General features: G+C 27.7%; 2 protein-coding genes across 3 annotated transcripts; both read left to right on the top strand.

The window, feature by feature from the left end:
- Positions 1-376: 376 nt before the first annotated feature.
- On the top strand, positions 377-38160 carry LOC119670180 (scoloptoxin SSD14). Of its 2 annotated transcripts, none has more exons than XM_038080344.1 (9): positions 377-952; positions 32384-32533; positions 32652-32755; positions 32909-33389; positions 36170-36583; positions 36649-37099; positions 37177-37367; positions 37459-37816; positions 37887-38160. In XM_038080344.1, exons 1-9 carry the CDS (start codon positions 888-890, stop codon positions 38031-38033), a joined length of 2361 nt encoding a protein of 786 aa, XP_037936272.1. In that variant the 5' UTR covers positions 377-887; the 3' UTR covers positions 38034-38160. The 2 variants fall into 2 exon arrangements, with proteins under 2 accessions (XP_037936272.1, XP_037936273.1); XM_038080345.1 differs by lacking the exon at positions 377-952 and adding an exon at positions 17707-17870.
- Positions 38161-42866: 4706 nt separating this feature from the next.
- LOC119670179 (scoloptoxin SSD14) lies at positions 42867-45408 on the top strand. The gene is made up of 5 exons (XM_038080343.1): positions 42867-43208; positions 43262-43421; positions 43485-44331; positions 44389-44585; positions 44655-45408. Exons 1-5 carry the CDS (start codon positions 43124-43126, stop codon positions 45157-45159), a joined length of 1794 nt encoding a protein of 597 aa, XP_037936271.1. The 5' UTR covers positions 42867-43123; the 3' UTR covers positions 45160-45408.
- Positions 45409-60948: the final 15540 nt, after the last annotated feature.

Here is a 60948-nt window from a genome sequence, read left to right as displayed (position 1 = left end):
ACAACGAACTATTCACAACTCCCAGAAACAATGCGTTCATTCTTCGAAAGTATTGAGAACTATCATCTAAGCAACAGCAACAGCATTAGTATCACCACCAGCAGCAGCAGCAGCAGCTGTAGCAACAGCATGAATCTCAATCTAGTAAAGTACTTAATCTTAAAATCTTACCCAATTGTTGCCTACGTACAAGCGCTCACTATTTAACACCCCACGTAATCACCTCCGTAGCGCAAGTGTTATAATTCTAATTTGGAGATACAAGTGCAAAGATCTCAATTGTGGGAGAGTACAGATAATCCATCCTCTGGAAATTTGTACATCACAAAAATTCCAATACGGAACAAATAACACTTTTAGTTTTAGTCGAGACGTGCTGTCGAGTGCTGGGCAATCCGAGATTCATACAAATCATAGAGGTGGCAAATGTACTCGCAGGGCCTTCTAATGTTTATATTAGGCAGTAATTAAATTGGTATAGATCAACAAAAACAAAAAAAAAACAAAAATTGAATTAAAAAATAAACACAAATAAACATATCATAAAGTATTAACATATCGAAGGCAACACGCGAAAAATTTTGCAGTTTAATTGAGGAATAAAAATTTAATGGATTTCATTGCGTTCAGTTCGGTTCCAGAGTTAATTTGCATATCGTAACAATTGTTAATGAGCTGCGTGCGTGTGAACGGAACATTTGTATTAACTTGAGAATAATTAGTGAAATTGAATTTGAAATTGAAATTGAAATATTAGTTCAACGTGCATTACTGCAACAACAAAACTGCACTTCCTTGCCATTGCATTGTGTTTTAAATGCGAAAATTTCTTAATATTGCAACATTCTGTGCAAGTCAAGCGAAGGAAAAAATACTAAAAACTGCAAATGCATTCCACGACATGCGGCATAGGTGCATCCGCAGCTAATTCAACTACTGCGTCTTTGCAATCGTAAGTGCTTATTATTATTATGTTAATATGAAATTGTTTATTTTAAAGCAAATGCATAAAATGCATAAGTGCAAATCATCATAGTAATATTAAATAGTCACCTACACAGTAAAAGTTGCAATCAAGTATCTGCTTTTGAGTCAAAGAATACAGATACTTTCATTGAATCTTAGGATTTTTGATAGAATAACAATAAATATTTATAAATTATATATAATAATTTATCATTTTGATAATAAATAAAAAAATAATATTATTTTGTGATGAAAAACATAAAAATTATGCAATATTAACTCAATACAGTTGGGATACAATGGATATTCCCAGATCAGATTGTATTTTTCATTACCACATAAAACGCAATAAATAAAGAGTAACCAAAATAGAGATCACAATTTGGGATAAATATCAAACGGACATGTCATCCAAAACATAATACGTTTTGTATAGTGTTTACCATTTTACAATTTAGATCGTTTAACAACCTCTGAACATGATACAATTGCGAAAACTTACTACAAATATTACAATTTTGCAGTAAGCACAGTTTTTATTGAATTTTCTTTATTTAGCATAAATATGTCATATGCTTGATAAATATCTCAACAAATAAAATTGTGACAAGTGATAGTGATTATTGCCTTGAATAAAACATCCATAAAAAATCATTATACCTATTATTACCCAATTACTCAATAATTGTGACAGACCCATATTTTTTTAAAAATGTCGAAGATATGACACAAACAGTCAATTCTGATCACTAAAATTATGAATTTTTTGGCATGTAATTATAGATATGAGTCTATTGAATATAGATATGGAGCATATATAATTTCAACAGAACTGTGCTACCTGCTCGAAAAATTTTCCCAACGTGTAATTTCATACTTTGGTGTTGTAAATTGCCTATAAAGTTTATATGGTACGACACCATTGGAGAGGTGCTCAACTCATACTATGAGATTTCAGTCCCAATAGTTTGAAAACTTTAAAACAGCTTAACGAACATCTGTCAACTTATGGTCAAACTATTTCCAGCTTTATCTCAACAATTCATTGAAAAGTATCTTAAGTAGATTTAATATTATAAAAAGTAATGTTATACATCACACCTATTAAAAAACTCAGACAATATACTAAAATAAAAACATGATAGAAGTTCTTATCAGAAGTGCATTTTATTAACGTTTACTTTTAGAATCACAGAATGGATGATCCTGAACAGAGTATATTGAAAACAAACTATATTGTCTGCAAACTTATTAACAAATTAATTTACAAGTTCTTGAAGGTTTTTTACTTGAAATCATCTAATATATATTTTTTTTAATATTTTTATTATTTTGGATTTATTAAGCATATTAATTGATAACCTGTACCTGATAACCTGATGATAACCTGTAAGAATGCCTTTTTGATAAGTATAACTTTTTATATATTGTTTCTGAGATATAGTAATTATAAAGTATATAAAGATGATGATTTTATGATTACGCCTATAGGTTAAAGGGAATTCAAATATTTTATTAAATATATTGTAACATATATTGGAAATTGTATATCGGAATGTATATTGTATGTTTTCAATCATTCAATATGCAATGAATTTATGGCCTTGTTAAAAGCAAGCTATTTTAGAAGAAATGGGGACTAACCTTGATTTCCCGCTTTTACTACTGTTCTTTTTCAGTGAAACAAAAACCCTGCACGTAGATCATATATGAAATACTGTTTCAAGGTTCTTTACTGATACTATTCTGGAGTATATAAGTATCATTCAAATCCTCAAAAAAGTGATTTAAAAATTTTAAAAGATAACATTGATATTTTCTTTCTTCTGTGTTTTTAGAATTTAAGCTGGGAAATATAGAAATTATATATTTATATCAATTATATATTCAAAAGTACTTCTAAAAATGCTGTAGCATAATTTAAATGTCTCATTTATACTTTCTATAATAGCAAAGATCTAGGTTTTGAAAACTTTTTAAAATAGTTTTTGTTAATATTGTTATTAAAATAAAAGAAATAAAACAAAATAAAAATATATTAATAAAAAATTTAGTTAAATAATATATTATTACAACTTTTTCATATATCTGCTTAAAATGAAAGAATTTCTTTTTTTTATGAGCAATTAATTTTTTATATTCAAACAATTTTGGTTATCTTTCACATTTAACTGTAGTGCAAATTTGAAGCTATAGTAAAACCACATAAAATTATTTTTAGTACCAAAAATTCTAGATTAAAATTTTTTCACTATTCTTTTATTACACTGAAGATTTATATATACTTCGTTGTAAATGAAAAAATAATTTTTAATGACCACAGAAATGCGAAAATATTATTAAAACTGTTTTTCTACCAGATTTACAATTTATGAAAATTAGTATCAAATGTAGTCTTAAAATATTATGGAACCATTAAAAGATTTGAATTGAAAATTATTTAAATTCTTCACTGTTTAAATAAATGTTTGTTTCATAAATTGTACAAATCATTTTTACCAGAAAAAAAATTTCTTATAAATAAAACATTTATTTAAAGAGTAATGAGCTAATAAAAATATTAGGTGATTACTCTGCCATAACTTATAAAATTTTTTTTTAATAATTACTAAAAACATTTTTTTTTTCACGAATATTATATTACACTTTAACATAAATATACTGCAAAGCCGATTTACAACGTAAATTTGGGAATAATCCTCAGTCTTCGATATTGGACATTTTAGATACCTAATAGTGCAGTCTAAAACTGACCCTTAATGTATATAATAATAGGAATCAAACAGCTGAATCAGGTCTTAACTTCTTCTAGCTCCTAAATTGAACTCAGCATTATAGTGAGTAATTGGGAAACCATGAATAAAATTCTCAAATCTCGTTAGCGAAAAGAGGTTGTACACATATCTTCCTCAATGCATTTTATTATGTTGAGGCTAGTTGAGTCAGTGCATCTGAGCACTTTTACTCTCTATTAACTGCGAGGTTTCTTCAAAACCCCTCTTTGCACCATGACGGGATTATTGTTTATCATTTCATCAGACTAAGCAATAATTGACCTCAGATCTGCAATCTCAGAGCCTGTAACCATTCTGAGATTTGATAACGCGGTGTTAGTTAGTCTGTCAGATTTCGCAAATAATTTCAGGGCTCTATCCTTTATGTATTTTTTGATGGGATCAATCTTGAGGTCCCTGAGGATGTCATTCGTCCTAATGTAATGTTTTGCTTGAATTTTGACTTAAAATTTTGCCAGCTGTGTTGTGTTTACAAAATAGACAAACATAAAAAAGTAAAGATATAATCCAAACAACCACTAGAATAGAAAATGGAAAATTAATTGAATTCTGTGGAGCGGATCAGAGCGACTATATCAGATCTCTTGCAGCAGCAAACAGATATAATATATGTATGTGCAATAGCAACAAGATATAAAAGGTATTTAGACTAAATATAGAAAAAAATAATGTAACTGAAGTATACATATTTTGTGTCCCAGTTACCGACTCTAACCGCTATCCTAACATTTTGGATGATGTTCAGAATTTTATTTATTCAAGGATTCTGCAAATCAAGTGTTGATATTATTCTCAGTAGCAGTAATTTTTTCCTATCCCGGATCAAAGCTGGATTGTGTCAAATAATCTGAATAAATATCTCATCGTGTTTTAAGGGAAGACGATATTTTGTCACCACAGACCAACCTAAATACGTTTTGCAATCTTAGCTGTATCGTACTGAGAAAAGATATCGTGATGATGCTATTCCTTTGCAATTATTTAGCATAAACTTAGTCGTGAACTAAGTTCGGTAGTTTTTTTTTATTGGAAACATAACATATACATAAATCTATTAGTGTTAATATATTGAATTTTTGGTGGAACGTATGCAAACTGTATTTAAATGCATGGCACTAAAATGTTTACAGACTATTATAAATTATATAAAAATCTTTATTATTAACTTATAACTAATTTGAAGAATATTTAAAAAATATATATTCTATCTTCTAAGTGCTATAAAATAGCTATACTATCACAGAAGTACAAACAAGTAAGAATGCACTTAGAATGAATTAATTTAGTTGTTCTCTCTTCACTGCCTGATTAAATGTTGGCGATATGAAACTAAGCAACCGAATAGTTACAAAGATCTAAATACAATATATAGAACTTATATGTATATGTGAAAATAAATATCTAAGCGAAAACTTTTACATTTGTGTTTCTTATGTGTTGAACATTATAATAAATTTTCCTAATAAGCATACAAAGTAACAAAACCAATTTCAGATGTGAATTTTAAATTTTCTAAATTTATGGAAATAAATAAATGTCTAATAAATAAACTTGAAATATAGTGAATAACTTCTACATACACATAAATATGTATATATGTATAAATTAAAACAAATTCAATTTGCAACAGCTGTTGATTGACTTGACTACTTATCCTTCAATTTACGAGTACTCAAGAATGTACCAGACGATATGCCATTGAAAACACTTTCAGTTAATACAGAATAGAACTTACATTGGAAAATATTTTACAAACTTAATTTTATTTTATTTAATTTTATAATTCGAAATGCGTATAATGATTTTTAATAAAAACTTTTTTTTTTTAGAAAATCAATAAATTACTACTACTCGTACTTGATTTATATTAAAGTTAATTTTTCAGTTCATTATATGATCATAATGTTGTTTCTTTTTTGGATTATTTTTGCAATAAATTAATTTAGTGACAGCTTAAATTGTGCTTAAGACATTTGTTGAAAAGTATCTTCAACAACTTCATTCATATGTGTTGGAAATTTTTCAAATTTTCAAGTGAAACCAAAGAAATATAATATATATTTTTTTTAATAGGCATACGTATTAAAAATCTATAAGAATCAATTGTTGTCGACCTTGAGAAGTAATTAATGTATTTATTGCCTCAACTTTATGTCTGACACAAATTCAATTTACACCCACGCCCTTCTTTGGGTTTATGGAAACGGCTTCAATAAATCAGTAGTGGAGTTTGAATAATTTAAGCTCATTTAATAAATTAATTTCTCAACGCGCTACTTAATAGAATGACAAAAATAAATTTAAAAAGTATTCGTTCATATATGTTTGTAAATTGTTAACGCATAGTACATATAAACTGGATGCCAGTAGCTTAAGAGCAAAACAAAAACTAAAAAAATAGATTTCCAATAAGAGATATCTTAAATTTTGGAAATAAAATTGTATCAAATGAGATTGTTTGGGATCGCTGCTAAGGTAAATAATTGGAGCACTCATCGGCTCAACTTTTATTTTAATTAAAAGTTATTGAAATTTGTAGACTTTTTAATGCTTACGCAAAAAGGATGACTATAGATATTCCAGGAAAGTCAAAAAAAATTTTCGAAGAGGGGACCGAAGGTGCAGTACTTCAAATTTGACCAAAGATTTGGACAAACGGATAGTGTGAACACGTTTTTTGTGACACACACTTTAATGGAGAACCAAAAAAAAAACTGTTTTTCTTCAATGATTGTGTGTCAGAGCTCGATCAAAGTATCGAGAACCAGGCACTTGTTTATTATTACACTATAAGGCACCCACGTAAAAGCTTATAGTACGTAATTTTCTACTTAATAAGGTATCATCCTTACCGATCATATACCGTGTTCACCTAATTTGAATCCATGATAGTTTTGGTTTATTCTAAAATTGAAATTGACGATGAAAGAAATTAGTTTCAATACCATAAATGCTTTAACCGGCTTTAATGGTTGCTAAAGATAATTCTAGTCGATAAATGTTAAATATGTTGACTTGGAAGTAGCTTATTTTGAAGAAATTTATTAGACTTTATTAGAACCAAATTAGATTTGACTTATAATATTTATAATAGCAATGGAAGTAGTATATACTCTTAGGTTAGATTAGGTATCAGGGTGATTCTTCCATAGACTTCATGTAGACCTTTTATAATCCTGTTGACTATCCCTAACAGAATTGTTATAAAATATAAATTTTCTTATGTATCTCTTACATAGTCTGAATTGCTTTAATGCATCAGTAGAAAATTACATCATTTTAAGCCCATCACTAAATTTTAATGAGAATTTTGTGGTATTAGTTTCTAAACATTTTTGGAGGCCTAGTACCGCAAATGTAGAACGGCAATCGACAAACTAAACCGGTTGGCTGACATCACCCTTATCTGGGTTCTTGGATATAGGAACATTGAACGAAAGAGAACGAGAAAGCTGGCATTTCAGTCCGAACGAGTGCTTCCCTGGATGCTTTCCTCCCGGTACTAGTTTATATTGCTCTAGAGACTATTAAGAGAAGTTCTTACTTCCAGTTTCTTAACTTGCCAATAACATATGGAATGCACTTAAATCGTGCAACTTCCAGGTTAATATGACCGACCTATAATAAAACTAGTTCCTGGGAACTCATCAAAAGAGACCGCATGAACACTGCAAGGCTTACTGCAGTTCTTTCTGAACATTGATGTATAAGAACCCATGCAAAGAAACTACACATTCATTATATTCCACACTGGGAATGTCCGGCTTTGTTGTCCAGAAGAAATAATTTTTTAGGAAGATACTTCTTTGACAGTTTATCAGCTTGTTCATCGATAAAGACGAAATGCATATTAAATTCGATAAATTCGATGGGATGGAATTTATACCTGCCACTACAACTAAGCATCCGCAAATATAATCTGTTGAACACCTCTACACTTGGATACCTACAAGGCAATGCTCAGTGTCAAGAAATATTATACCTATAATCATTTTCGGCTCTACCAAATTTAACTGTTTATTGGTTTAATAAAGGTAATTATATGGTCATATTGGTTTAATCCAAGTGCAAGTAAGATCAATTTCAACATAATTTATAAATTCTGTTTTTTTCTTAATTAAAATTTAAAAAATCTTTTTTTTCACAAACAATATATATATTTATGAACAAACAAACATTTTGAATAATATTTTTTACTGATTCCTACTATTTATTAAATTGATTTATCAATTTTAAATTTATAGCTGTACATATTAATACATGTAATATTAATACATATTATTACATATTAATATATATTATATTTTTTTTTATTAAATTAATTATATAAATTGAATTCTGTGCCGCCTTCTACGAAATCGCTTCAGCCACTCGAGCAACCATTGTTTGTAACAAAAAGTCTTTAATACTACAAGCCGTGGGCGTTAACATTACTAATCGGTAGCCGTTGATGATGTAAGTAAGCTTAAGCGATTAGCTCACTTGCTTATCAATTAATTTATTGAGTGGTATTACTTATACAATTATTACGATTGTTTTATTTGTACCCATTTATTTCGTTCATTTAATCTTATGTAAAATTGAGATTAAAATATTAAAATTTTAAATCTAATGCGGTTATACGCAATACTTAACTTATTATTCAACATATGTAAAGATTGAAATATGAAGCATTCAGAATTATTTAGAATATATTTTATTATTTTATTATTTCACAAAAAAAATTTAATTAAATTTTGTACAAAAAAACAATTAAAAAAATAATTAATACGGCTTTATAATGAAATAACGCATTTCACTGTATATTATATATTTACACAATAAACAAATTAAAAAGACTTTTTACATATGTGGCACACTACACTTATATCGTTCACCTACATTTAGAAAAGTAACTGATACTTGTAAAAAACACACGATTAGTCATCGCTTCTAAGCCTAGCACTTGGAATTCAAACAAATTATATACGGACTATAAACTAATTTTAAAATAAAATTCGAATATTTCGTAAGATTACTGAAGTTGAGTACTTAGGAATATTCCACACAGCGTTGTATGGTCAACCAAATTTCAATAAATTAACTAAAATTTTTGTTGTTGTCTCTTCATTTCTATTCGAACCCTTGTAGTCTTTGTATTTATTTTATTAATTTATTAATTTATCATTTACGGACATTTCGAAGGTTAAACCTTGAGATGGTAAGGACCTTTCTAATATACAAAATCTCAGAACATCTCTTTTATATATTTTCATTCACATTGTCATTGAACAATACAGTTCAAATCTGAAAAATCATTGTGGAAGTAATCTTCTTTCATCATATCTTCTTTCAAAACAAGTATATTATTTTATGTCAAGTTTTTCGTATATTATTTTGATTAAAATCGTCAATCAATTAAAATCAATTAATAGAGCTATGAAAATTTACAGTTTTCGAATCTGTGGGAAATATCCATAAATAAACATATCCATAAATCGAAAACAACACTCCGTAAGACAATTCTACATTTTAAAAGCAAATAAATTGTATCTACATTTTATACTTAATCATCTAATTAACCCCATAGTTTAATATTTATAAAATTTCTTCCAAAACTGAATGATTTGGTCTTGATTTAGTCATTCTATTTATCAAAGTTTAGTGAATAAACAAATTTGTAATTTTTTTATTTTCCTGAAATCAGTGTAAAAGTGTATTTGTATTTTAACAAATGTTTATAAAATAAATGTAAACAAATCTAAAATAAATACATCAAACAGAAATGCTGACGTCACACTTTTAATATATTGAGAAGCGAGCAACTGGGCAAAATTTTTAAATTGGCTTACTTATTAATTAGCAGATGGACACCAACGCATATATTCCACACTGTGTAACTCAAAACCTAAATCACACCTTGATTTTTAAATAAAAGTAAAACTATTAAATTACTTAAGCAAAAAACAGGTACTGACAGTGATTAATGAAAAAAATAAAAAAATTATTATTAAAAAATAAAAGTAAATAAAAATATTTTTATCAATGAAAACTGACAACAAGTAACACCCACGGAACTGCAACATGTGCCCGGCAAAATTTCAAGTTGAGCGCCGAAGCGCAATCAATTAAGAGGTTAATGGCCAATTTTGTTAACATAAATACGCGTATTAAAATATTCAAAACAAGATTATACAGCTTACTTATGTTCTTATTAAATTGTATAACATATTTCATCTTATGAGAGATACATGTACGTATCTATAACTACTTGACTTATATAAAGATATTTGGCGCAAGCCATTCGTAACCCCACCACCCACTTGTCATTCAACATAAACTTTTTCTTTTCGAAATAATGAGTCTTAAGTGCTTGAATAAACGCAGGCATAAATGTTCTTCATAGTATATATATCTACAGATATAATACGCCTATGTGTCTCCGGATGTTGTGTGATCAACATAATGTATGAACGCAAATAGCGGTGATGTATTATAATATGAATTTTAATGCTTTCCACATTAAAGTTTTAGTCTGCAAATAAAAGATACAAACCTCATTTATTCCAACAACAGACTTTGTAATTTTGTAATGCAAACGATGACTACGACAGCCCAAAAATGGTGACAAAATCATTAAAATAATAAACGAGTGAATATTTTCTATTTAAAAAATTAAAATAAGAAAAATTAAACAGAAAAAATTAATAAATCCATAAAAATTAAATTTTACAAGCCCATATTAATTAAAATAAGTACTTGAATTCAAATTAATGTAAATAAGAAATTATTTTTTTTTATTTACATTTTTACAGAATATTTTGTGTAAATGACGAGGTTGTTTCATTTTCTTGGAAACTCCAAGGTCTTATTATTACATATTAAATATTTGGTAATATATACTAACATAAATACTAAAACCTTATGCACAAGTTCTTTATAAAACCATTTAAGAAAAGTTGTTCTTACGCTTTTATAATGCTGTTACGTAGCACTTTTTTATATACAATATTTTTTTCTGATTTTCTCGTTTTTTAAGTGACAAGTTAACTCTTGTTTTTTTTCTTTTACATTTTTAATGCCAATAGTTGGCACTTTGGCTGTTTTATATTTTATTTATTTAAGCTTATTTAAGCACTAATATATGCACAAGTGATGTGAAAAGTTTTATTTTGTAATTAATTAGAGTTAAATTAAAATTAATTTAATTTGCGTAGTTTTTTATCTTCATTTAAAGAAATACATTACAATTAATATAATGACAATATTTTAAAGTTAATTATTTTTACCAAAAGCTACATTTTTTATGACTACAAATAAGGTTTTTTTTAAGTTAGATGGGGGCGAATAGAAAAGAAAAGACAACAACAAAAATTTAGTTATTTATTTAGCTAATCATACAACACTGTTTCGAGTATTGGCAAGTATTCATCATCAGTGATCTTAGGAAATATTCAAATTATTTTTTAATTAGTTCATAGTCCGTATATAATTTGTTTAGATTGCAAGAATCAGGCTTAGAACTCGTGCCTATCAAATTAAAAGCGATGTATAATCGTGTTTTTTCAGAGGTAGCCAGGGAACCATGGTTCATATATAGAATTCACGTACTAAAGTCCCAACATCCTTTACTAAAGCAGTTAAGTGATATAGTGAATAGAGCTTCAAGTTCAAATAAAGTGGTCAAATTTAATTTGTCTGAACTGAAATTAAAATAGTTAATTTAAGATCAAATATGACTCCGTAAGGGTAATTCCTAGGTGCTTTTGTTTAAATTCTTAATAAATTAAATTAAAAACAATAACTTTTCTTCTTTATACAATTAATATCTACTTATATTCATACTTTTCAATACATGAACACTTAAAAATAATATACACAGCAGTAAAGGACCTCTAATATATCATGGTCAAGCTCGATCACATACATGGTAGTGCTTGCTTTATATGCAGAAAATGCTGTATAATGAAACATTATCTTATCAGTAGCTATTTAATATAAACAAAATAAAGTGATTTTTTTTAAAGATTTAATTTTCTTGGCCATAATGCTCTTAATCGTAAGCATTTCGACCATTTATAGCTGACTTATATTCAGGACATGTTACCATTTCAATATAAAAAGAAATGGTAACATGAAATGGTGCATGTCATGTACTTGTCAATAGCCGATATTATTGCAATGATAGTGCGGATCAAAACTCACTGGCAAGGAAAATGTTTTAATTCTAATTTAATTAAATGGTATTAATGTACAATAAGTCCGATTCAAATAACGCGACAAAAAATGTCACACAACTCGAGATATAATCAAATTATTGCAGACTATATTAAGTGAGGGCATCAGGCCAACATACACATTGTTATTGTCGAAATATATGTACATGACCTCAACTGTTCGATAATTGAATTTCATGATTGTGTTTCATTCGAGTAAGATGTTATGCATATATGGTAGGAATCGTAAGGAATGTTTTTTAATATTTCTATTGTTTGAGAAAAATATCTTAAAAAATAATATATAACTAATGGAAGAAAAGGTGTTTATTTCAATATTATAAAATCTGCAAATGTTTCTAATAAGTAAAGAAGTTTATAATTAACGCCGTTTTATACCACACTAATATAGCACTAAAATATCCTCAATATACATCAATATATACATATAACATACTACACTAATTTATCACTAATATATTAATAATATTACTGATTAATTGCAAACAATTTCAATCTAACACATTAAATAGATATTGTTCATATATTTATATATATATTATCTAAAAAGTGAATTTATATATCACATCACTAATAAAAAAAAAGGAACATTTGTAACATAAGTGTTTAGAAAAATTATTAATATATGGTAAATTTGACAAATTTAATATATTGTGTGGTACATTAGGTCACATTTTTAGCTATACAACTATCTCTACAATGTTATAGAATAAATTAATAATTTAATTAATTTATATGTAAATAGCGTCGTATATCGGAAAAACAACAAATATTTACTAAAGTGGATTTAATATTAAAATTACTTGAAAAAATTGGACTTAGAGAAATACCCTAAAAATATGAAGGAGTATCATATATTTTTCGTTTTCTTTAAGTCCTTTTAAATTTTTTTTTAAAAAAAAAAATAAATTAAATTTTAAGAATAGAAAAGTAAGTAAATTTATGTTAATATTTTGTTTTTATAAAAATAAAAGTTATATAGCAACAGAATTTTCAGCCTTAAATTGTAATTGATAATATAAGAATAATACTAAGTGGGTATCGATATAAATATATTGGTTTTTATAACCTCCATTTTGTATATATTAAATGTATGAATATATTATATTTATATATAAAAGTATATATTAGTATATATTAATATATAAAAAATATTGTTGTCTCTAAATTTGTTTCTGTATTTTAAGTTCTTATATGCTATAGTTTGAATATTGAATAATATGCCCGATTTGTAAAAATATGAATTTAATTAACAATTTTTTTTAATTAATTATCAATGGAACAAATTAATTAATTACTTTAATTAAAAAAATTGTCTATGTATGTAGATGTCTGTATTTGTTAAAATTCATTAACAAGTGAAATATTGCAAAATTTTGAACCAAACTCAGCTTCTTCTTTCATAAACTTGTTTAAATATAATTATATAATTTTAAATATATTTATTATAATTATTATATATACATTATAATTATTAAAATAAAATAAAAAAATATACAGTAATAAATATAAGGGTTCGGATTTAGTGTTCAGAAATTAACTCATCAACTATGTTAGTGTACAGTATAATGTGATAACTACTATACTAAATAAATAGATTTATAGTACATATAATAGTATTCAACATTTTTCTGTATATAAAGTTACATTATCTTCAATAACTTATTTTTGAAACATTTTGTTGTGTGATGAGTTATAATATGACATAGGAAGTAAACTTTTTAATAAACTTTCACAGCAAATTAATAAAAATCCAAGTTTGAAGTCAAGTACGGCTTTCGGTCAATTGGCTAATGAACACCGACTCTAAGCTTTAAATTTGACAGGGTACGAGTTAAAGCTTTGGTATTAGTAGTCTCAAAAAAATTATTTACGCATAATAAAATATAAGAAATAATTCAAAGACCACTGATGATATATATTTGGGAATATTCGCAAAAATTCAAATGATTAAAAATTAATACAATTTTTGTTGTTACAATTCACTACTGACCGAAAACTCTCTCTTTTAACTCTCTATTAATTAAAATAGTCACTACCGTCATAAATGACGTTAAAATCAAATTTATTATAATTTACACATTTTAAGTATAAATTCAATAAATTCAATACATTTTATAATTGTATTTAATAATAATTTATAGGCTTCATATGCATCAGCTTAAATTTTCGAAATAATTTTCTTATTTCTGCCGAAATAAATGAAAAATAAATAAAAATAAATGACTAAATAAATGTACTCAATCATTTTATCATGAATCTGAATAAAATTGAAAAATTAATTAAATTGAAATATTTAAATATTGACTAAATAATACCTCAAGAACTACAAAATCGTTTACATTTTCATAACCGAAAAGTTTTTCACGCCAGAATAAATTTCAATTAACCACTTCCATGGCGGCCTTGAAACATATTTACACATGTTAATTTTATGGTATATTTTCGTACTACAGTTTTCCGAACTCAAGTTGTGACTTCTCGATGTCTACTCCAGTCTTGAGATTACAGCATAACAAGTTTGTCCATACTCAGTTATTGTTTATTTTTTCGAATTATTTTTGTGTCCACAAAGATCGCAGAAAATGATGCGCGGAGGCTGTAGACTGGTTGGCAGCGTGTGCCGCAATGGCCAGAGATATTTATGGACATGTCACAGCCATTTTTTTCTGCCTTAATGCGTTTTGCAAATATTTATTTTTGTTTCCGAGACTTTACTGTATATATGTAATACAAATACGTATAGCGTATAAATTATACTTTTTCATAATTTTTCACATTTTTTTTAATATTTTTTTGATGAGGTAATGAACTATAAAATTTTATCTTTACTGCCAACAAATTGATCATTTGCATAATTTATTATATGTGAAATTAGTTTATTGTAGAAAAATTCTAATATGATCTGTAATATTTTCAAATTTGTTAATGAATATAGCAAATTTTGCAAAAAAAATAAATAATTTTATGAAATAAATTCTTTTAAATAATTTGAGATATTTTTGGATAATTCTAGTAATACAGAAATGCTTTTGGTTTGTTTGGTTAAGTTCAATAAATAAATAATTCAATCTGAAACCATTAATTCAGATAAATGAATAAAAGTATCATAACCAAATACAATTAATCAAAATTTCAATTCAAAAATTAATGTCTTATTACAAAACACAAAAATAAAAAATTTAATCTTAATCTTATTGAAAAAATATGTATAAAAAACATTAAATATTGCATTTTCATACACTTAATTATTTTATTAATTTATACATATTTTTGCACTAATAAATTTATTTTCATATCAATAGGCACTTGTGACAGATCCCCCTTAGGTCAATTAATTTTAACAAAAACTCAATAATGTTAAAATGTTTATATTTTTAAATTTCATGTTAAAAACAATTATGACGCTTTTCTTATTAATTATTTTCTTAATAGAAACTATTATTTATATGATTATTATTAAATTTGAGGATTGTACTAGAGATTGTCATAGATTAAAAATAATTTTTTAAGTTCGATTTCCTCGATAAATTGTAATATTGAACCTATTTTAACTTTAACTTATTTTTTACCCATTATAAGAAGCCAGCTTAAATATTCCTGTCAATTAAATATCAGTGCTAGATAAATTCCTAGCGTCTTGAGTCCTAATTCTCTTTACTACAAAAATTGCAATTTCCGGTAGAGTAAGTTCTCTACTCTATTAGGTAGTAAGTTAACCTACAATACGCTGTCAGAACTCCTCTAATGATTTTCAAATTACTTTTACAATATTTACTTGCATATAGTATTTAAATTCTTATAAGGTTTAAAATGCCAAAAAAAATATTTAATTGTGATAGCCCTGTTAGCTTATCCCAGTAGAACTAATATTTACTATTTCTTAGTAATTTAATTAATAATTTTTAAATAAAATTACAATAAAATTGGTATATTTACTTAGTTAATATTTATTATGATTTTAGTTTTTTTTAAATAAAAATTTACTAATATTTTTTATTTACATATATACCAATTTTTACTTTTATAAGACTTTTGGTCGTTTATTTAACATATTACAAATGAAAGTAACTTATCTTTATGTTATACATACATATGTAGTTAAATTTCTTCTTATTTTATTTTAAAAATTTTTTTTACATTTATTTCAATTTATCTCTTGGATCGAAATAGTTTAATACTTAGTTTGCTTATATCAAACTATATATTATATATTATTTGAACAGTACATTAATTTATCATTTTGCCCATAAACGGAATATATTCTTAGTAGAATAGAACTCTTATAGTCTACTAAGCGTTACCGTCTTTACAAAGTGAGATCATTATTTACTAAGGGGATACTAAGGCAATAGCTCTCGATAATTAGAAATTCCTTGACAAAAGATACATATTACCTTTCTTAATAAACAGGTACAATGCTATATATTTTATTTACTTAGGTATTAGCTTATATTACAAAAACTCAAATGAGGTCTGTGCGCCTCTATTACTCTATTACCAAGTTAAAAATTTCGCAAACATTTTTCTGGACCCTGTTAATAGTGATATATTAAAAGTACTATTACTATATTTAAAGGCTCTGTCATTTAAGTAGTTAAGAACAATTAAGGAATTTTAAGAATTTACATGCTGCATATGTGTGAATTTATATTAACTATGTTTTTGAATAGATCATTTTCTTCAACTGATACTCAATAATGTTACAAATGTCCTAATTATTATTAATTGAATAATTAATAATTAATTTTTCTTCTTATTAATTAATAATTAATAATAATTTCTCAATGAAGAAAAATGTTTAAAATCAAATAACGCAAAAGTAGTCTGCTTATCTATAAGACTCAGTTTGCATTTTGTATTGTATTCTACAAATCCAAGTTATGAACTCCACAAGCTTTCTTTTAAACCCTGTAAATAGTCATAGTGAGGTTCTAAAGTAACTAACCATTGATATATTCAAGTCAGTATTACTGTATTCAAAGGTTATTTAATTTAAGTAGTAAGTGAGACTTAAGCACTTCTAGAATGTAGCTTGTACATCTATGGATTGATATTTATTATGATATTCCATAGTTTATTTTTGTGAACTGTTGTTTTTAATTATTAATAAAACATATTACAAATGTCTTAGTTATTACTAATGTCTGCGTTAAACAGAAACGTTTCATCAGATAAGTCTGATCAAAACATAATAAGTATAGATAATCCTATTCTATTTATACTAAGTCATAGATATACATATGTAGTAACAACCTCTAAGAAAATTACTGAAATTACAACGCAAAAATTGACTTAAATTTTCCATAATATCATTTTTTTCTTTTAAGCACTTAAACTAAAGCTATTTATACTTCATAAATAGTTTTGTATCTTCATATGTGCACGTATGTAGATATTCACAGATATTCACAGATACTATATTCTGTACGCACTTCCATTGAAGTAATCCTACGACGACGTTTGAATCATGTCTCCTCCACTTCAGCAGCGTAACACTTCTGCAACCCCAAGCGTCTGTTGGTGCTGCTGTTACGTTTGTCGATTTTGATTATTGTGTCACTGTCATCAAATTGGGGTTACTTACACACTCGTGCCCCAAGCTGGCGCTCCGCTCGACTCTGGCGTGTAGATACAGAAAATGATGGAAGTGCCGCTTATTTTGCGATTTCCGCACAAATTTAATTTTGCCGTTGCACTGCGCAGGCACATTGGCCGACACAATCTTAATTCAGTTGACCATCAACCAGCGCCGGCGACAGTCAAACGCGAGATTCGCCTCATACGAATTATTCTGGCTGTCGATTTCACGGTTTACAAACGGCTTTTTCGGTTTTCAATTTGTACGCAACTTTGGATGCAAAACTTAGTTTACATTTTCAATCTTTTAAATGTGAGTTTGTTTTTTTTTTGAGTTTTTGATTTTTTGTGATTTTGTTATTTCTTATCTGTGGGTTGCAATTTAAATTTACATAAATTTTTATTTGATTTTTTTTGTTTTTTTTTTGCCAAGTGTTAAACTAGCGAATTTACCGAAAGACGCGTTCGCCCACATTATTAATTCCTCTTCGTCGTTGTTGCTTGTTTCATTGTTCAGTTTGTTTGATTGTTTGATTGTTTGTTCGCTTGTATGTTTGGCGACAACAATCAAAATGCGACGTCTTGTCGCTTAGTAGCTCTATCTGGTGTGTGCTTAACATTGATTTCTTCGACTTATCTGTATCTCAGATAGCATAGATTTTATCAAGTATCCGTGGCGCGTTTGAAAATGATACGCTACACTTTGCAATTATCTTGTTAATATTATAATTCGAACCGGATTCTTGCACTTAAAGTATTAACTTTTCAACGGTGCAAAAATGTGATTATAAATACAATAAATACATTTTTAATAAGTCATACGTATTAAAAATAAACTCTAAAGGATAAAATAAATGGACTTACTGTTTAGATTTTATTATTTTAATAAAATTTGAAAAGATAAAACATAAAAAGTAATAATGTTGTGAAATAAGATCCATTGATTCATAAAATAAACCCAAAATAAATAATTAAGACATCAAATTTGATGTAGTTTGAACAATAATATAAACAAGAATTTTAAAATAACTTAATCAATCCATAAAGAAAGAAACATTTTAATAAAAAATATTATTATGTGGAAAAGACAGTTCAAAATTTTAACATTTTTAATACAAGTTGTAATTTAACGTCAGTTATGACGGAAGTGACTATTATATTTAATAGAAACTAGCATATTTGGCAGAAAGTTTAGGAAAAGTAGTGGAGGTTTCAAAACGTCTCTATCATAATTATAAAAAATTAATATTAATTATTAAAATTAATTATGAATACTATTAAAATAGAATTCATATTTTCTCCTGAACGAATTAAAAATAATCATTTAAGATAGTCGAAATACTGAATTTGTTAATAAATTAAAAAAAAAATTATAATTAAATAAAACTAATATGCTTTGTATGAAATAAAAATAAAATAACTAATTAAACGCAAAAAAAAAATTAATATAAAAAAGAAAATAAAAATTTTCGTCATTAAAAAAATTTTTAAAATAATTCTCTTAAAGCATTCATTATTATAAATATTATTTTGATTATTATTTTATTATTTTAATTGAAATTGCAAATATCTGTCATCAGCATAATGAATCAGTGAAGTGATTTATTTCAATCTGTAATACACCTTGAATCGAATAATGGTATATAATCACTCTTCACTACTACCATTAGATAAAAAACTTTGTAATTTGTTTATACATCAAATTAATAAGATGGGTTAATCAAGCATTACTAAATTAATGAAACCATTCTTGTATAATACAAGAATCACTACTTATTAATGAAATCTGTCAAAATATTAATAGCAAGGCCAGTGCAACTAAGTTTACTCGTGCCAGAAAATATGTTGAACCTTAAAATCTATTGCATTTGTATATTCACCAATGAAATATGGATAATGAAAGAAGATTTTGAAAATATAAAAATATGAAGACTACTTCTTACTTAGTCACTTCATACAATATATTTGAAAGTGCATAAGATGGCATGGACATCCATTGACCCATATTTATTTCATCAATTCAAGAATAAAAATTTTTACAGATGTTTTTGAAACAGATGTATATATCGTTATAATCAAACTTAAAGACCATCTTAGAATCTGACTATAGCTATAAGCTAAAAATGATCTTGGATAACCGAATTCAAATTGTTCTGTAAAAATCTCATTCCTGATTTGGAAAGTATGAACAAATGAACATTTTTTTGAATATCTTAGGAATAAGGATTTGATATCAGCTTCATCTGAAAAGCTTCCAAAGAAATATAATTTAATTTTCTTCATATAATCTGAGTCTTTTAGCGGGATATTCTCTTGGAGATTGCGTCAATATTTAAAAACATTGGGTATCAATTATGCATTGAAGTTAATATTCTAAAATAGTTCGAATTCAAAACTCAAAAGCACTTTATGTAATTTAGGGATTTTTGTAATTGACATGTAACATGAAGCATTGTTTCAGTATAAAATCACTATTTTCCTCCAGATTTGGAAGCATTGATATGTAATTTTATTTCTTCTATCGCAGCAATAACGCCTTATAGTATTGGTTATTGTTAATTTTTTTTTTCTGCAGCTAATTGAAAAAATACCATGAGTATCGCAAAATATAGACGCCAAGGCTTCACCAGCTGGCATTACAATTAATGTAGTTTTTAGCGGCTTTTGTCGATTACTATCCATTTCGCTATTTTTTTGATTCTAGAATATATTAAACAAGGCATATTTCGTTATTGTAACAAATTTTTAAAAAAGTTATGGTAATTGCGCTTCTCAACTCAACTTATTGTTTTTAGTTTCGCCTATTGTGAGTACCAACGTTCATTTAAACTATAATTTATACCGCACTCTGATATCTTTAACGTATCACCTATCATTGTGAACTTCACTTTGAGGTCATTTCTTATTTGTAATAGAGTTTTATAGATTTTGTTGATAACCAATGGACTCGGACTAGCTAAAACCCAAATTTACGCGGATAGAATAACTGTATTCAGTTACTTTAATTCGATGTGGAATTGCATATTTCAACCGGGTGCTGAGACTCAAAGTCTAGCTACATAAAGGAGTATATAGTTTACTCATAAAGGAGTAAACTATATCCAAGCATTTAGTTTCAATTGGTACCTTGAAAATTCCAATGGGGCAGTTATCGGCGCAATATACCGATACGTGATGTTGAGTATTCACAGCAGGTAATAACTCTGGACTCGAGCATCCAGAGCATTTGACATTGTCGGTGTTTGCACGGCCATATATTAACTTTGAGAATCTCTGATTAATCATAAACACTGAGATAATATACAATATAACTCATAGTAAAAACTTTTTATATCATATTTATTAAAGAATTGAATAAAAGTACGTTATCACAATCCAATAAATACCTTAAACCTCAACCCTATAGAAATATATTTTTTTTAAATATAGAACTGATTATAGCTAAATGATTTCAATATAGGTATTAATTATAATAAAAACATTGTAATATCACTGACCGTAAAAACATTGGTAAACAGAAGTCGAGCGATGTATTAATAAAGTACATGTGTGCTTATTATTTTTAATATACAAAATAACTCTATAGATAATTCTGTCCAAAAAATAAATGACATTGTTGACAGTATTGAGGGAAATACGATATAAAACAAATAATTTAGCAAATAATATCTTTGATATTAAAAAATGTAAACCTATAAAGTTTGGTGAAAAGCAAACAAATAGACTTATTGGTATCGCAAATATACATATGTTAGTGCAAAAATAATGTCTACTTTGAAAGCCTTGAAAACTTATCACACTTTACGATCCTGTGCCAATTGTATGTAAATATTTACTACATTGTGACCGAAAGGTTTTCGGAAGTTCTCATTTAAAATTCGCGCGCTGTATATTTTTCGATATTTTAAGTTTATGTAGTTTGGCAGCACTTTCCTTAATTACTATGCCAAAAATGAGCGCGATCTGTCAGACAGTTCGTTTACGGCAGCTGTTGAAACCAGTTCACCTCAGTAGTGCGTTGCGAAAAAAACAATGGAAAAAAATATTGAACAAAGAGTTTGCATCCAATTTTGTGTTTCGAACGAAATTTCGTGTGCAGAATCGTTGCGAATGCTACAAAAGGCTTATGGGGAATCAGTTTTATCGAAAACTCAAGTTTATGAGTTGTACAAAGCCTTTCAGGACGGTCGTACGACCGTCGAAGACATGCCGCGTTCTGGACGACCTTCGACCTCTACCACCGACGAAAACATTGAAAAGGCAAAGGAAATCGTGTTCCAAAATCCTCATGTGAGTGTTAGAGAGATAGCACGAGAGCTAGGCATCGGTCGTGAGACCACGGCCTCAATTGTGGAAGGATAATTCATGGATTTTTCATGACGATAATGCTCCCTCGCACCGAGCCAACATTATCAACGATTTTAAGGCCAAACATTCAATAAATACCATCAAACAGCCACCGTATTCACCTGATCTTGCACCGTGTGACTTTTTCCTGTTTCCCAAACTCAAATTACCACTCAGAGGAACGCGTTTTGAATCCATAGAAGACGAAAAACAGAATTCGCAGAGGGAACTCAAAGCCATACCGGAAAGCGCCTATAAAAAATGTTTTGATGATTGGAAGAAACGTTGGCATTTGTGTATCGCGTCTAATGGAGCATATTTTGAAGGAGATAAAATAAATATTGATGAAGATTAAGAATTTTGCGTTTGTACATTGTGACCGGAAACTTTTCGGTCACAATGTAAATACTTCATAGTAACTAACTTAACTCTAGTAGGTTTTCTTTGTTTTGAAAATACTACATAAATAATATACGAGTAGAATTTTTGATATTTACGCTCTTATTACTCAAAAATATACAAGCATTTTAATCCAACACATTATTATTATATACTATTATAAATATAAATAGTATATACTGCATATAAATATGCATACTAAATATAAATATGTATACATTTATATACTTTAATAATATAAATATGTGTATACTTGTACATGTATCTATTGCATTTCAGGCGAGATACCAGTATCAAGCTAAACCGACTATTAAATGGAACGACCTGTAGTTAGGTATGGGTAGATGATGATTTTTGTTAAACCTTAAAATTTGCTGAGTTCAAATTAGAAAACTAAGAATTAAAAATTATGATTTATTATTATTGTTAGGGGATGTGACACTGCGATCGTCGTGTCTATTGTGCCCCCTTCTGGGCTTAGAATAGATCTTTAAGCCCTGTTGCGTCAATAAAAAGTAGTATAGAACCTACTTTACAGAGTTTTGTTGCCTCTTTCGTAAGAATACACATTCCAAGAAGCGTTTTTCGTATGTGCATTAGCACAGGGCATTCTAACAGCACATGTATGGCCGACTCCTCATTCTCTTCACAGAATCCACAGCTTGCGTCCATAAGTATACCCAGTTTTGTGAGGTGGTGTTTTAGTCTACAGTGCCCTGTTAGGATTCTTGTGATGATTCTAAGTTTTTCTTTTGATAGGTTCATACAATCCTGGTATCTCTTGTTGTTATAGGTACCAATAAGTGATTTGGATTGTTTTAATCCTGATATATTATCCCAGTAATCCTTTTTATTCTGGTTCTCCTTTATTTTTATGAGAGAAAGGAGCGTACAATTTCCTAGTCGACAAAAAGGTTCCGGTCACATCATCGGTGTGGCTGCTCCTTTTCTGGCTCGCTTGTCCGCGTATTACTTTCCGCGTACGCCAGTTATGTCCCGGTAGCCAAAGAAATTATGATATATATATATTTTATTTTTAATTTTACTTAATTTTGCTTAATAGAAGAAAATTTTTAAAGCATATTACATAAATGTACGTAACATAAATGTAAACATTTTTTATGGCTTTATTTTTTTCGTAATTAATTATACATACTAACGACATATGTTACGAAGGTTCTTTTTAAATGTTTTATTTATTTAAATGAATAAAATCGCTAATACGCCAGGGGTTTATTCGTGACACTAAGTGTCATTTAATTAAAGCTATTAAACCTATGAAATAAGGAAAACTTTATTTATTTTATCTTTATCTATTTATTATATTTCATGCTGTCCTAATTGTAGGTAAGAATTCGAAATTTAGTACTTTAAGATAATTACAAATTTAAGTATTAACTTTAATTTGTATCTATTCAACATATGCAGACTACTATATATTGTAAAGAAGGACTACTGGAAAGTAAATGTATTCTCTTGATCTACCTTCTACCTCTGTATAAGTATGTTATTAAATTTATATATATATACGGACCTATTCTGTGCACTTTATAAACTTGTCAAACATTGACAATTGTTTGTGCTCTTTTCCTTGTTAGTTGTCAATACTACAAATGCTATTGACAACTATAAAAATATGCTCTTTTTAAGCATTTTTTATTTTTTGAATGCATGAAAAATGCTTTTGGCAACTTAAAATATGTGCTCTTTACAAGCATTTTTTACGAACAGTTACGAACGATTACGAACAGTTTTCTATACAAAACACTTTATACCATAGTGTGGTGAGAAGCACTAGGTACTTGAGCTTTGAAATTTGTCAAGATGTGTCCAAAATACCAAAAAGCTTTTTGCTTTATAAAAATCAAAAATTTTATTAAAGAATTTGACAATTCTGTCAAGTGCACAGAATAGATCCGATATATTGTCAAGTATGAGTGCTGGGAAATAAGTAACCTCTGTATGGGTATGCCACTAGATTTTATATATAGATATAGAATTTAAAGATTTATATATCATATATCTATAATAGATCTAGATATATTATATATCTAATATATAGATTTAATATATATATATATATATTATATTATATTGTCGAGGAGGACTCTGCTGAGAAGTAAGTGTATCCTCTTGATCTTCTACCTCTGTATATGTATGCCAGTAGATGTTTTAGATGGAGATTTTTTTAAATATAATAATATGTAAGGCCATTATTCTTCTTAATGTTTAAATAACATACTTGTATATAAAACAAATTTTGCTGGCTAATAATTATAATAAATCATTTGAAGTAAAATTAAATAAATATTATTTTGTGGAGAATATAATTTGTGTTAACTTCTAATTTCAAACTTAAAGAAAATATATAATTAAAGAAGTTAAATTGCTACAAAAATTTCAATTTAAACATTTTTGTTAATGAGAACACATAAGTAAAATTTCATTTTGTATAAATTGTGATTTTTTGTGCATTTGAATGAACCGCAAAGATTTTCTGACCCAAATTGAAATGTGCACACTTGTTTTAAAATTTCAAAGAACATTTGAAATACATTTGGAATTCCAAAACTAAACAGATTTTTCCCATTTTTTTTTTTAGTATTTACTTTCTCGTAAACGGCAATAAAATTCATTTACTAGTGCCAGTACTGCGAATTGAGTTTTATTAGGTGACACAATTTCTATTCATCAAAATTTTATGCCGCAAAATTTGCATGCAACTCAATTAATGAGACCTTCACTGTTTGTTGTGAATGCATTTGTGTTTATTCTTCAACAAATTATATAAACAAAATATAATATACACAACTTAAAAATAAAGACAAAAAAAAGTAAACTTAAGAATTAGTGAAGCTAAATGTTTTCTTACAACAAAAAATGTATCTGTATCTGTATCTATATCTATATCAATGTATCTTCTATTATACGCAGCGATCCATTGAAATTCATATATCCACAAATTTGACCTCATTGCACTGAGATGCATGTGCGAAAATATTCTAAGTTTGTCATTAATTAAGATTGATTAAGTATGCGTACTTTATTTAATATAAAGACTAAAAGTCCGCAAAAATTACTAACAAAAAATTGCAACTTTTTTTGACTATAAAATTTTGCAACAATTAAAAAAATTGTTCTTGTCTAATTGTTGCACTGTAGGAAAAATATTATAAACATGAAAGATGGCATGTTCATTTCGAATAAATGGATGTTCTCATTATTTAATAATTTTTCTTAAGTTTTTCTTAATAGTTTCATATAAATACTATGAATTAGTGGATTAAATACAAAATATCTTGTTACTTTTTTTCCTAAGAAATTGCTCGTAAATAATTCCTTAGAAATTAATTCATATATAGAACACATATATAAAAACACATATCATATAACAACACTTTAAAAAATGTAAGTATTATTGATATGAATGAATGAGTAATCGTAAGGAAAAAACCCTTCTATATTTTATATTTGTTTATATAAAATATTGTAATAAAAAGAAACAAAGGGTAAAGTACAAAAAAAAAAAAAATTTATTTTTTTATTTAAAAAGGCAATAAAATGAAATTCCAGACAACAGACATTTTAATTTTGAGATAAGTAAGACGATAAACTTTATCACAGTCTATTCTTTCATAGGAAATAACAATCACATTTTTATCACCAAATAAAAATAGGAAAGTTATATATTGAAGAATAGTCGGTGAGTTTATCACATTATATGTATAAATATGTTGACACCCGAGCTTCATCTAACCAAAATAAAACCAAAAAAGTTCCAGACACTTCTTTCAATATGAAACAATAAAATCTCAAACCTTATGCTTCTAGAACATGTAAATTGACTCAGTGCCGCATTAGGGATCTCAGTTGGTTCCTAGTGTAAGATTTTTATATGAGCTTAATATTACTAAAATTAATAATTAATAAAAATAATAACAATTAAAAAATTACAAAATATTATTAATTTAAAACAATCTTTTCTTTTTAAACATATTTGTTTATTGATCAAACAAATTCGTGTACTTTGATTATTCTTGACAATTCATAGATAAACTCATACCACTCAAATATCCGAGCCCCACTGTAATAGTACCAAAATATATTAGATAATCGATTAATATTATATTTAGTGACCACTGCGAAAACTATAGTGACAAAGCAAAAAACAAAAAACCTTAACAAATAAAAAATGACAAAGTTAATGTAAGTAGTACAATATCTGATATATTACCAGCGTATCTCAAACAAAAGTACTCAAATTTAAAGAATACCTGATACGATTCAACTGATAATATTGAATATGGATCCCATACATGTTAATGTGGTATCACTACGAACTCATTTAACTTGTGTCAGTTTTCAAAGAAAATAAGCTAATGATCACATTAACATCTTTGAATTGAGTTTTCATCAAGCCGTACAAACGTCGTAATTCTGAAATAATTTTTAAAAACTAATAAGTTTTGATTTGATTAGGGATCCAAATAAAATTAATTAATAATTTAATGTAAATGTGACGGTTTCTAAACAATACAAGCCAACGACAACATCTTTAGACGGAATCATAATCTATCTCTTCAAACATCGTGATCCTCAAACAACTTAAAGAGCTAGTAAGGAGCAAATTCACCGAATCCACCGGGCAAAATTCGTACTACTGTAGAGCGCAAACCTTTTTATTGGCATTATGCATTTTAAATATAAATTTATGAGAGTAAAAATATGTCATTTAAACTGTACAATATGTTTTTTCCCAATTCGGGCTTAGGTTAATAAGCTATGTCCGAAAGACACCGAATATCTTAGGATAGCACTGTTTACCAAATATTGAAACAATGTTTACTTTAAACTATATAGAAGTATTTTCATGTTTATAGTAAATAACAATTGTACTGTTATCCTGACATATGTATTTTTTTATTTTGCTTAGGTTAGATTATGTCAAGTTGCTATGGCAGTCAGTCTAATTAACCAACTTGACCATATAACCTTTTATAATACAACTACTTTAGAAAACTAGACACCTTTACTGTTACCAAAATTTAGTAGACAGTGATCGTATAGACAGGCCATAAACTCAGATATGTCCTCTTTTGATAGGTTAAGTGAGTTCGAATTTTTTCCATCGAGTTTTGACAATATTAATCTAAACATCAAGCAAATGTTTTCATTTGAACAGGAAGGTACAATAACTTAACAATAATTTAAAACTTACAATAGATACACCGATATCATGCCCAGTATCTATCAACGCCCAAAGGGACCTCGTCTGATATTTTGACAATATCTGACCCCTCTTCGGATATTTTTCTTCATTATCATTATGACCCGAGTTATTGAAGAGATTTACACAATATTAAGCATACTCTAATGCACCAAATTGGGGTACATTATTCATACCTTAATGGTGCTGATTTTGTTTAGACTTAACAGGCAATCCTGATCAATGTTTAAGTTTAACTTCACCGTGCCCATTGATTTAGTGGCTACCTGGTTATCCGCGTATATATTTATTGTTATGTTAGTAACCGTGGCTTAAATAAATGTTATCCCATCTGGAGTCATGAATCAGTTAAAATCCATAAGTAACTATAGAAAGACCATTACATGCATACTAAATGGTGTAAAAATTGATCTACAGGTGTGATATTACTACTCTTTTTAAAAATGATATAAATGTGAAACAATGGATTCAATATATTTTGTGAACGTTTTCACTTTGAAAGTGAAACTTTACATTTAAATGATATAAATTAACTACCAAGATTATACTCGTACTATTTGTAATCACAAGATTTTTTTTTGTGGGTTCACATAAAGTGTCTGTGTCTTTCTTTGTAATACTTTGAATGCTTAGCACTTCTGTAAAAGCGTTTTTGATTGATAAATCTGGATTCAAACTATATTTACTATCGATCTTTCAAATTTTGTAACCCAACAGAACATTCTTAGAGTAATGTAACGTTTTGTTGGTATGGTTAGTAGACAGATATATTTTTCATAAATACATATATCGGCAGAAGTCACACTTCATTTGTTAAGTCATAAAAAACAGCAGTTAATTTCAGGGTAACCTTAATACTCTGTCAAAATATCTAGAGCGTTATAAATTAATATCGAGTGTTTTACATTTCGCTCGAGATTTAACAATCGAGAATGAAGATTGCACTAAAAGTGAATCGCTTTTAAAAAAATTGTTCCAGAATTATCAATAGAAAATGACGTAAGAGAGTTAAAGACTTAATAGCCTAAGAGTGCTCATTCATCAAGTTATATCCGAGCTATTGTTCGAAATTCAGTATTGTAAGTAGAATATAAGTTAATGATGTTCAAATTTATACCTAATGGTAAGGTTTACACAATTTCTTAAAGTAAATTTATGACAAATATCTTGATGACAATTGTATTTTGCTTACATTTACTTTCATAACCCCAAAATGATAATCCTGTTGTATAATTATAAATTTCAACAAATATTCTTATTTAAAATCATACCTTTCACTATTATTCATACTAATATCTTTTGTTTAGTGTATTTCTCTAATCATGATACTTATATGTACTACGAGTATATAACAGTAATTGCATATTCGCAATTTAAGTGACTGAAGTGCAATAATATTTTGTTGTCTAAAGCGAAATGAGGTTGTCAAAAGTGATGGGCATGTCACGTTCACAGAACTTGAATTATTCGCTTACACAGTAGCTTTACGTATAAGTCAAACTTTGTTTCTGATACTAAGTTTAGACATTCAAGAATCGAACTTGTGGAATTGTCAATTTCATGGCTAATGTGCACCATAACGGGCAACATACAGTGGCACGTCTCACATTCGATTTACGTACAGCACCCATTTTTAGAAAGTTTGTAGGCTTATCTATAGGGCCTGGTACCAATCGATATTTGTATGCAAAGTATCATTAAATTGAACATAAATTTACTAATTATATTTTCAAACCATAATTGTCAAATCGATGTAAAAATAGTGTCAATAAATCAAAAATTTTTGCTTATTGCTTAACAATTGTGTAATTGTGAAATTTTAATATGAAGTGAAGTTATTAACTTCTTTTTTAATGGTATATAAAGTTTTGAACTGAAATTAATTTCACTTTGCTTAAATTGCATTGTCGCATGAATTAAGTTGAGCTATTGCAATTTTTTACTTAAAGATACATTTTGCATTTATTTGGGTTCTGCTTTGCTTTCACATCCATTGCACTGCACACACAATAACCGACCTCTACTTTGTTAATTCAACTTAAAGGTTAATTACTTTCGAGAAATATTTCCTCCGATAAAAATCGCGCATAAAAATTCTAAACAAAAGAGGTTGACTCTCGTTCTGGCGTATTCATTTCTGAAGCGCTTGCATATGTGGCCCACATTTAAGTGGCGTCGTCGAAATCAACCGGCAGGCATGATTAAATGTGAGAAAATTGACGTGTTTATGGTCTCCGGAGTGGTTCGGTAATTTTAATTTTAGTGCTGCTCTGATGATATTGTGTTGCATACTCGCGCTAACTAATAATAAACTTAATGACGTACTTATTTTGGTCATTGGATTTATGAGTCAGTCAACAGTCTGTTGAAATGAAAGTAAAGTTCCAAAGTATTTTTTTGAGCACCTAAAAAAATTCTTTCATATAATTTTATTATGACTGTTGAAGCTGTTCTATGAATTATAAAATTACTCAAATACTTTGGTTTCTGCATTATTATCACAAGTTTTTCTGTTTCTGTTAATTTACTAAGTAACAGCAGCTTCGTTTAATGTACCAGAACTTATCAAGTAAAATGTTAGGGATTTAAATTTAGTCACAAATTTTTAAAGTTTTTTTTTATTTTTAATACCAAAAAACTTTAAAAAAAGCATAGAGTAATTTGAGTTTTCGGTCGAATAGCGGAAAATTCAAAAAAAAAAAAAAAATATAATCTGAATCTTTTTAAATATAAAAACACATTAAAATAAATTTTGAATGCATAATTTTTGTGATAATTAAGATTTTCTGATGAAAAGTGTTTTTTGAATAGTCTTTTCTTTGACAACCTATACTTCAGTAAATATTAGAAACGCCCAATTCTTCTACCACTGCCATTAAGCATATACTACAATTATTTCAAATAAGTCTATAGAAAAAAAAAATTCTGATGTTTATTCCTCTTAAATTTTAAGAGAAAAAGATTTTATATTTTGTCATAAATATACACAGATTATAGAAAACCATGATACATAATTCCTACACTTCCACTTACTATACACTTGTATAGTAGTAGACGTTGAATTAATATATGTTCTAATTTTTTTATTTTATATTAGTTAAAATAGAAAGTATCAGCTGGTTTTTGTCACTAGATGGTTTTGGTATATGGATACCACTAACCGATTATATGACATCACCAACACGACTATCTCTAATGAGCACTTGTATTAAAGGTCACATTTCCGACTCCATTTTTTTGTGAAGCACTGAAATATCCAAAAAATGCTTGAATACTATAAATACTGGATACTGTTACAAAAGTGAGGAAGCACTAAAGTATCTCAAAAATCCTTCATTACTAAAAATATTGGATACTGCTACAAACTTATAACGAAAAATTTCTGCGTTTTACAGTAAGGTTGCTTCGAGTGAACGTTGGATCTAGTGGTGGTTCCCTCGATTCCATTTCTGAAATTTCGATATCAAAGATGCACCTCACTCTGGTGACTAGTCACTAAAAGAGTCAACGAAACTTTTCAACTGATGATACACACAAGCTGCCAGAAAATAGAAGATAGTTTATATGGCCCACCACTATTTTTTATAATTATTTAAAAACTATTCTTTAAAAAGTATCTCTCTAATATACAAGTCCTATATAATCCATTTTAGTAAAAGAAAGACTAAAAAGACACTTGAATAAAACGGACACTTGAATAAATAAACTTCGTAATACTATTTAATCATATGTATGTATGTTTGTAACAGTTAAAGTATTTTACACTTCGTGCTCATTGAAAAGTCACACCTGCTACAACTTTATTAGAATACCCAATAAAATTCAACTCCAACAATAAATTTTGAAGTTCTAATTTATGTTTTCTAGTTTAAGTTAAATCGCGTTTCCTTAATACTTCGGTTAACAAAACTATTAAGGATACTTAAAATGAAAGTGTTTAAAAGAGTTTACATTTTAACCTATTTGCCTATATTTTGTTATTTCAGTGTAATTCGCGGCTATAATTATTGTCCTACAAAGTCTTAATTAACGTATTTTTCCCCTTTTTTATTTTAATTTTGTTACCAATTCGTGTGAATACCTGCACGATTTAAATGCAGTTCTGTGGAATTAAATAATGTGCATATATGCAAGTATGCATTTACACCTATTAAGACTTGGGTATGGCCCATATTCACAACTCCACATACTCAAATAATTGCATTTTTCATACATAACCTAATGCATTTGCGTGCAAAACACTGTTGCCATTTGCATTACACACGCTCAATTGGTGTGCGAGTGTGTATGTTCACGACACTCAATTGTGGTAAGAAGAAAAACAGAGCAAAACACCACAGCCGTGTGACCCAGTTTTCAAACAAACATTCGTGTTCCCATTCAAAAGCATTCCTATCCCGTTTTGCTCCTGCCGTAAATGCAGACTTGCATGCCTGTTTCGTGTTTATGTTTTGCTCAAGTAATTGCAAGTAATTACATGTATTTAAACAGGCAAGCAAGTATTTGCGGTGTTATTCGCACGTTTGCTGTGTGTGAGAGAGTATACTCTGGTAAGTTCGGCTGTGTGTGTGTGTGTGTGAATAGTCCACTCGACGCCGAATGACTTTGAAGTTTGTTCGTTCGCATTGTTTATGCTTTCAATGCTGCAGGATTATGTTCAGTTGAAATCTAGCGGTTGCCGTGTGCACAAACACTGCTGTAGATTTGTTTTGTGTACGCGATTTTGTTGGAAGGTGTATGTGTGTGCGTTTCTCTTGCTAAACGTTTTTAATTTGTAGCATATTTTTAGGTGTTGTTAAATTAAATTTAAAAATATTAATGATTTTTATTTTTTTGATTTTTATTGAATATAGAGCTGATGGCTTAAAAATGGTGCACAGCAATGATGATGCCATGAATAAAATTCCACTTAAATCCTCATCCGGTTTGGATGATGAGGAAAAAAATGGCGGTGAATTTGTGCACGATACAACAGCTGCTGAGGAAGCCAGACGTGAACAAATGTGTGTAAAAAATTCATTTAAATTTATTTATTGCACAAACTAATTTAATAAAACTATAAAATTTAATTTTAAAATATTTAAAAAATAATTAAATTTAAATTCTTTTTATGTTTTGAAGGCGTGCAAATATCTTAAAATGGGTTAAAAAATTAACAATTGTGCTCATCTGCTTCATTGGTATTGCACTTATTAGCTACGTTATAATTAGTTTATGTTTTAGTGGTAAGTTTTTTAATTAAATTTAAACCACTTTAATTAGTTTTGCTCAAACATATTATTTTATATTTTAAATATATTACCAAAACTCAATTGCACTGTACAAACCTACACAACTTACACCTTTTGCATACCGTGATTGTCTCTCTCATTCCGTAGACTGGTCAAAGTCAACAAACTCAGCTTCCCCAACAACTTCCACTAACACTTCTCTTTTACCAGATGATACCAACAACATTGTTAGCAGTAAGAGCAGCGGTAGTAGTCAAAAAAATGACAGCACAATTACAGATGAAGATTCAACAAGTCGAGAGGTTGATGCAAATAACAACAATGTTACATATGTAGCTTCGTTTGATTCGAGTGGAAAACACGTGATGGAGACGACAACAAAGACCACGACAACAGTAACTCAAACCACCTCAGCAACAGTCAAAGACTCTAGCACAAAAGCTGCTTCGTTGGCCCCAACTACCGTCGAAACAATAGAAGAACCCAAAACTGGCAAGAGCACATCCAAAGTGAAAGCCGATTTACTCCACGATACACCAATCACAGATACAAAATTCGAATCCAAATTGGGTGTGTTTGAGCAGGCGGCTGTATGCTCAGATAAGGAGGTTTGCAGTCAAGTTGGCAGGTAAGGTTGCAATTGCCTATTGTGAATAAATTTTGCTCGTTTTATTGTAAACTTTAACAATAGATTTGAATTCTATTAATGTTTAACATAGCAACAAGTTTTCATTGCATTGTTATTATTTGAAACAGCATTTTTGTATTGCTTTCTTTATAATAAACTTTTCCGTTACATAAACATAAAATGTTCAGTTAATAATGCCAATATTTTACCAATGGCAAAATCATTAGAATTGTTATAAGTTTGTTTTTATTTAAGTTATTGAGGTATGAGAAATCAAATCAATAAGTTTATATATATTATAATTTGATTCTATAGTAAAAATTCTATTATATAGTAAATATTAATATTATTTGTAATTAGAGTTTATAATACTCTCATATGGTTATTTACTTCTGCATTAAAGCTCCCATAGATTGGCACAAAGTATTTGTTGAAAACAAATTTTGATATTATGACATTGTGATATTCACATTAATATATTTTTTTTACTGTTTGGTGATATTAAAGAGATTGTTTAAAGTCATTTATTTATTTTAATTTATTTAAACATTTAACATCATAAAATGTGAGTAGTAAGTAATATCAAGGATCTACTTTGACGTCATTTATAGGACATTTAAATTTAAATACTGGATTCTATATAGGAATACAAAAATTAACATTGTAAACAAAAAAAACATAAGTCACTAGAAGCTTAAAGAATTCACTAAAATTTTTGTCATATGCCTCTATCTTCAAAGGTATCTCCATAAGAAGCTATATATATATATATATCTAAAAAAAGCAACTCACTGATCCAGTAAATATTTCATTTCAGTCTTTGAAAAACTTTATGTATGTAGTTATAAATTCAATATAAAAATCTTAAATACAAATATCTTTGATTTTGTGGTTCCTTCCTTCTTTATGCGATAGATAGGTGTGATAGATAGGTGTGGAAGAAATAATTATTACTCATTCATTTAGAAAAAATATGAAATAATATATAAAAAGAGTTAAACTGAAATTATCTAAAGGACCTATCAAAATCGTTTGTAGGAATTTTTAAGTTATAATGATTCAAAAATCAAATGATACTTATTTAGAAAGGATAAAAGTTTCAGAAGGGGCTACTATCGAAAAATCTAACAGGGCTATTATAACCATTATCGCTTAGAGTCACTTTCAAGCGAAATTAATTTGGGTATTGTATATAATAAACGTTAAGAATCATTACAGAAATTTTGAATTGGATTATGTTATTTGAATAATAAATAACTTATAAAACTAAATACTTATTCTTATATGTTTTAGTCTTAGTTAGAAAATTGTACAAGTATCTGGTGAATAGGAATATAAAAAATTTGAAATGAACCTGTTATATTATATTATATAAACCCATTACAAAATAACATATGTAAGAAGATTCAAGTTGAATGATGTAACAAGTCAATATAATCAATTCTCGTAGGCTAACCTTGCAGAGGTCCAATTAAGACATATTCGTTTGGCCGAAAAAGAAAGGACAGGTGGTATAGCTTCAATACCTGTAAAGCTTCAATACCATGTTCAAGCACATACCAATGAAAAATGCATCAAATCTGTGCTGTTGTATGATCGAAAGAATTGTTTGTGCAAGTTGATATTTTAGCAAGACACTGTGAGTTGCAACACATACGCGTAACTTATAATAAATATTACCAGCTGTCACGATTGTAGGAAATTTAAGAAACCAGGTATTAATGAAACTCTGAAATAGCTCCATAGTTTCTTTTTGGCTTTGTCAAAAACTAGAAGAAAATTTTTTGAAGCTATCCATTTTCAAGGACTAAACTTCTCCAATGATGTTGGAATGAACTGCCTTGTAATGACATACACATTTTAAACAATTTATACTGACACTAATTGTTTTTAAAATCAACAATTTAGTATCGCTACGAACCCATCAGATCTATACGTGAACTCGTCCAGTTAGCACTTCCTACCTACCTACAGCCATTAGTTATAATTAATGACTATAACATCACAAATTAAGCTAGTTTAATAGATCTCTCTCTAATTCTTTGTATAAACTACTTATACATAGTTTTATCCTTTATTGACAAATTTTGACAGAAAATTTCTTTATGAAAGCTATAAAGTTACCTCGGATTGTTAAAATGAAATAATTTAAAAAAAATATTTTAAATTGGATTTTAACGTCAGTTATGATGGCAGTGATTATTTTACCCAAAAAAAAATTATTTACAAATAATTAAATATAAAAAACAATTGGTCAGCCATAAATGCAGTTAATTAAAACAAAATAAAAATTGTTGTTTTTGCAATTCACTACTATTCAAAACCTCTCCAAACATATATTTAAAAATATAAAAAAAAAAATGTAGGGATAATTACAATATATTTCAGAAGTTAATATAAGATTCATATATTATCAGCACAAGTATACAATTCATTAAATTTTTTGCTCGGATTTAAAAATTTCATTACTATTACCCACTTTCTTATTGGAACTGGATTTCTCATTATAGGGAATAAAATTAAATTAAATTAATTAAAAATTAATTACTTTATTTTATATAATAATAAATATTAAATAAAATCTAAATTAATACTTATGATTGCAAGAAGTGCTAATATAAGATTAGGACATATAACTATTTATAAATATATATAAATATGTTACATTAATTAACCTAAATCCTAAAATTCTTAATAAAAGTACCGATAACATGCTCTCAATAAAAAATACTTCCGCATATATGAACTCAATTTATGAATCAATTTCAATTCACTTACAGCCATATATTGGAAGAAGGAGGCAGCGCTGTGGATGCGGCCATCGCTACAATGTTGTGCAATGGTGTGGTAACCATGCATAGCATGGGCATTGGTGGTGGCATGTTGATGAACATTTACATTAAGGAGCAAAAGCATGCATTCTCGATTGATGCACGCGAAGTTGCGCCTTTTTCAGCCGTTCAGGATATGTTCGACAATAACTCTAATTTATCTTTGCATGGTGGACTAGCAATAGCTGTGCCCGGTGAATTAATGGGTTATCATCGAGCACATGAACGTTTTGGTAAATTAACATGGAAGCAATTAATTGAACCATCAATTAAGATATGCAATGAAGGCTTCTATTTAAGTAAACATCAATGGAATGCATTCCAGTACAAACGAAAGCATTTACTAAATAATACCGTCATCACGTAAGGAAAAGAAAATCTTAATAAATTCTTGATAATTATACAATAAAAAATTTATTCTTTTAAAGAAATGTATTCCTTAATGAAACTACTGGGGAACTACATCCAATTGGTACAAAACTGAAACCACCGAAAGAGCTTTGCAGTACCTATGAATTATTAGCAGAAAATGGACCACTCGATTTTTATAATGGTACACTTGCTAAGCTCGTAGCAGAGGACTTAAAGGACTTAGGTAGTCCCATAACATTATATGATTTAGAAACATATGTTGCTGACTTAGTTAGCTCCATAACCATGCAATTGGGTAATGATACGCTATACTCCGTACCACCTATTAGTAGTGGCAGTGTGGTGGCGAATGTGCTCAGCATTTTGGAGAACTTCAATTTTACCAAAGCTGATTTAGCAGATGTCAAAGACGAAGCACTAACAATACATCGCATCGTGGAAGCTTTGAAGTTTGGCTTTGCTAAGCGTTGGGAACTTGGTGACTTAAGATTCAACGATGTGCGGGAGGTATAAAATTATTATATTAATATTTTTGTTTTTAATTGTTAATTAATATATCATTTTTAATATATATCATATATTAGCTTGTTAGTAAATTAACTACACCTGAGTATAATACTGCATTAAGCGCACAAATCAATGACTCCAGTGTACTCAACAGTATATATGAGTATGGTGCACAATATTTAGGTGTTGATGATGTCGGCACCTCACAAGCTGTAATTTTGGCACCTAATGGAGATGCAGTCTCGATAACAAGTTCTGTAAATGACTAGTGAGTGTCTATCATTTTTACTAATTTTATAAAAAATGGAATAATTTTATTAAATTTATTTTTTATTTATTTCAATACTATTTTCAAACAGCTTTGGTGCTGGTCAGGCCGGAAAACGTACTGGTATTATATTTAATAGCTGTATGAATGACTTTTCCATACCAAATACATCAAACTACTTTGGACTACCAGCGGCACCCAGCAATTACATTGACGCACGTAAACGTCCAATGTCATCAATGTCTCCAATGATTCTCACGGATCCGGCTGGTGATATACGCATGGTATTTGGTGCTGCTGGCGGTTCTAAAATTATATCTGCTGTTGTTGAGGTAGCGGCACGTGTTTTATGGTTCGATCAGAATATTAAAGAAGCTATTGATGCGCCGCGTTTCCATCATCAATTGATGCCAAATATATTGGAATATGAAAACGAAGGTTTTAGTGAGGTAAAAGTGGATTATAGTTTTATTTTATTTGTAATTAATATAAATATTATAACAATATAATTATATACAGGAAACACTCAAACTATTGCGTGACAAAGGACATCAAGTAAAGCCATATAAATATATTGGTTCGGTTGTTTGTGGCATAGTGAGGAACAGCACAGCAGTATACGCAAATGCAGATTATCGCAAACAAGGAGGTGTTGCGGGCTATTAAAATCTCATTTATAGATCTTAAGATATTTATACACGGTAATTTATATATGTCATTTCTAGATCTATAGTCATTTGTATTATTACTAATTGCTAATCGTACGCAAATATAAGATTAATTATAATTATAATTTTACTGTTCTTAATTTTTATTTTTAATTTTTTTTAAATTTATATTTTTTATACTTTTGTATATTTTATTGTAATTAATTTATGCTGTTAAAATTTGTTATAAACTGTACCTAAGAGAATTTTTCGAAATATTGTATACACACAAACACACACACACCTAAGCATATACATAAACACAGATACTTTAATATATATGCCGATTTGATATCAAATTAAAAAGAAGTGCATTTGATAATAGTTAAGATATATTTATAAAATAATATATATAAACTAAAAGCTAAACAATTTTATCAATAAACATATGAAAATTGCTTTTTTGCAGTAATTAAAGAATGTCTTTTAATAATTAACTAAGGAATTACTCCTAATATCTTCTCATCATCTTAAGTTATTGGTCGGACTTCTGTACTATGCAGTATGGCAGATATTATAAGAAATATGTAACGCATACGTTTTGTATTGTCTTGAGTGGGTATTGACTTTCAGTTACCCATTAAGCCCGAAGTAGTATGTAACGTCAACATTGTTTTTTAATTCAATGCATTGGCTGACTTTGTTTTTGGCGTTTAAAATAATTTTCAAATAAACGAATTCATTCAGAATTCATTCGCTCTTTTAGTTGCCAACAATAACGTTGGTTCTAAAATGCACAGGAAATTCTTGGAAGTCAGATGAAAGTATAGTACTTTGTACCAGGATGGCGTTCAGGCTGGCAATAACAATACCGCCAACATCCATTAGCATCATAATATATATTTGTTTTTGTTTAAGATTTGATTAATTGTTTATAATAATTGTAGGAGCGCCTCAAAATGATTCTTTAATATTCTCTTTGCTTTGATACTGGGAAATTATGGGTTCAATACAAATTTTACTATTATATTTGAAAATGTGTGTTTTGATCCTTCAAAAGCTTTTCGTAAACAGAACTAATTTATATTACAAAGTATTATTTACAATATTAAAGAAATTTGTCTAGGTATAGAGAATGGGTCAATGGGTCAATGCTTGCTCAACCAGTATCCAGTGTACATAATGTAAAATGTTTCTTTCAATTACAAGTGGCTTTCGGTATATGGTATACAATATTAGAAAATCCACGAAGCCCTAAAATTCCCCATTATTGGCAACGAACAAAACAAGTTCAAGTGAAAGTACAAAAATAAATTCGAAGAGCATCAAGATTACGCAGAACAGAAAAATATATACAGTAGATCTTCGTACATTGTCGATAATGTGGATTCTCTTGTAATTCGGATGAAATTAGAAAATGCATAGTATATATGATATAAAAATAAAGAAGCCAGTCTGTTTGAGAAACGCGGCTAGTAAGTATGTGCGAGCGCTGCACATATAATATGCATTACATTTTATTTTTATATAATTTGATTTATACTGTTTATACTATTATATTTAACAATATATTAAAATAAATATAAAAACGTGTTTTTATTTTTCATAAATGTTAATAATATATTGTGCCTGTTTTATGGTTTAGTGATATATATATACGTCTATGAGTTCTGTATATATACGTATGTATGTTTTATTCGGCTTTGTTTACTATTTGCTAAATTAGTCTGTCATTTATTATGTGAATATATCAATTAATTATTGAATGCAGGAAATTATTAATTTTAGTTGTACAAATAAATATATATATAAATAAATATATATATAAATTTATATACAAATAAATATATATATATTTATATATATATATATAAATAGTGGACTTCTAATATAACTCTCGAAAGTCCAAATATCTCAATAATCTCCGGGTTAAGTCCAAATTTATTGAAACCGGATTAGTATAGTTTTACAATATTATTATATGTGCAACTACTTTGATAACATTAAAAATTACAAGTTGTTATATGTAATATTTAAGAGAATATTACATTGTGGAGACTTTATATATAATTTTTTAATAGTTGATACTATTACTATAGTAATATTGATACTACTATTAGTTGATAATAGTTGATGAACTCTAAAAATTGAGTTAATTATTACAAATTATTCGATTTCATTATTTATTCATTATTGTAAATTTCAATAAAGAGACTACATTCAAATTAACATAAAAAAATAAATAAATTTTACTAAAATAACTAATATTAAATATTTATGTATCCGAATAAACTATACCATTTTTTGTTAATGAGTATTGATCAGATTGTAGAATACTGGTTAGAAATATTTTTACTTTTCTTAAACACTTTAAAATTAAATATTATATTTAAATTAATAATTTTTCAACAAAAAAAAAATAAAAAAAATATATAAAAATAGTTAAACTACTTACGCAGATAAATCTAACTTTACTAACAACTTTGCACTGGTGTTCTCATTTGATCTTCGCTCGCATTCTCCACTTTTTATAAAGGGTGAATATTGCCTATCATTTCCAAGGATTAAATCAATTAGTTGAGGTAACGTTAAACTCTAACTTGATGCTTGCTTGAATTATTTTTGTTGTTGTGTTTTTATTTTAATTCCATTTTGTTTCACACTTTACTCCTTTTTTATAAGCAAAAAAAAAAAATTTATTGCACGCACTAAATTTTAAATCCACAAAAAGTATTGCATCACACATTTATATTGTTAATAAAAAATATATCCTTCTTATAATCCAAAATTATTATTTAAACATTATTACATTTAACTATTTAATGATCAAATTCAAACTTTTAAAACTTAATATTAAATATTAATGATCTTTGGAAAACTATTTACTCTTTTTCCTCTTTTTCCACGACTAAACACGACGCAAGTTAATCGGCAACTGAAAAATATGTTCGTTAAATTTTCTTGTGCCTACTAAAGTTAATGTTGTTGTAATTAATATGGACGTTGTCTTTTTCTTGCAATTCTTTTTTAATATTAACGAAGATGGTACCGTTAATGGAATATAACAGTTAAATGTATAGAGGTAAAAGCAATTGATTTTTGAAAGGGACCAGTAGAACAACTTGATCTTTGTTGTTTTTTTTTTGTATAACAGTTTTGTGTTGTAGAATAGTTAAAAGCAATTTAGTGGGGAAAAAAAGACAAATAAAAATAATAAGCCTGATTATATTTGGAAATATTAGGAAATAATGCAATATTTACATGTATAATTTAAAGATATAATTTTTTATGATTAAAGCTATTATATTGTGTTAATAAATAAATAATATGTTAATAAATAAATAATATGTTAATAAATAAATAAATTAATAAATTAATAATAAAAATAAATTAAAAATAAATTTTTTTTTGTTGGTTAAAAGCATCGAAAACCACAGTATTACACTTGAACCCACTAAAACCAACTCTAAGTAACGAGTTGAGAAAATCTCAGCCATCAGACTGTAAAGGATATCTGACTATGATCGTATTGCAGTTATCAGGGTGGTGAAACATAGATAGTTTAGTATTTGAATGACCAAATTTATCTAAGCTACGAGTAACAACAGAGTATACATAATTGTATACCAGTTAATATATAAATATATATATTTTATACTTAAATTAGTACTTTGTAAGAGGTATGAATTTCGAAGAGTGTACTCTATGGAATAGGTTATTATATCTTTTCCGTTAAAATAAAGACCAAAGGATTGCTAAGGCCTATGAAAAAGAGGTTGAAGAAGCTCAGTGGGAAGTCCTTGAGTGTGTAGAATATAAAAAAATATATAAATAATATATAAATATATTTTTTTTATACTTAAATTAGTACTTTGTAAGAAAGAGGTAAGAATCTTAAAGAGTGTACTCTTGAAGCAGTTTATTATATCTACTCCGTTAAAATAGAGACCAAAGGATTGCTGAGGCCTATAAAAAAAAGGTTGAAGAAGCTGAGTGGGAAGTTCTTTAGTATGTAGAATATAAAAAAGAGATTACGACGATGAGTTAGATACCTTGGCAGTGGAGTAAAAAACTTACTTACTAAAGAACTTAGTATACAGTATATATGTATATATATATATCCATTGTAATGTATGTGCGGTTTTTATCTCGTTTTGGAATTCTGACTGCTTAGCAACTTTGTTCATACGACTACAATTAAACTAGATAAACTACTTTTAAATCATGTAAAGAACTATTAAAGACAGTATAGTACAATAGGACAATTCTGGCCGCAGTACCGGCTGTTGGGCAATTTTCACGTCAACACTTTTAATAATTTTTTTTAATATAAAGACAGTATATGTTATCAACATAATGTATATGATGATAATATATAGACACTATTATATATGATGTTGTTATATATAATAGATATTATTTTTTAAGTTTCTTTTTATTTCGAAAATGATTCTTATCGGATTGTCGAATTATTGAATACGTAACATATATAGCTTTGATTAATTTTTATTCATTTTGTTCATTCTAATTGAATTTTTTAAGACACGAAATATTTGATGCTAAATGAACATTATAAATACTTGGAAAGTTAAGACTTTTAGCACTATATGCTCATATCTGAATATTTCCACTCTTTGACAAATCCAAAGATAAACAGGACTAATATGAATAAACAAAATATTTATATCGTTATATGATTTAAGCTTACAAAAAATATCATACTCTCAGAAAATAGTATTGGTAAGAAGACTCCAATTCTCTGAGCACTGCAAATGAACTTTATACCAAAAATATTTTTAAATGAATTAAGTAAATAATTCACATTTACAGATTGTGAATGTTCCTTTAACAAATTAACTCAGCATTTTGGGTTTTCCTCTCGACCAGGAAACAAAAATTTGACGTTTCACATTCTCAACTGCGCAAGTCCTTTGTGTATTGCATCAAAGGATATATGCACAACTTTTGTCTTGGTGGTTTCTTTAATTTTTACATCAAATGAAAAATTAAAAGATCATTTCACCAAAAAGCAATTAGTTTCTAAATGAAATAAATTGAAATGTAAATCGAAATCCTTCCAACGCACGCTTTTCAAATAAACTCGACACGATGATTGCCATGCACCTATTTTTACTCCTTTGCTGCTTGTGCTTCATGTTGATGGCATTACTTGTGCAACAAAGGCTCAATTTCCGTAAGTACTTTGATATAACCTATATCTCTTACTAATAAACTCTTTATATTTAGTGAAACAATTTTTCAAATCATCAAAACTTAAAACCTATGAAAGCAGTTCACTCATACCACCCAATCCAATTGTACCGCAACTACCTTCCGTCTCGATTATGCATATATACGAAAAAGCAGCTGTTTGCTCTGACGGTCCAATATGTAGCATTATTGGCAGGTAAATAGTGTTATATGAGAGAATATAATAGATTTTGATATAATTATAACTTTCTATGTACAGTGAAGTCTTAAAAGTTGGCGGCAGCGCTGTAGATGCCGCTATAGCAGCCTCAATCTGTCAAGGACTAGTAGGAATGCAAAGTATGGGCATTGGTGGTGGCTTATTGATGAACGTTTATATAGCAGAAGAAAAACGTAGCTACAGTATAACAAGCAGAGAGGTGGCTCCTTTAGGAGCCAGCGAAAGTATGCTTAATAACGCAAGTGCAGAGTTTCATTCTAGTTTGTCCATTGGTGTACCGGGAGAGGTAATGGGTTATGCAGTAGCTTATGAGCGTTTTGGCAAATTACGTTGGAAGAATATAGTAGCACCAACGGTTGAAATATGTAATGCAGGCTTCTTGGTTACTGAACATCTGGATTTTGCACTGGAAATAAATAAGGATAAAATTATGAATGATAAACAATTACGGGAAGTGTTTGTGAATCCAAAAACTAATGAGCTTCTACAGATAGGCGAATACTTAAAACCACCGGATGCACTATGCCGCACTTTAGAGTACATATCTAATAAAGGTGCGCGTAGTTTCTATGAAGGTGTTTTAGCAGATGACATCATAGCAGACCTGAAGGAATTTAATAGTATTATAACTAAAAAGGATTTAAGCTCGTATAAAACAGATATCACATCTTCAACAACGTTTCCATTGGGGGCACATATTTTACACTTCATGCCACCACCAGCTAGCGGTTACATCATTGGTTTCGTTATGAAAATATTACAGAACTTTCAGTCGGATTTCGCGCGTAAACGTAAAATGGATGCGATTCTCATACATCGCGTTGTGGAAGCACTTAAGTTCGGTTTTGTGAAACGTTGGCAATTGGATGCAGATATGAGTTTAGAAGTATATACTTGGAATAAAATTGTTTCTCCTATTTTAATCCATTACGTTTTTATATAGTTACTGTCCAATTTATCTAGTCCAGTTTATACTGAAAAGTTAGCCAGTTTAATTGACGATATCGACACTTACAATGATTCCCAACACTATGGAGCCGATGAAGAGTTGATTGGTAGAAAAGAACGTGGCACAGCACATATCTCAGTTGTGGCACCAAATGGTGATGCAGTGTCCATAACCAGTTCCATTAATTTTTAGTAAGTAATGACTTTAGTGGCTTTTTTGATATTATCAAAAAGCAATAATTTTTTGTATTCTCCAAACAGTTTTGGCAGTGGCCACTGTGGCAATCGCACCGGCATAATTTTTAACAATGCCATGCATGACTTTAACATTGAGGGTATTGATAACTACTTCAAGTTACCCAACATACCGAAAAAGAATCGTATCAAGCCAGGCAAGAGTCCGATGTCATCCATGTCACCCCTTATTGTGACCACCCTAAATGGTGAGGTGCGCCTAGTTATTGGAGCAGCCGGTGGAACCAAAATCATTTCAGCGCTAGTGCAAATCCTTATACGTGTGCTATGGTTTGATGAAAATATCAAAGAAGCCATCGATGCTGCACGTTTCCATCATCAGTTGATACCAAATGTTTTGGAATACGAATATGGCATCTTGAATCAGTTTATACAGGAACTTGAGGAAAAAGGACATAAGACAGATCGCTATCGTGAACACGGTTCAGCTGTTTGTGGCGTTGAACGTTTTCGCAATAAAGTTGTAGCTAATGCGGACTACCGCAAGGAAGGCGAAATTGAAGGATTTTAAACTATCTTTTACTTCACTGAGAAGTAACTAAAAATAATCAATGAGCTTAAAGTCTTCTAGCTCTGTAGGGAGTTATGAAGATTTGAAGATAAAACCTAAAAATGTTTAAAGTTTTCTAACATATCTCTTAAGTTACTCCTGATGCAGTTAATTGCTCAACGAAATTTCCTAATTACAATCTCAGTATTGTTTCGAAGACGAAAAAATTTACTAAAACTTTGTAAGACTTCTAAAATTAATATTTTAAGTATTATTTTTTTAACTGGGTTTTAAATAAAAAATTAAATGTTGTGAACAAATACGGAATTTTTTTTTGTTTTCATTTGGTTAGCATTATCTTTAACCTATATACGGAATGCAAACTTCTGCATGAGCCCTTTCCAATACATAATTCATAACTTTATAATATATGATAAAGTTCTGCATGACTATGACTAAGTTCTGCATAGGACATATCCTTAAGATAAATTATGTCTATGTAATATATGGAACGCTAACTCCTACGTAACCTATATCCGACAGATAATCTACATCTATGTAATATATGGTATGTTAAGTCCTGCAGAACCTATATCTTCAAGACATTATCTATAAAATATATAGATTGTAACTCTTGCACTAGCTATACCCTATACATAACTGGGATTACACCAAGAGAACGATACCCACATTTCCAAAAAGCAAATGTGCTCTAGCTATGGCATTAGGTTTTTATATGGCATGTCATGTTGAATCATCATATACTCTCATCTTATAAACTTTGACACTAGACAGACAGAAAAAGAAGCACTATAACTTTTAAACAAATCAGAACATTAATACTAAACTTTTGATATATAATCAATACGTTGATATGTTTATGTAATTATTAAGCATGTCAAACATCACTTAAGGTAAAAATAGTTCAGTTTGAGTCATATGAACCTATATATTTTTTTCAAGGTCCAAAAATCCCTAAATATTCGTTAACAAATTTCAAATTTCATCACATAAGGTAGAGGTCTAGCACAACAAAAATATATCACAATTTCTAATTCAAGAATATAATTTGTATTAGAGGGAACTTCTAAAAAGTAATCTGCGTCTACATTAAACAAAAAATACTTGATGTGATGTTGTTATTATAAGCTGATCTCTTCTTAGACAGAAGAGGAGGTCAACTAACACGCCTATAATGATTCACAGACAATTATACTTCAAATTCAATCACTTTGATCCTTCTTTCAAGAAGCAGGTAATGTTTAATAGATTTTATATGGTGACATCTCAGCTTCTTACAAAGACAGTTCAATTGTTTTACATCTAAAATGGAGATCGTAACTTGATTAAGTTTGATCTGAAGTCAACTATAGACTACAAGACACCAATATGTTAAATTAGATTGTACCGGCAATCCAAATTAAAAGAGAGATTCAATCTTCTAGCACGATTTTCTAATCTACAATTAAATGTGAGTAAACCCACCACAAGACTGATATCTCTACGAAGTATCTCAATGAGAGTATAGGATTTCCTTTTAATGAAAAGTGACCAACTTTCACACAGATGCCTACATATCTTTGAGTCTTCGCATCTTTTATCAAGAAGTAGAAGAAAGAACTCAGTAATAGTTTGTTTAATGTTAACGATATGCCCGGATTGTTTTGGTGTTCCGAGTAATTTTCTGAACCATAAGACAACAGAACTGGATTTTAATACGCGAATTCCTACTTCTTACCCAAAGAGAAGACAATAAAAGTTAGGAATTATGGTAAGTTACTCTATGTAATGTAAATGACTTAAAAATGAAAAGTAAAATGGAAACGTGTATCTAGTCGATAAATAGAGACATAAGGCAAAAATATTATTTTTTGTTTCCTATTTTGTGGTGTACATTCATTCTGTAGCCATATGCATTACTGGTTAGTGATATGGGTCTACTTACCACTTCGCTGTCTTCATCACAACTACAAATTATGCCAGAAAAAAGGAAGAATAATAGTATGTACCCTTGAGCTTTATACTAACTGTCACTGAAAAAATTAAAATAGTATTTAATTTTTAAATAATTATACATATATTAACAATATTTGTTTATATTAATTTACAATAATAATATATATTTTCATTCTATTGCCAGTATTAATTATTCATTTAAAACATAATATTTATTCCATAAAACTGTAGTTGTTAGAATAATTCTGCTTATATTCCGAATGAAAATTTGAAGCTCCTTTTAGGTCTTGAATATTTTTAGATATATACTTCTTTGAGAGAATTTCTTTTGCTATACCTTTCGAACGCTGTGATGGTAAGCGGTATACAGTTGTGTCCTTAAAAAGTTATAAAATTTGATTTATTATTTTTTTCCCACTATCTAATACATATAGAAACTTAGAGATATTTGTATGTATGTAGTCATTACAATCAAACTCAAAATAAATTCTCGTCAAATTAACATTGGTTTATAATTATAATTAATTTAAAAGTAACGGACAAATTTTAATCAATTACCTGTTGTTTGTGAGCAATTTTACCAATTTTTGAGCTATTTTTCTTAGCACTAACTTTTCGGAGAGGTCTTTTAAATAGATAACACAATATTGGACGAGTTATGACAAAATGTAAAACTTCAGCAATCGAAATGAAACCAAACCCCATCATTAAACTCATAATACCACCCGTTTGAGCTGCAAAAATCAAATAACATCCAAATATATAATAATTTTAATATATGTTAATGTATATACTCGTACTATATAACATGCCTTCAATACTCACACAAATAATCTGTAAAACGTGTATAGGGGCTACGGACATTGTTGCGATAAAATGGTTCCTTCAAGTAAATATGTATTATGGCAACATTTTCTTGTAAAAATTCCTTTGACAGATTGCGTGCCACACGATTGAGAGCATTGAATTGTTTTGAAGTCAAAGCTATTGCAGTTACTTCACTATAATAATATAACTCATCACAACTCTGCAAACACTCCTCCCGACAAGATAAACTCTCTTCATCAAAATTGGTTCTTTCGGCATTAACCATACAGTCGAAATTCTCCACATGACAAATTGCGACATTATCATATATCATTGGCATGTTGAAGGGTATGCAGTGGCATTGCCGATACATAAAATCTGAATCGCATTCCATTTCACAATTCCGATGAGAGTAATATTTAAAATAGGCGAGCTCTTTCTCATTGTTGAAATAGCATTGACGTTTTTTTGGTTCAATATCACGTAAACTTGGCACAGCTTCGAATCCTCTGGGTGTGACCCGCATACGACTCTCTGCACCAATTTCTATGGGCAAACCAGTATCTTTTATATTTGGAGCATCAATTGGATTATGTACACTTATCTGGGTAAAACAATATGAATTAAATCATTTTAACTAGTTAATATATATAATATCTGCGACTATAATTGGAATTAAAAGAGGGACATGAATTAATATTTTTAGTTTTATACTAATTAGAGGTCCACAATATTAATCTTATAAATACAGAATCACGTGAACATCTTAATGATTTCATGTACCATAAATCCCTTTTGTAGTATCTTTAGCCATATAATTGTGGCCCACAGAAGCCTTATTGTGGAATAAGTGAGTCCACAACGATTTATCAATTACAAAAGTATTTTGTAGCCGAAAAAAGACGCTACTAGCAACACCCTCTAGGTAACTGTCAGTTAAAAAAATATTTTAGTCTTTACAACTACGGTATCGCGTCCCATTTTATTACAATAGAGCAAAGATTATTGGTGAATTATCCGACAGGTTAACATCACAACAAAGAAACCAACAACAATGTCTGAAGAAACTGACAGAATATCTAAACTAGATAGTCTCTCTGTAACTATCCGGCTAAGTTCGCAACCAGGACGAAATTGTTAGACAATAATATCCTTTCCAGATATAAGAATATCCTAAACGGCTAAAATTCTGGCTTTCATTCAAAGGTCGGAACATCTTCTGTTTTGTTAAGAGATTGGTTAGAAGCACTTTACTCCACTGCCAGCCAGTACCCCGTATATTTTCTATTTTCTCCAGCAAAGAATCTCTATTCTAATTTCTATATCTATTCACTATATAATATAAATAATTCTTGTCTATATATATAAATTACATTAAAATAAATTTAACTATCAAAACTATTATTAAAATAAATAAATCTTAAATAAATAAATAAAATTAAAATAAATTTAACTTTTGAAAAGCTCTTACGAATGTACTTTTTAGACTCATAATCTATTTTTGGTCTATATTAAATGTAATATGATAAATTTTTATAAAAAATCTATTTATAATAAAAAAATCTCAAATAACCGCTATTATCACCAAAAAAAAAAAATTACCTTAAAACCGGCACCATTAGTCGAGGAACAAAAATATTCATCTATATCTGCATTGACTGCTAGTGAAAATCCCAAGGACACACCAGCACCTATAAAATATTAAGAATATTAAAACAAAACATTTAAAAACGAAACTGTTATATACACCTTTTCCTTCACGTGGATAATAATACAGTGGTAATTTAGATGGATATCCAGTTTCTGGACTCCAATCAACGGGCAAACGGCCGATACTTGAGTGATAATCACTTACAAAATCATATCTTTAAAATTTTAATGTTTATTAAAAATAAGGAAAACTTTAAGATAAAATATAATTATTATATATTATATTATATATGATTTATTATTACCATATAATGTTACTACATGTTAGATAAACTGTATGTGAATAGTTGCTTTATTTTATAAAATTAATACTAACGCAACATATCTAAGCTTGTATCAAACGTTCATTTACGATTATATTTCTTTTTCTGTATTCTGTATTCATTCACATAACTTGTTTATTGAGACTAAATAATTTATTTTTTTATGTGGTAAAACATTTATAATTCTCATGTGCTTAAAAAAAACTGCTATATGCGTGAAGGTAAACAGAGACATTTAATTGTATAAATTCTAATGTGTTTTATTTATATTTTAATTATATCAATTGCTATTTGTCTTTAACATGATTTCCATTATCGGTGTTCTGGTTTCAGACAGTTGCTTTCATCATTAAATAGATTTGTTAGTTGGATATATATGCCTCAAAATGATTTAATTTCATTTCTTTTTGAGTATAAAATTATTGCTTTAACCAAGTTATATGAGATTTAGTCAATGAGTTGGGTTTCTCAAAAATTAAGGTTAAATAAATAATCTAATGAAGTAATTATTTCTAATAAGTTATCTCAATAAATAATAAATTTCTTTGATTTTATTATTGGGATTAATCGTTCGTTGGATGTAAGTATATGTTATATATTGGAATATATATTATATAATTTTTGATTTAAATAAAATTTCATTTCACTACATATTTTTCGGATTAAAAAATATTAAAATTGATAAATAAATATTTTTTGTTTAACACATATTTCGAAAATATGTAAGAGAAACGAGTTGTCAGTTATATAAACTTAAGGCTTAAACTCTGGTATTTCTTATATGTAATACGTAATATTCGTAATTGAATAAATGTTTACTAGAAAATGGTACCGACCTTCCTTTATAAAGTAGCGATGGATGCAATGTGTTAAACACACAACATAGACCTTCGTCAGTTATCACAGTCTTGAAGAAATTCCTACAATTCTTCTCAGTAGCAGCAAAAGAACAGTACAAAAGCATCTTTTCACATGGTTGATAATTCTAGAAAGAAAGAAAGAAATTAATATAAAAACATTTTAATAGAGAGATTTCAACAATAGTATCTATTAAGTAAAATAGTCACGAACATCAGAAGTGACATTAAAATTAAATTTAATTTAAACCACTTTTTAAACAATAAAAACATAATTTGTAATATAAGCTTTACAAATATTTTTAATTGGGTTATCTCTACAACTGCTTACTTTGTTTGTCAATCCATTAACTCTTTAGTCGATCATAAATAGAAACTATATTAACCTTTGCAATATGGGCAAATATAGAAACAAAAATTATGTTTATAGCAATCAATTATCACAGGGTAGAAACTGTTTTTTATATATCTTTTAAAAAAAAAAATTATTTTCACTATTCGGTTATAATTTTAATTTTTAATTTATTAATATTTTAAAAATAACTTGAAAAGGAGGTAAAGAAAGGTTTTTATATAGTATACGTACATACTATATGTAATCAACAATCCAAGTAAGCATTAGTAGAACCGCTTTAATAAATATGAAATATTAAATTTTTAAAATTTAATAAATTAAAAAAAAATATATAATTAACATCAATCTGTACCTCTGTTAAATATTCACTAAAAGCGATCTTGCTCTTTTGTGCTTGATATTCGCTGAAGCTGACTCGCATATTACAAAACTTTTGTAGTAATGCATAATTTGTAGAGTTTCTGAATCATAAATAAGTTTATTTATATAGTGAAATTATAAATTAAATCTTATATGTATATAAATATAAATATTGCTCTTTGTTTTCTTACCCCTCTTTCTTTTACTTTCTCTCTCTCTCTCTTTCTTACTTTTACAACATTTTTCTTTCGTATTCCCTCTCTCTCACTCTAAGTTTTCTTTTGTCTTACTTTCTTTCGTTTTCTTTCTCGATCATTCTTTCTTTCTCTCTTTCTTATTCTCTCTCTTTTCCCTGTTTTTTTCTGCCTCTCTCTTTTTCTCTCTGTTTTTCTGTCTCTCATTTCTTTTTATTTTTCTCCATATCTCTATTTATCTCTCTCTTTTACTTTGGCCATATTTTTATTTCTCTCTCTTTCTTTCTCTTTCCTTCTCTCTACATTGTCTCTATCTTTCTCTTAATCTCTCTTCTGTTCTGTATTTTTCTAAAATAAAATTGGAAAGCTTCATTTTATCTTTCTCCACGTGTTTGTTTATTTCTCTCTTTCGCACTCTCTTACTTCAACATTTTTCTTTCTCTCTCTCTAAATTTGGTTTTCTTTTACTTTCTTTCTCAATTTCTTCCTCTTTTTTTCTTTCTCCTTCTTCCTCTTTTCCTTTCGCTCTTTCTTTCACTACATCTTTCTCTCCCTCCCTCTTTTGTTTCATCTTTCTTTTATTTTATCTTTATTTATATCTATCTTTATCTCTTTCTTTATCTCTCTCTTTTGTATTTTTCTTTCCTCTTTTCTTCCTCCAAGTTTTGTTTTCTATTTCTTTATTTCTCAATTTTTTTTCTCTGTTTTTCATTTTCTTTCTTTCTCTCTTTTTTCTTTCTATCTTTCTTACATCTCACTTTTGCTCTCACTTTTTCTCTCTCTTTCTTTCATTTCATCTTTATCTATATCTATTTTTATCTCTCTCTACCTCCTTCTCTCACACTTTGTCCCTCTCTCTCCCTTTGTGTGACTTACACAGCCATTTTCTCGGCTTTACTTTTTACTGGGCCATTCATATTACAGATCGTAATCGCTGGAAATGGGACTTCTGTGACACTAGTGGTATGTGAATCCATGCTAATAATGACAGGCATAGTTTGCCAGTTGTCAAAAACATCGAGTGCGAAATAAACTGCTGATGAGACCACCATTCCAAATGATATAAAAAAAAATAATCTGTAAAAAAACTCAATAATATATATAATATGTAGACCAAAAAGTAATCATAGTTTGAGGGGTCAAATCAAATTAAATATTGTTAAATTTATTAACTTCTTTATTACTTAATAATAAATAAATGTAATAATAACAACAAATGTAATAAATTGTTACAATAATATTATATCAATTTTAATAAAATATTTAATAATAAACAAGAAAATTTTTATAATAAATTATTATAAATTTATTATTTTAATACTTATAAAATTATTAAGTACTTGTTAATTATTTAATAATGTAACAAATTCTGATAATAAATAGTATGTATTGCTAATGATTTGATAGCTCAAATTTATTAATTGTTATTAAATAAATTTATTTATTTATTTTTATGTTTATATTGTATTAAAATTAATTGAAATAATATTACTTTAATTTTATTAAATTTATTTAATAACAAAATTTTATAATTAATTAATAATTAACACTATACTATATAATATATAAAAATTTAAATAATGAACAATCTAGTGAACGTTCAGAAATTGAGATGATTTAGGAAAGTATAAATCAGTATAAAAAACGTCACAAACGCAGAAAGGTTAAGTTCAAAGTAAATCTTCAAATAAAGTTATTTATTCGTTAAAACGTTATAAAACTGAACATACTGAAAATACTGGAAATGTTTTAGTCTACTTTATCAAGAAAGGTCACTGAATAACAGCAATTTTTTTAACTAAAAAAAAAATTACTAAAACGGCTTTTACAATATTGTTTTATTATTGCGTCACTGTCCTTCTTTACTAAAAGTAATTAATATATGTAAAATTAATTATTATTAAAACTGAGATCACCTTCCCCAAACCGGTACCGTAGAGTCTCCAATAAATTTCATTGCATGAAGAGCCGTTGAACTGCAAAAATAATGAATGCTTTCCGTAAAATATGCAGCAAAACTTTGTTTTTTTCCTTGAAAACTACTCGCTTTGATTTTCATTATAGGTGCGTAATTAATTAAATAATTTATTATTAATATATAATGAATTTAAATTATATTAGTATATTTTTAAAAACTAAAATTTTTAATATTTCTTTTCTATTAAACTTCACTTTATAGTTTTCGAACTGTACAGTTAGTGTCAGCTTTTCTTTTTGAAATACAGTTATTGATTAACTTTACATTACGATTAAATTGAATATAATATTCTAAACACTTAATTATATTTTAATTACTCCTCAATAATTACGTTAACCATTTAATTTATTTAAAAGCTCAATAATGAATTACTAAATAGTTTTTGATTGCAAGCTCGAAACATTACAAATAAACCCTTTATATTAAGACTCTAATAAAAATTAGTTAAATGGTTTATTTTCTACTTTAAAGTACTCATAAAATGTTTATAGTTAATGAGACGTGTTTTAGTCTCACTATGATTTCAACCTTTAGAAGATACAAGAATTATTCTCTATCAAATAAATATCTAAAAAGTATAAGTAATACTTTTCCTGTCAAAAGTGTATATCTAAAAAGCCTACTTAACATACTCTACGTTTTAGAGTTTATGCGAGCAGAATCGCAATCCATACTATACTATATACTCTATATATATAGAGATTAGAGGAGACAGTTCGTTAATGTTCAATATGTATACTCTATATATATAGAAATTAGAGAAGACTGTTCATTAATGCCAACATCCTAATACTAACATCATTTCATCAAGTTCATACCATTTCCAAATTTTATGGAAAATATTATTATATGAAGTTTTTTGACAATTTTTTGTGCATTAGTAAAAGGCTCACAATATTATATTATCAATATTTTTTTATTTATTAAAAATAAAATAAATCATAAAACAAATTACATTCACTATTTAAGTAGGCTCAATAGGCTCAACTATTTTAAGCAATTTCCCCATTATATAGCTTACTTCTCAAGATAACGACTAGTAGCGTAGTATTAAGGTTGAACTTCTGGCTTTTTATAATACTTTTACATTTAACTTATTGCAATAAACAACTTTAAAAGGTAATTAATACAATTTTTTTATATTTATGGCAGCTTTCTGTGGCTTCTATTTGTATTCTTCTAAAGCTGAACAAAACCCAGAAGTGCTATATATACTATGCAGAATTCTGTTCTGACAATTTCTTGTAGTTGTTTTTTTCTGTTGTCAACGAACGACAACGATCGTTGACAACAATTTTTGGTGTGTAATAGGCTCTTAATCGCAGAGTTAAAATTGAAATTAAATCATTTTGAACAAAAAAGCGTTTAAAAGTATAGAATACTTATTTTATTTGAATTTTATTTAAAATTGAAGTTTAAATAAAAAAATATAATTTCTGGGTCTGTCACAAATTGCTTAACTGCCGTGTAGTTATTATGTTCCATGGTTCTGTAAAATAGGAGACAAAGTTACTTATGGTTAACACGTGAATATAGAAAAATATAGAAAAAATACATAGGTAACGCTGTGAAGGTTGTGAAATATAGTAGGAAATTAAATAAATAAAAACTCTAACATTTCAAATAAAATTAACAAGTACGAATGAAAAACGATATATAATTATATATTTCTGTACGGTATTGTAAAATCTTCGTTTTCGAGATCGATAATTAAACCAATATATAAAACAAAAAAGAGAGCATTATATAGTTACAAACTGTCACAAACTGTGGCCTGTCACTACTCGATAAAATATCTACTCTTATAACTGCAGATCCCACACAACTATCAATAACATTTTTAATCTGACATATATTATTATATTGAAGCTAGTTGAGTCAATGCACTTGAGCACTTTTACTCTCTATTAACTGCAAGGTTTCTTCAAAACCTCTTCCTACACCTTGACTGGATTATTGTTTACCATTTCATCAAACTAAGTAATAATTGACCCCAGATCTGCATACCTCTCCGAAGAGCCTGTAACCATTCTGAGATTAGATAACTAGCTGTTAGCCTGTCAGTTTTCGTAAATATTTTCAGGGCTCTATCCTTTATGTATTTTTTGATCGGATCAAACTGAAATATATAAAACACTTTAATTTAAATAACGTTAAGAAAACATATGCATTGTCGACATTGTCGATTTCTCATGTGCATTTAATACAATATCTAGAAATGCCATGTTATTTAAACTAGCTACTATAGGTTTGTCACACAAGTTTTTGACTACACTAATGAAATTATATTCGAACAGTAGCAGTCACGTAACGGAAGGTAATCTTATGTCTTATACGCAGACAATAGTACCTTTTATTTTTATTTAATATTTTTCTATAAAATAAAACTCAATACTTTGTTAAGTGAAATTATAGTATTTTTATTTATTAATTTTTTTTTTTTTGTTTTTTTTTTGTTTTTACTGAATTCTAATTCATTTAGGGACGACATCCATTGTGGGTGGGGTAGGGGCAACGATGTCCAGGACGTCTTCTATAATAATATTGCATTGGCAATGTAACTTTGTTTTGTATCTTTTTATATTCTTTGAGTTGGAAATCTACGGCTTTTGCACTTATCAATTGTACTGCGCAGAGTAAAAATATTAAATATTTTAAACCATTCATGATGGCAAACTGAAGTTTTAGTTTCAAAATTTAATATTTATTTTCTGTATTATAATATATTGTCTTTATTTGTTCTTAGTGAACGTTTAGTTTTGTATATTTATTTATTTATTTTTTTTTTTTTTTTTAATTATTTAACTTAAGACTCTTAAGCGTAACAACCTTCCTATCTCATAGTCCACTCTATACTGAATACCGTCGTAGGTGACAATGTACTCTGATATTGCTTCAGACTTCAAAATTGCTTATCACTGAATTTAGCAACTATGAATAGATTTTACATAATTTCAAGAAAAACCCAAATTTAATACTATTTAATGATTTCAAATATATTAAACTGATAGCGAAAAACCTATTCCAAATTCGAAGCTCATGACATTATGTTGTGTTTTTGTTGTTGTTGTTGTTGTTGTTGTTGTGATTTGAGTTAGTGCTATTCCGCACTTTTACTCTTTTGTGGCTGGGTGGCTTATCCCTGCACCACACTAAGCTTTAACTATACTAGAATTATTATCATTTATTTATCTTTTAACTGATGCTGCGGGAGTTAAAAATATTGACATTGAGTATCACATATAGATCTTTGAGTCCTCTATCCGATAGTGTTCATTGGCATTATATTTCTCAACATGGACCTAATATCAAAAATACATTTTGTTAGTATTTGTAATTTATTTTAATTTCTTACAATTTGCATTAAAAAATTTTAAAGTTAAATTGATTTTGTCCAAATCAACAAAAAATAAGTTTAGTATCAGAGTGAAGTGTATTGTGCATTTTTGTTTATTAAGAGGTTTTTTTTTTATTGTAAACGTAAAAAATTGTGACTTCGCATTTTAAAGACCAAGGGAATAATCTTAATTACTTTCTTTGTCTATGACAAATAAAGATAAATAAATATACTAGAAAATAAGATCATACCTGCATTTAAACGATGTTTATGCTTCCATCGCTTGAAATAAATTTTGAAAGGAACACGGATATTATTAATTGATTTATATAAATAAATTAAACACACATTTTAAATACACATTTTTATTAAATATTTTAAATTAATATATATAATTTAATAAAAATTTTGTATGCAACATAATTAATTGCAAGAAAATAATAGCAAAATGATATATTTTAAATAAGTGTTCTTCGCGCCATCTAGCGCAGAATAGCAGCTACCTGTATTGCACGTTGCAAGACATGTTGTTTTTAGCAGCAGCGCGTTTCCTTCATATTTTTAACAAAATATTTTATTAATGACATTTAATGTAGTTTTAATTAATAAACTTTTAAATCTTCTCAAACTACGTTTTGATTCTGAACAACATTAAACAGAACACAATATAAAACTTATGATACAATTTATGTTTATATATATATATTTATTTATAAATTTTTATAGACACATATTGACATATTTTATGTTTTTATACATCTTCTTTCAAAATTTTATATAACACTATTAAATGTGAATATTAAGTGTTTTTAAATGGTGATGAATAACTACATTTGGTTTTTAGTTAATTGGATTTTTTGTTGATTATACAGCTGTTTTGAGTGTTGCTAACTATCATTATCATTGTTTTTTTTAATATTTTTTATATATAATTGTTTGAAAAAATTTCTATAGATTGCCAGTGCTAAGACTTGAAATTATTCAGAACTTATTATTGTTAAACAATTTTTGAGAAGGTACAACACAAACGAGCAAAGCGCCAGAAGCAAACAGCGGCAGAAAGCTACTGTCAATATTTTAAATCGAAATGTATAACGCAATTTGTTTTTATCATAATATTTACATTAAAATTTTTATTTTAATAAGAACTAATAAAAAAAACGCAGTAATTAAATATACATTCCATTTTTTATATTATTTCAGTATAAGTTTTAATAATTAATTTTGTATTATATTCATGTAATAATTTTGTTTCGTTCTTTACTTGTCAAACTGAACACATATAAATGTTCGTTGTGCCATCTAGCGTGGTCTAGCTATGCGCATAACAAATTTATAAAAGTTGAAAGAATTAAATAAATATTAACAAAAAATGTTAAAAAAGTCTATTTATTATTATTGTTAATAACATTTAAAGCTATCACAATTATTATTTATATATAAGCATTTTAAAAATTATTATACGGTTTTGACAAAACGTTTTAATATTATGTTGTAGTTTTTATACAAACTGCTTAAATTATTTTTTTTCTACATTTTTTGTTATAAAAATTATTTTTGTGCTTAATATTTAGTATTGAATATAATATATACTATATATACCTGCCTTAGAATATATACTACAAATTAACAGAAATTATTAGTCTGGCAACACCAAATATTGTGAAATGGAATCCACAACAACAATTCTTGTGTCGGCTTTAAGCACACAATTTGTGGTTTTCGTTCAGTTGAAGTTTACTTGTTGTTTGCAGCGGTCGAAAGCGGAAGGAAGTCGTCGTACGCTTTTCACTAAATAATTTGCATTATAAAGGTGCTTTTGTTGTTTAATTTAAAATAATTTGTTTATAACTTAGTTTGAACGATACATAAATACACTTACTTATCGTAAAAAAAAGATAAAGTACTAAACGCGAAAAGTCGAGAAAAAATACAACGCGACAAAAACAAAAGGTACAACACAAGAAATTAAATTAGTGAATGTGAGTGTTTCTGCTGCTTTTATTTTTGTTTTTTGGTTTGTTTTTATTTTTGTGTCACTTAAATATTTACTTTGCACCTAGAAAAAGTGAAAAAATAATAAGACATTTACTAATATTGAATATGTTCCATGTCGTAATAATTTTTTTTAATAAAAAGGTTTGAACTTTCACTGCTGGATGCTTTATATTTTTTTTTAGATGAAAATTTTTAGTTTATCTTTACTGCGTGACTCATAAAACGTTCGGACACACATTAAGATTTACTCATCAGACTTTTTCTTATTTACTTTTTTTTTGTTAAGTAAAATCATTTCCACATAATTTTTTATTCTAATTGCTTTTATTTTGTTTTCTGAGATTTTATTCATAAAAAGATTACTCAGTTTGTTATTATTTCGCAATAAAGAAAAATATTTAAATTATCTTGAATTGTGATAATTTTTTAGTAATTGTTTTATTTTACAATTAATGTTAACGAAGTTTTTCTTCTCGAGAAAATGCGGTTTCCATTCAAGTTTTCACTACGGGAAGTTTTGTGCTTCATTAAAAAAAATGCGTCTGATTTTGTGGATACTGTATGGCTTCAATACGTTCAACTAGATTTGTTTATTCCACAGGTGGTCAATTTGTTCAATGACTTCTACAAGTGTGGAATTAATCCAAAAAATTCAAAAATTCATTAAAAATTGCGGCTTTTTCAAAGTTGTGAATAAAAAATATTTTATTTTATATATTTTAAAATAAATATAATATATATATTTATTAAACATTTATATAATATATATTACTATATATATAATAATAATTATATATATAATGATATTATTATATTAATATAATTATATGTATATGTAAAATAATATTTATTATTATTATCATATTTTTATTATATATATTTATAATATATTTTTATATATATTATTATATATATGATAATAATTAAATATATATGATAATAATTATACAGTCAAAGTTCGATAACTCGAATTTTCTACAACTCAAACTAAAAAGAGTGCAACAGGGTTTTAGAGAACAAATTACTTACAATTCTGCTTCCTTCACTCGAACTACTTTAACTCGAATTTCTCCATAACTCGAATAAATATATTGTCACGTGCCAATTGGAATATGTGAAAGTGCATTCTATAAGTCAAATTTTGTTTTAAGTATGAATCCAGTCTGATGTTAGGGAAAGTTCCTTTTTCCAAACCAATGAAATTGTTCATCTATAATAATACTACGACTTATGACACCATAAGGCTTGAAATAAATTGAATCTTTTTTTACTGAAAATTAGGAAAAAAATTTAAAATCTCAAACACTAATTTCCGAATATTTTCACTATAATTTCTGTGGTGTATTTGACTTCAAATAAATAAATAAAGATATTAGAATGTAATTCTAGTGTAATTCTAATTTCTTTCAAAAATAAAAAAAAAAATTAAAAAATTCTCTAACTCGAAGTCTCCATAGGTCGAACCTTTTCTTTGCAAAATGGTACCTCGAGTTATGGAAGTTTGACTGTATATTAATATTATTATATTATTTATATTATATATATTTATAAATATATATTTATATTTACATACAATTTTATATTTAATTGATCAAATAAAATTCTTTTTTTTTTTTATCAGTAAAGCATATCTAATACTTAACAGCAAAAAAAAATAATACACACTCGTCAATTGTTGTCTAAAATTAAATCTAAAAATTACAAATTATAAAAATCACTACAAAATGCTGCAATTAGACAGCATTTAAATTCCATGAAAATAAAATGCTACATCAATTTAAATAAAAATAATTGATTTCAGAAAAATAAAAAACTATATTGAAAAAGTTATATTTTATTCAAAATATTTAGTTAAAAATTTATTTATTTAGTTTAAAATAAAAAAAAAAATAACTTTAACTTTCGAAAACGTTTCTATTGTAACAATAGTTTCTATTAAGAATATAGTTTCTTTCGTCAAAACTGACATTAAAAATCAAATTTAATATAAATACT

This window comes from Teleopsis dalmanni, chromosome 1, assembly GCF_002237135.1.
Source record: "Teleopsis dalmanni isolate 2A chromosome 1, ASM223713v2, whole genome shotgun sequence".
NCBI lineage: Eukaryota > Metazoa > Arthropoda > Insecta > Diptera > Diopsidae > Teleopsis > Teleopsis dalmanni.
Note: the sequence above shows the minus strand (reverse complement) of the source record. Positions and strands in the feature narration are given on the sequence as shown.

Bases quoted from the DNA above. Each gene is read 5' to 3' on its own strand.
- LOC119670180 (XM_038080344.1), top strand. From the start codon at position 888: ATGCATTCCACGACATGCGGCATAGGTGCATCCGCAGCTAATTCAACT. The intron at 953-32,383 runs GTAAGTGCTTAT...TATTGAATATAG, and splicing joins ACTACTGCGTCTTTGCAATC to AGCTGATGGCTTAAAAATGG. The intron at 33,390-36,169 runs GTAAGGTTGCAA...ATTCACTTACAG, and splicing joins GTTTGCAGTCAAGTTGGCAG to CCATATATTGGAAGAAGGAG.
- LOC119670179 (XM_038080343.1), top strand. From the start codon at position 43,124: ATGATTGCCATGCACCTATTTTTACTCCTTTGCTGCTTGTGCTTCATG. The intron at 44,332-44,388 runs GTATATACTTGG...GTTTTTATATAG, and splicing joins ATGCAGATATGAGTTTAGAA to TTACTGTCCAATTTATCTAG. The intron at 44,586-44,654 runs GTAAGTAATGAC...TTCTCCAAACAG, and splicing joins ACCAGTTCCATTAATTTTTA to TTTTGGCAGTGGCCACTGTG.